General features: G+C 46.4%; 1 protein-coding gene across 2 annotated transcripts; it reads left to right on the forward strand.

The window, feature by feature from the left end:
* The first annotated feature begins 8,898 nt into the window (after positions 1-8,898).
* Positions 8,899-52,200, forward strand: EMC10 (ER membrane protein complex subunit 10). Of its 2 annotated transcripts, XM_063942581.1 has the most exons (8): positions 8,899-9,227; positions 9,887-9,953; positions 18,704-18,816; positions 19,229-19,327; positions 19,680-19,861; positions 19,949-20,042; positions 20,242-20,335; positions 51,624-51,712. In XM_063942581.1, exons 1-7 carry the CDS (start codon positions 9,075-9,077, stop codon positions 20,332-20,334), a joined length of 801 nt encoding a protein of 266 aa, XP_063798651.1. In that variant the 5' UTR covers positions 8,899-9,074; the 3' UTR covers position 20,335; positions 51,624-51,712. The 2 variants fall into 2 exon arrangements, with proteins under 2 accessions (XP_063798651.1, XP_063798650.1); XM_063942580.1 differs by lacking the exon at positions 20,242-20,335 and having other exon boundaries at positions 8,907-9,227; positions 51,624-52,200.
* The last annotated feature ends 19,889 nt before the right edge of the window (positions 52,201-72,089 follow it).

Here is a 72,089-nt window from a genome sequence, read left to right on the forward strand (position 1 = left end):
ACTGTACACTGTAATACCCCACGCCGAAGGTTTGGGAGCATTGAGAGAACTGATCGCCCTGGAACCGACTAAGGGAATTCCTACTGAATACATTCTAGAGCTAACCAACCTGGTATTAGGACTCAATCACTTTCAGTATAAGAATGAATACTATTACCAGGTATCAGGTACCGCAATGGGATCTAACCTCGCTCCCTCGTATGCGAATATGTACATGACGGTATTTGAACAGAGGCATATACTTGCTGAGTTTGGACAGAACATTAAGATCTATAAAAGGTTTATAGACGATGTTTTTGTGGTATGGTTGGGCACTCGTGAGTCCTTTATGGATATGATAGACCAGGTGAACAATCTCGATAGCCCCATTAAGTTCACATATGAGATTTCAGCGGAGTCTGTCAACTTTTTGGATGTCACTATAGGACATAACAAGGGAGGGTTTACTACCACGCTTTTCAGGAAACCTACGGATAGGAATACCACATTACTTACGAGCAGTTTTCATCCACCTGCACTAAAAGACAATTTGCCTGTCTCTCAATTACTTCGTGTTATGAGGAATAACACAGAGGACAAGGCCAGGGAAGCCCAATTGGAAGAAATGATGTGCAGATTTAGACAGCGTGGTTACACTACACGCACTTTAGAGAAATGCTTGCGTAAGGCACGTAATATATTTTTGCATAAGGTTTCTAAAAACCGTAAGAATGTCGGTAGAATGATCTATACTACCAGATATGATAGCCATGCCACAGAAACTAATAAGATCCTACGCAAACATTGGCCAATTCTAGCGACAGACCCCCTATTGCCATTTACACACATGGGGCCACCTTTGATGGCCTATGGGCGTGGGGCTAATCTGAAGCAGTTGCTTATGCGGCCTACCTTGGTCCCTGATGAGCGAATGAACCCTACCCAAATGATGAGTATAAAGCCGGGTTGTTTCTCTTGCGGCAACTGTACCACCTGTAGGGCCATGAGGACTGGAAACAGCTTTACACACCCACACACAGGGAAAAATATCAAGATAAAATACCATTTGCATTGCAAATTAGATCATGTGATATATTTCTTAATTTGTCCGTGCGGTCTCTATTATGTGGGGCTTACATCTAGATGTTTTAGAGACCGGATGGCGAACCATAGGACCACAATACGAGCCGCCATCCAAACTGGGTTCTCTGACAAACCTGTAGCGAGACATTTCTTGGAAAATAAACACCAGGTGACGAACCTTAGATGTATGCTGATTGACTGGATCCCCCCTCCTTCTAATGGGGGAGACAGGACATTAGCACTAAAAAAGAAAGAGAGCTTTTGGATCAACAGACTTGATACTGTTGCTCCGAGGGGACTTAATGAATATAACACCATGAATATTTTTTTGTAACATGTCTATTAGTGTTTTCCTTCTTTTGATATATTTTGTGTGATGTTGAGACATGGATACATTATATTATTAGGATTGGTGTATCTCGATACTGAATATTTTTAATTAATTTTTTATAGTATATGTTTAGTATATCATTTATAACTGTTTCTCTGTAAGTCTATTCCCACTGGCCTGATTAGATACACCTTATATATATATATATATATATATATATATATATATTGATCTAGGTATATGTTCTTTAAATTAATTAGATTGTAACTATGGGTTTATTGACCCTGAATTATACAGGATTCTTTTGAGATCTATGGTTATGAATATTCTTAATTGAATATTACACCTTTAGTCTATTATGAGTGAGCTTATAATGAGAGTTGTTGGTGACAGAGCTGTTTTATAACGAGGATGACATAGTGGATTTTGGAGGATTAAAAATCACCCATGCTTGTTCCGGGAAGGCTTTAAATATATCACGTCTGAGTGGTGGTGTGCGCTGTGGTCTCACTTACCACACTGTTATATGTCTTGTCGTCAGGTTGCCAGGTTACGATACATGCCGGAGATCGTGAGAATTTTCTTACTTACCACTTCCGGGAGTTGGAACGCATCGGGTATGCGACTTCCGGGGGATGACACGCACGCGGCCGTGACGGGCCATGAAGTGTGTAGTACTCGAATTCGGGATAAGTCTGTATGACTTTGTTTAGTTAATAGGGCGATAAGGACTACAGTGGGGAAGCCCAGAGATCCAAAGAGCAGTATGTGTTTATGATAAACGGTGATTTACACATTATTGTGGGTGAGATGGCACTTCCGGTTTAATGAGTTTATAAGGCACGCTGTGCACATTAGACATCAGGCAGCCACACTGACTGGATGTTGATTCGTGATCCTTAGGGGTAAGAAACGATATGGCTTACATTACATCTTGTGTATATTGATTGAGACCAATCCTTTAAATATGAAGGGACTTATTGGTTATGGTGCATCTCTAATATCTCTTGTGCAGAGGCTCCACTGTGCAAAGTGCCACTATTTGGATAGTCATCCAGGATATTTCTATTGTGTGAAGTAAGTGAAATTACCCTATGAAATGGGTGGCATTTGAGATTGAACCACTAGTTTTTGAAATGGCTATAGAGCTCCTGTTGTTCTTTCCATAGGTTAACTATATTGGAGTAACCACGGATCCATCCTCAGTGCTATATTGTTGCTATTTTTTTGAGTCATATTTACTCTAGTAAGTACGCCATTATTATTATCTTTGTAGGCGTCACACTGTGGTGTGGTGATTGGCTATGCACTTTACTGGATATATCTATTAGAGAGATAGATATCCTTGTTGAAATATCTTTGGCTTGTCACTATCCAACACTCTCTGCTCCTTTTACTGATTTTACTGATTACACGGATTGCACAGCTATGGTGATTATCTGATTGGGCCCGTGAGATTTGATTGTATTTATTCATTTCTATGTATTTGTTATTTGTATAGGTTGTGACTATTTTCAACATAAAATTATTTATAAGGCTTGTCTTGAGAAAGGCTCCACTTGTAGAGCCGAAACGTCGACTGAATAAAGCCAATTATGTGACCAAATAAAGCCTTTATGGATTAAAGAAGCTTCATGTGATGATGTTTAAAGGAGAGTGCCCCCCAGGAAACTGGAATTACTTCTATATACGTTGATCTACCAAGATTGTGTGGATTCTACTGGGTGCACCCCACAGCTGAGTATTTACGGACGCGAGTGCAGGACTTCCATGGATATATAGTGAATGTTGATAACTTAGACTGTTGCTTTAAGGAGAGGTCATCTGGCTTGACTGACCCTCCCCAGCTACTTATTCATTGTTGCAGTCATATGTAAAGTGACCACCCTCTGTTGATTTCAGGTGTCAGATTTGTGGCCCAAGACTGGTTAACCCTTGCAAAACTACAGCTACTTATTCAAAATGGTAAAATATGGTGTGTGTGCCCACTTTGCCAGTGTATTTCATGCCCAAAACAGCGTTGGGCCAGGAAAAATACAAGTGGGTCACATGCAAGTGACCACCCTCTGTTGTTTTTGGGGGTCAAATTTGTGGCCCAAGACTAGTTAACCCTTGCTAAACTACAGCTACTTATTCAAAATGGTAAATTATGGTGTTTGTTCCCACTTTGCCAGTGTAGTTCATGCCCAAAACAACGTTGGGCCAAGCAAAATACATCTGCGTCATATGTAAGTGACCACCCTCTGTTGATTTCAGGTGTCAGATTTGTGGCCCAAGACTGGTTAACCCTTGCAAAACTACAGCTACTTATTCAAAATGGTAAAATATGGTGTGTGCCCACTTTGCCAGTGTATTTCATGCCCAAAACAGCGTTGGGCCAGGCAAAATACAAGTGGGTCACATGCAAGTGACCACCCTCTGTTGTTTTTGGTGGTCAAATGTGTGGCCCAAGACTAGTTAACCCTTGCTAAACTACAGCTACTTATTCAAAATGGTAAAATATGGTGTGCGTGCCCACTTTGCCAGTGTAGTTCATGCCCAAAACAACGTTGGGCCAAGCAAAATACAACTGCGTCATATGTAAGTGACCACCCTCTGTTGATTTCAGGTGTCAGATTTGTGGCCCAAGACTGGTTAACCCTTGCAAAACTACAGCTACTTATTCAAAATGGTAAAATATGGTGTGTGTGCCCACTTTGCCAGTGTATTTCATGCCCAAAACAGCGTTGGGCCAAGCAAAATACAACTGCATCATATGTAAGTGACCACCCTCTGTTGATTTCAGGTGTCAGATTTGTGGCCCAAGACTGGTTAACCCTTGCAAAACTACAGCTACTTATTCAAAACGGTAAAATATGGTGTGTGTGCCCACTTTGCCAGTGTATTTCATGCCCAAAACAGCGTTGGGCCAGGCAAAATACAACTGCGTCTTATGTAAGTGACCACCCTCTGTTGTTTTTGGGGGTCAAATTTGTGGCCCAAGACTAGTTAACCCTTGCTAAACTACAGCTACTTATTCAAAATGGCAAAATATGGTGTGTGTGCCCACTTTGCCAGTATATTTCATGCCCAAAACAGCATTGGGCCAGGCAAAATACAACTGCGTCATATATAAGTGACCACCCTCTGTTGTTTTGGGGGGTCAAATTTGTGGCCCAAGACTAGTTAACCCTTGCAAAACTACAGCTACTTATTCAAAATGGTAAAATATGGTGTGTGTGCCCACTTTGCCAGTGTATTTCATGCCCAAAACAGCGTTGGGCCAGGCAAAATACAACTGCGTCTTATGTAAGTGACCACCCTCTGTTGTTTTTGGGGGTCAAATTTGTGGCCCAAGACTAGTTAACCCTTGCTAAACTACAGCTACTTATTCAAAATGGCAAAATATGGTGTGTGTGCCCACTTTGCCAGTGTATTTCATGCCCAAAACAGCGTTGGGCCAAGCAAAATACAACTGCGTCATATGTAAGTGACCACCCTCTGTTGATTTCAGGTGTCAGATTTGTGGCCCAAGACTGGTTAACCCTTGCAAAACTACAGCTACTTATTCAAAATGGTAAAATATGGTGTGTGTGCCCACTTTGCCAGTGTATTTCATGCCCAAAACAGCGTTGGGCCAGGCAAAATACAACTGCGTCTTATGTAAGTGACCACCCTCTGTTGTTTTTGGGGGTCAAATTTGTGGCCCAAGACTAGTTAACTCTTGCTAAACTACAGCTACTTATTCAAAATGGCAAAATATGGTGTGTGTGCCCACTTTGCCAGTATATTTCATGCCCAAAACAGCGTTGGGCCAGGCAAAATACAACTGCGTCATATATAAGTGACCACCCTCTGTTGTTTTTGGGGGTCAAATTTGTGGCCCAAGACTAGTTAACCCTTGCAAAACTACAGCTACTTATTCAAAATGGTAAACTATGGTGTGTGTGCCCACTTTGCCAGTATATTTCATGCCCAAAACAGCGTTGGGCCAGGCAAAATACAACTGCGTCATATGTAAGTTACCACCCTCTGTTGATTTCATGTGTCAGATTTGTGTCCCAAGACTGTTTAACCCTTGCAAAACTACAGCTACTTATTCAAAATGGTAAAATATGGTGTGTGTGCCCACTTTGCCAGTGTATTTCATGCCCAAAACAGCATTGGGCCAAGCAAAATACAACTGCATCATATGTAAGTGACCACCCTCTGTTGATTTCAGGTGTCAGATTTGTGGCCCAAGACTGGTTAACCCTTGCAAAACTACAGCTACTTATTCAAAATGGTAAAATATGGTGTGTGTGCCCACTTTGCCAGTGTATTTCATGCCCAAAACAACGTTGGGCCAAGCAAAATACAAGTGGGTCACATGCAAGTGACCACTCTCTGTTGTTTTTGGGGGTCAAATTTGTGGCCCAAGACTAGTTAACCCTTGCTAAACTACAGCTACTTATTCAAAATGGCAAAATATGGTGTGTGTGCCCACTTTGCCAGTGTATTTCATGCCCAAAACAGCGTTGGGCCAAGCAAAATACAACTGCGTCATATGTAAGTTACCACCCTCTGTTGATTTCAGGTGTCAGATTTGTGGCCCAAGACTGGTTAACCCTTGCAAAACTACAGCTACTTATTCAAAATGGTAAAATATGGTGTGTGTGCCCACTTTGCCAGTGTATTTCATGCCCAAAACAGCGTTGGGCCAGGCAAAATACAACTGCGTCTTATGTAAGTGACCACCCTCTGTTGTTTTTGGGGGTCAAATTGGTGGCCCAAGACTAGTTAACCCTTGCTAAACTACAGCTACTTATTCAAAATGGCAAAATATGGTGTGTGTGCCCACTTTGCCAGTATATTTCATGCCCAAAACAGCATTGGGCCAGGCAAAATACAACTGCGTCATATATAAGTGACCACCCTCTGTTGTTTTGGGGGGTCAAATTTGTGGCCCAAGACTAGTTAACCCTTGCAAAACTACAGCTACTTATTCAAAATGGTAAAATATGGTGTGTGTGCCCACTTTGCCAGTGTATTTCATGCCCAAAACAGCGTTGGGCCAGGAAAAATACAACTGCGTCTTATGTAAGTGACCACCCTCTGTTGTTTTTGGGGGTCAAATTTGTGGCCCAAGACTAGTTAACCCTTGCTAAACTACAGCTACTTATTCAAAATGGCAAAATATGGTGTGTGTGCCCACTTTGCCAGTGTATTTCATGCCCAAAACAGCGTTGGGCCAAGCAAAATACAACTGCGTCATATGTAAGTGACCACCCTCTGTTGATTTCAGGTGTCAGATTTGTGGCCCAAGACTAGTTAACCCTTGCTAAACTACAGCTACTTATTCAAAATGGCAAAATATGGTGTGTGTGCCCACTTTGCCAGTATATTTCATGCCCAAAACAGCGTTGGGCCAAGCAAAATACAACTGCGTCATGTGTAAGTGACCACCCTCTGTTGATTTCAGTTGTCAGATTTGTGGCCCAAGACTGGTTAACACTTGCAAAACTACAGCTACTTATTCAAAATGGTAAAATATGGTGTGTGTGCCCACTTTGCCAGTATATTTCATGCCCAAAACAGCGTTGGGCCAGGCAAAATACAACTGCGTCATATGTAAGTGACCACCCTCTGTTGTTTTTGGGGGTCAAATTTGTGGCCCAAGACTAGTTAACCCTTGCAAAACTACAGCTACTTATTCAAAATGGCAAAATATGGTGTGTGTGCCCACTTTGCCAGTGTATTTCATGCCCAAAACAGCGTTGGGCCAAGCAAAATACAACTGCGTCATATGTAAGTGACCACCCTCTGTTGATTTCAGGTGTCAGATTTGTGGCCCAAGACTGGTTAACCCTTGCAAAACTACAGCTACTTATTCAAAATGGTAAAATATGGTGTGTGTGCCCACTTTGCCAGTGTATTTCATGCCCAAAACAGCGTTGGGCCAGGCAAAATACAAGTGGGTCATATGTAAGGGAACCTACTCTGTTGATTTCAGGTGTCAAATTTGTTACCCAAGACTCATTAACCCTTGCAAAACTGAATGATCTGAATAAGAAGCTGGAGTTCGAATAAGAAGTGAATAAGAAGCTAGAGCTTGAATAAGAAGTGAATAAGAAGCTGGTCGAATAAGAAGCTAACTTCAGCATCGTCTGCCTGACACTCACTCTGTTTCAGACATGAGCCTGCTCAGCCAGTCCCCTCACCCCCTCCCCTCTCTAGGCTGCTGCTAGGCAACAGGGCCCACTGCTAGCTCTGATTGGCTCTCACTGACTCAGAGAGCCAATCAGATCACAGACCTTACCCTGCAGCAGCAGAAGCCACAGACACACGGAGCTCAGGAGGATTCAGAGGAGACAGAGTGACCTCACTAATCTTTATATCACCCCAGCTATACACCACCACTGATCAGGGGGCATCATTTAGGAGGGCTATGGACAAAGTCCTTGCTTGAGTATGTTTTGGACTGTGGGAAAAACCAAGAGAAAACACAAAAAACATGTAAAGAACATACAAACTCCACACCATAATCATCGGAATTGGTCCCATGTGAGACAGCAAAGCAAACCGTGCACTGAGCCAGCTGTCATCCACATTATTGTAAGAAATTCCCAACCGGTACGCCGTATCGCCGGGCCGTCGTTCTGTGTGAGGGGAGGAGAGCGCAGCACAGTACCTCTCCTGCCCCTCAATTCTCTTTGATGCCGGTCTCACTCTCCATCGGCGGCGGCGGGGTCAATCTGAATAAGGCACCGCTTTACTAGCCAATCAGAGCTCATGGACCGGCAGCCGCGGCTCCTGATTGGCTGCCGGTCCGCGAGCTCTGATTGGCTAACGAACCGGCGCATCATTTCAGATTAACCTCACCGCCGTTGGAGAGTGAGACCGGGCATCAAAGAGAATTGAGGGGCAAGAGAGACGCTATGCTGCGCTCTCCTCCCCTCACATAGAAGAAACAGAGCCGGCGGTAAGGGGCGGGGGGCAATGAGCGCACAGTGGGGCAATGTATATCTGGCACAGGGGGGCATTGTATATCTGACACAGTGGGGGCATTGTATATCTGGCACAGTGGGGGCAATGTATATCTGGCACTGTGAGGGTATTGTATATCTGGCACTGTGAGGGAATTGTATATCTGGCACTGTGGGGGCATTGTGTGTGTATATTATATATGTATATTATACACACAATGTCCAGTGATAAAGTAATATGTTGCTCAGAGTCTGGCCCTGCCCCCGATCCCAATTCCCACATTGCGAACGAAAATGCAGGCTTTTGCGCATGCACTAGTCATATAAATAGTTTTCACCATCAAATACTTTTGATGTGATGGTTAGTAACCATCGCTTTGAAAGTTTCAATGGTGGAAGCATTGCCATCATATGATGGTTTGCTTTCGATGTCCATCCCTGGCGTCGATGTTTGGTTGGCTATATCGAGGCATGACCCGCAGACTGCGTGCACCAATATGGCGGGGTCACGTGGCCAAGCCCGTTCTCTTGAATAGTCTCTTGCCGCTACGCCTCCGTAAATAAAGCCGCCATCAGTTACTGCATGAGCAGAGTACAGCCGCTCTCTGGCGCACACAGCGCAGACATGAGAGGGGACTCGGGACCCACCTCCACCCATACGTCACCGGCAGTTGGTATGCTCCGACCGGCGAGCAGGGGTAGCGCATGCGCAGTGCTGATCGTCGAAGCGGAGTGTCATGGCGGCCATGATGGTGGTGGGACAGAGGGGACACCGGCTAGGGGTCCGTGGGTTCCTGTCACCCCGTTGTGTCAGCTACAGCTGCCTGGTGGTTATAGTTCTCTCCTCGCTGCTACCCGCCGGTACCCGGGCCACTGTCTGCAGAGTCAAGGTGAATTGCTATCGGGGATTATTATGTTCCAGGGTTTGGGGGTACCACAAGTCCCAGCATGCCTTAGCGGTACAGCTTCCACCACAAACATGCCTGAGCCGAGGTCGCTAGCTGCAAAATGCAGCGTGCTTCATCACTGTGTGTGGTGTGCTGGGGAGGGCATGCTGGGAGTTGTAGTAGTTGCACAGCAGCTGGCCCATGTCGGTGAGCGCTGCACATCTGGCTGGATACATTGGCCCTAACTGTAAAGGTGGAAACACACTAGGCAATTTTAGCCTAAAAAATAAACGATAACGGCCTTATATTGTCCAGTGTGTATGGGGGTAATATTTGTGACCAGTGAACGATGCGTGCTCCCGCACGCCGTTCACCAATATTGAGCTGACCTGCAGCTCAACCCATCAATGTCGGGCTGAGCTGCATGTTTGGGAATGCGGTGACATCACTGAACATTATCGTTGAAGATAATATTGTGTGTACGCACTATACCGTTGAACGCTACATCATTCAACTGTATGGTCGTCCATCGCCAGCAATTCCCCGTCGCCAAGTGTGTACCCACCTTAATTGTCCTGCCCATTGTCATCTCTTCTATATTACTGCGATATGCACAGAAATTGTCCAAGGTCCCTGGATAATGATGACATTTTCCCTTGCAGACTGTAGATGCGAGAGACTCGGAAGGGTGTGGAACAAATCTGGATTTGGAACACTCGTTTGAACTTGGTGAGTGGCCCAACATTGCATTCTTTACTCTTGTCTATTAAATGGTTTCCATTGGGGCTACCCTCCACAGCCTGCCACGTCTGGGCAGTGACGTGAGGTAAGTGGCTGGGGAGCTACTGGCTAATACTAGAGTCATGTTTTGTGGTTGGGAGAGAGAGCACTCACTGGGGAAGAGTTTGGATGAGTGCCGCTAGACCTGGAGGTGTCCTGCCTCCTTGTGCAGAGATGGAAAGGAAAAATGGACAGCGCACTTTAGGAATATGGATACCAGGAGGGAGGGGGGAAGGGGTGATAATGCAAAATGTCTATTTCTCTGACGTCCTAGTGGATGCTGGGGACTCCGTTAGAACCATGGGGAATAGCGGGCTCCGCAGGAGACTGGGCACTCTAAAGAAAGATTTAGTACTATCTGGTGTGCACTGGCTCCTCCCTCTATGCCCCTCCTCCAGACCTCAGTTAGAATCTGTGCCCGGACAGAGCTGGGTGCTTTTAGTGAGCTCTCCTGAGCTTGCTAATAAGAAATTATTTTAGTTAGGTTTTTTATTTTCAGAGAGCTTCTGCTGGCAACAGACTCTCTGCTACGAGGGACTGAGGGGAGAGAAGCAAACCTACTAACTGCGGCTAGGTTGCGCTTCTTAGACTACTGGACACCATTAGCTCCAGAGGGATCGAACACAGGACCTGACCTTGTCGTCCGTTCCCAGAGCCGCGCCGCCGTCCCCCTCGCAGGGCCAGAAGACAGAAGCCGGCAGAAGCGGAGAAGACATCGAAATCGGCGGCAGAAGACTCCTGTCTTCACATGAGGTAGCGCACAGCACTGCAGCTGTGCGCCATTGCGCCCACACTAACCCACACACTCCGGTCACTGTAGGGTGCAGGGCGCAGGGGGGGGCACCCTGGGCAGCAATTGTTACCTCCTGGCGAATGCTGCATATAAACAGTGGCACACTGTTATATGTATGAGCCCCCGCCATTTATTTTACAAGAAATCACGGGACAGAAGCCCGCCGCTGAGGGGGCGGGGCCTTCTTCCTCAGCATTCACCAGCGCCATTTTCCTTCCACAGCTCCGCTGAGAGGAAGCTCCCCAGGCTCTCCCCTGCAGAATCACGGTAGAAGGGTAAAAAAGAGAGGGGGGGCACATAAATTTAGGCGCATAAATCATAATACAGCAGCTACTGGGTAAACACTAAGTTACTGTGTAGTCCCTGGGTTATATAGCGCTGGGGTGTGTGCTGGCATACTCTCTCTCTGTCTCTCCAAAAGGCCTTGTGGGGGTCCTGTCCTCATTTAGAGCTTCCCCTGTGTGTGTGGTGTGTCGGTGCGCGTGTGTCGACATGTTTGACGAGGAGGGCTATGTGGAGGCAGAGCAAGTGCAGTTGACTGACGTGTCGCCGCCGACACCTGATTGGATGGATATGTGGAAGGTGTTAAATGATAATGTAAACTCCTTACATAAAAGGTTGGATAAAGCTGATGCCTCGGGCCAGTCAGGGTCTCAACCCATGCCTGATCCTACAGCGCAGAGGCCCTCAGGGTCTCAAAAGCGCCCACTATCCAAAATGGTTGACACAGATGTCGACACGGATTCTGACTCCAGTGTCGACGACGATGATGCAAAATTGCAACCAAAAATGACAAAAGCTATACGTTACATGATTATAGCGATGAAGGATATTTTACACATATCAGAGGTAAACCCTGTCCCTGACGAGGGTTTATATGTATGGGGAGAAAAAGCAAGAGGTGACTTTTCCCCCTTCACATGAGTTAAATGAGTTATGTGAAAGAGCGTGGGATTCCCCAGATAAGAAAGTCCTGATTTCCAAAAGGTTACTTATGGCGTACCCTTTCCCGCCAGAGGACAGGGTGCGCTGGGAATCCTCCCCTAGGGTAGATAAAGCTCTGACACGCTTATCTAAGAAGGTGGCCCTGCCGTCTAAGGATACGGCCACCCTAAAGGATCCTGCAGATAGAAAGCAGGAAAGTATCCTGAAATCTGTTTATACACATTCAGGGACTCGACTGAGGCCGGCAATTGCGTCGGCGTGGATGTGTAGTGCTGTAGCAGCGTGGACAGATAATCTGTCTGAGGAAATGGATACCTTAGACAGGGATACCATTATGCTGACCCTGGGGCATATAAAAGACACTGTCCTATATATGAGGGATGCCCAGAGGGACATTTGCCTACTGGGCTCTAGAATTAATGCAATGTCAATTTCTGCCAGGAGGGTCCTGTGGACTCGGCAGTGGACAGGTGATGCCGACTCCAAAAAACACATGGAGGTGTTACCTTACAAGGGTGAGGAATTGTTTGGGGACGGTCTCTCGGACCTGGTTTCCTCAGCTACTGCTGGGAAGTCAAACTTTTTCCCATATATTCCCTCACAACCGAAGAAAGCACCGTATTACCAAATGCAGTCCTTTCGCGCACAAAGAAGCAAGAAGGTCAGAGGTGCTTCCTTTCTTGCTAGAGGCAGGGGCAGAGGAAAAAAGCTGCACCTTACAGCTAGTTCCCAGGAACAGAAGTCCTCCCCGGCTTCCACTAAATCCACCGCATGACGCTGGGGCTCCACGGGTGGAGCCAGGAGCGGTGGGGGCGCGTCTCCGAAATTTCAGCCATCAGTGGGTTCGCTCACAGGTGGATCCCTAGGCTATACAGATTGTGTCTCAGGGATACAAGCTGGAATTCGAGGTGATGCCCCCTCAACGTTATCTAAAATCGGCCCTGCCAGCTTCCCACATAGAAAGGGATGTAGTGGTAGCGGCAATTCACAAGCTATTTCTCCAGCAGGTGGTGGTAAAGGTTCCCCTTCTTCAACAGGGGAAGGGATACTATTCCACAATGTTTGTGGTACCGAAACCGGATGGTTCGGTCAGACCTATATTAAATTTAAAGTCCCTGAACATTTATCTGAAAAGATTCAAGTTCAAAATGGAATCGCTCAGAGCGGTCATTGCAAGCCTGGAAGAGGGGGATTTTATGGTGTCTCTGGACATCAAGGATGCTTACTTGCATGTCCCCATTTATCCGCCTCATCAGGAGTACCTCAGATTTGTGGTACAAGACTGTCATTACCAATTCCAGACGTTGCCGTTTGGTCTGTCCACGGCACCGAGAATATTTACCAAGGTAATGGCAGAAATGATGGTGATCCTGAGAAAGCAAGGAGTCACAGTTATCCCATACTTGGACGATCTCCTCATAAAGGCGAGGTCGAGGGAGCAGTTGCAAATCAGCGTAGCGCACTCACAGGAAGTGTTGCAACAGCATGGCTGGATTCTGAATATCCCAAAGTCGCAGCTGATTCCTACGACGCGTCTGCCCTTTCTGGGCATGATTCTGGACACAGACCAGAAGAAGGTGTTTCTCCCGATGGAGAAGGCTCAAGAGCTTGTGACTCTAGTCAGAGACCTCTTAAAACTGAAACAGGTGTCGGTGCATCACTGCACGCGAGTCCTGGGAAAGATGGTGGCATCGTACGAAGCCATTCCCTTCGGCAGGTTCCATGCGAGGATCTTTCAATGGGATCTGTTGGACAGATGTTCCGGATCGCATCTTCAGATGGATCGGCTGATCACCCTGTCCCCCAGGGCCAGGGTGTCTCTTCTGTGGTGGCTACAGAGTGCTCACCTTCTCGAGGGCCGCAGGTTCGGCATACAGGACTGGGTCCTGGTGACCACGGATGCGAGCCTCCGAGGGTGGGGGGCAGTCACTCAGGGAAGAAACTTCCAAGGGTTGTGGTCAAGTCAGGAAACTTGTCTGCACATAAATATCCTGGAACTAAGGGCCATATTCAACGCCCTGAGTCAAGCGGAGCCCCTGCTTCGCAACCAACCGGTGCTGATTCAGTCAGACAACATCACCGCGGTGGCTTATGTAAACCGCCAGGGCGGCACAAGAAGCAGAGTCGCGATGGCGGAAGCCACCAGGATTCTTCGGTGGGCGGAGAATCACGTACAAGCACTGTCAGCAGTGCTCATTCCGGGAGTGGACAACTGGGAAGCAGACTTCCTCAGCAGGCACGACCTCCACCCGGGAGAGTGGGGACTTCATCTAGAAGTCTTCATTCAGATTACAAATCGATGGGAACTGCCACAGGTAGACATGATGGCGTCCCGTCTCAACAAAAAGCTGCAACGGTATTGCGCCAGGTCAAGAGACCCTCAGGCGATAGCTGTGGACGCCCTGGTAACACCGTGGGTGTTCCAGTCGGTCTATGTGTTCCCTCCTCTTCCTCTCATACCCAAGGTACTGAGAATCGTAAGAAGAGGAGTGAGAACAATACTCATTGTTCCGGATTGGCCAAGAAGACCTTGGTACCCGGAATTGCAAGAAATGCTCACAGAGGACCCATGGCCTCTGCCTCTCAGACAGGACCTGTTGCAACAGGGGCCCTGCCTGTTCCAAGACTTACCGCGGCTGCGTTTGACGGCATGGCGGTTGAACGCCGGATCCTAGCGGAAAAAGGCATTCCGGAGGAAGTTATTCCTACGCTGATAAAGGCTAGGAAGGACGTGACAGCAAAGCATTATCACCGCATATGGCGAAAATATGTTGCTTGGTGTGAGGCCAGGAAGGCCCCTACAGAGGAATTCCAACTGGGCAGATTTCTGCACTTTCTACAGTCTGGAGTGACTATGGGCTTGAAGTTGGGATCCATAAAGGTCCAGATTTCGGCCCTATCCATTTTCTTTCAAAAGGAACTGGCGTCTCTTCCTGAAGTTCAGACGTTTGTTAAGGGAGTGCTGCATATTCAGCCCCCTTTTGTGCCACCAGTGGCACCTTGGGATCTCAACGTGGTGTTGGGTTTCCTGAAATCCCACTGGTTTGAACCACTTAAGACCGTGGAGCTAAAGTATCTCACGTGGAAGGTGGTCATGCTATTGGCATTAGCTTCGGCTAGGCGTGTGTCAGAATTGGCGGCTTTGTCATGTAAAAGCCCCTATCTGGTTTTTCATATGGACAGGGCAGAATTGCGGACTCGTCCCCAATTTCTGCCAAAGGTGGTGTCATCTTTTCATTTGAACCAACCTATTGTAGTGCCTGCGGCTACTCGTGACTTGGAGGATTCCAGGTTACTAGATGTAGTCAGGGCTTTGAAGATTTATGTAGCCCGAACGGCTGGAGTCCGGTAAACTGACTCGCTGTTTATCCTATATGCCCCCAACAAGTTAGGTGCTCCTGCTTCAAAGCAAACCGATGCCCGCTGGATCTGTAACACGATTCAGCAGGCTCATTCTGCGGCTGGATTGCCGCATCCAAAATCAGTGAAAGCCCATTCCACAAGGAAGGTGGGCTCTTCTTGGGCGGCTGCCCGAGGGGTCTCGGCATTACAGCTTTGCCGAGCTGCTACTTGGTCGGGTTCAAACACATTTGCAAAATTCTACAAGTTTGATACCCTGGCTGAGGAGGACCTTGAGTTTGCCCATTCGGTGCTGCAGAGTCATCCGCACTCTCCCGCCTGTTTGGGAGCTTTGGTATAATCCCCATGGTCCTTACGGAGTCCCCAGCATCCACTAGGACGTCAGAGAAAATAAGATTTTACTTACCGGTAAATCTATTTCTCGTAGTCCGTAGTGGATGCTGGGCGCCCGTCCCAAGTGCGGACTTTCTGCAATACGTGTACATAGTTATTGCTTAATAATGGGTTATGTTATGTTGGCATCCATTGTTGATGCCCTGTTGTTGTTCATACTGTTGACTGGATAAGTGTATCACAAGTTATACGGTGTTATTGGTGTGGCTGGTATGAGTCTTCCCGAGATTCCAAAATCCTTTCCTTATAATGTCTGCTCTTCCGGGCACAGTTTCCTTAACTGAGGTCTGGAGGAGGGGTATAGAGGGAGGAGCCAGTGCACACCAGATAGTACTAAATCTTTCTTTAGAGTGCCCAGTCTCCTGCGGAGCCCGCTATTCCCCATGGTCCTTACGGAGTCCCCAGCATCCACTACGGACTACGAGAAATAGATTTACCGGTAAGTAAAATCTTATTTTTTGCATAAGGTGTCAATGATGGATGTAAGCCCTATGTGTACAATGATAATCGTGAGACAAAATAAACTGTATTTGTTTATTGTTTTGGTTTATATGAAACCCTCTTCAGGTGTGTCGTGCAGACTACCCTTTATAGGTGTACCCTCCTGAGTGGTACACTTTTTCCCAGACCCTTGTAGTTAATAAGTGTAAAATGCCACTATCAGGTGTGTCTTGCAGACCACCCTTTATAAGTATACCCTCCTAATGGTATACCCTGTTCAGAAAAACCCCAGCTGGGGTTAACGTCGGGTGTATCCTGGTGAGGGTCACCTTTACCATGCACTGCACCCAGCACACACTAATGGTGCCTTAAGATCCCCCTCTCAGGCCGGAGAGGGAGAGTACACGTTTCCGGACACTTCGCCCGCTCACGTGACCCAGCACGTGACGCCGACACCAGGAAGTAGCAGACGGGACCCGCGAGCAGGAGTAACACAGCAGCGCCTGCAATCGAGCCGGGGACCGGAGCTGCAGACAGAACTCGCGGAGGCAGCGTAGGACGCGGGACGGGACTGCAGAAACCGGCGGCAGGCGCACCAACCTGCCCCCGGCGGTAAGGGAAACTTACACAGCCCCACACCCGCTACCTCCAGCCGAGCACAACAGGAAGAGTCTGACAGGCGGGACGCCGCAAACTGTCACACTCATTTTACATCAGACTAACAGAGACCACTCAGAAGCACATAGGCACACCACACCTATGGTAAATGTGACCCTCACCAGGATACACCCAACATTAACCCCAGCTGGGGTCCTTCTGAACAGGGTATACCATTAGGAGGGTATACTTATAAAGGGTGGTCTGCAAGACACACCTGATAGTGGCATTTTACACTTATTAACTACAAGGGTCTGGGAAAAAGTGTACCACTCAGGAGGGTACACCTATAAAGGGTAGTCTGCACGACACACCTGAAGAGGGTTTCATATAAACCAAAACAATAAACAAATACAGTTTATTTTGTCTCACGATTATCATTGTACACATAGGGCTTACATCCATCATTGACACCTTATGCAAAAATAGACATTTTGCATTATCACCCCCTCCCCCCTCTCCCCTCCCTCCTGGTATCCATATTCCTAAAGTGCGCTGTCCATTTTTCCTTTCCATAATACTAGAGTCAGATTTACACATACATTTATGAACCCATGGGTTTATGTGGGCATTATAGATGAAATGCAGGATTTCTATAGTGCTGCTCTGGACGCAGTTGAGGGCATTGACGATGCACAAAATGGCAGCTATATGATGTAACATTTTCTAGTGGTAAACCTCAGTTCGTACTGGCGTGTATCCATTTTGGACAAGGGTGCATGAGTTTGGAACAGGATGGTTTGGCACTCACAAGTGTTCCTTAATAAGTACCCATTAAGTGCATATTTGCAAAGCAATAATAAAATGAGAACAAAAGGCAGAGAGTGCTCTTTACTTTTTATTCCCCAAAAACAGACCCGATGAGGTCAGACCTCGTCCCTATACTTCTTTAAGACAAATTCCGCAGAAGTAGGCGTACTTTCAGCAATTTAGTAGGAATTGTCAAATATAATAATAAAAAAGCAGCAGTCTCCCTCTAACTGTCCTGAAGAAATCAGGACATAATCATTTATACCAAGCAAAATTGTAAAACAAAAAGATGTAACAAAGGTTAAAGTTCTAAAGTGGGAGGAGGGTGGATATTTATGACGTTCACACTTTTGTAGAGTGCATCTCTTTTACTGTAATGTTGCCAATCGCTCATCGATAGTTACATTTTGCTGGTCAATGGGTTTGTAATCGATGGCTGAGGTCCGTTTATTTTTTTTTATTTTTATTTTTCCCCCTCACCATAGCTGGTGAGGAAAAATCGGACCTCAGGCATCGATTATAAACCCATAATAGCACTATATAGAACTAATTTCTAGGGATGCCTATTGATGGTTCAAACCATCAATGGTTTTCTCGATGGAGAACAACAATGGACACCCTATTCTACTGCCTCCCCGTAACCCTAGGTGTGGTTCTAATTAGTGAGGGATTCTCCAAAGAGCAGTAGAGGGCATTAAGTATGTTTGGTGGATCATATGGGTTTCGCAGTGCAAAACCAAAGTTGCTTGCATTGTGCATTCAGGGCACCTTGCAGAGCTGGTTCAGTGAAAGGCATAGAGTCTTATAACACTATGCATGGGCGCTGTAATCGCCAGGAAGGAATGATGCTATGGAGAGGTGGAGAAACACCACAGCAATGCCGACAAAGACAGACTGGCACTATAAATGTGATGGAGGCTCTGGCTGGCAGTATATTTGGTTAATATATGGGTCGTTATCTTACCTATCTACATCACTTTATACATAAAATGACTTGCTTCTTAGTGATATAACTGCTGTAGAGACATTTATCTAGGCTGACTTATGGTTTATTGTTGAACTTTGTGCATTTTAAATTTCTTTTACATGGAAGTGTGCTATCCTGTTATGTTTATTGCAAATGTTCTAAACATACATTGCCACCTAAAGCATTTGTAATGCAAATATTTTATGAAACCTAACGCATAGGAAAACTGGTCCAAAAAACAACCAATCATATTGTATCTATCATTCGTGCAGATAAAAAAAAAAAAAAAAACCCCCGCAAAACATAAAAGCAAAGCTCTGACAGATGTGGTGCACTAGTGGTCATAAATGGTTTTTTTATTTTTTTATTTATTTATTTATTTTTGTGAAACAGATGCCAGTATCCACTTCAAAAAGAGAGGAGCATTGATGCTGAGTCCCACAGCGGACCAAAGTATTTCCATCTTACAGAAGCAGCTGACAGAGGATGAGAGGAACAAACTAAGGGTAAGGCATCTGAGACGTCTGTTTGTAGAATACTTGTGTGACGTGGCACGTAGGTTGTATGTGCTCTATCCTAGCAACAATGGGTAAAACAGTAACTCTAGAACTGGAAATTATTTGCATATAGTCACTACTAGAGAGGACAGTAAGAATAATTCCTTGTCTACTGATGGCTCCTAAATAAGGCACAGCCTGTCTGCAGGTGGTATTTTGTGTCAGCACCTACTATCATCATGCTCCCAAATTCAGTGGGAAAACTATTGGCTAGGAGTACAGTGTGAACCGGATTCTAAGCTGCTGCCTTGGAGATAGTTGTGTGTTTTTTTTGTTTGTTTGTTTTTTTGTGTGTGTTTTGTTTGGGTTTTTTTTTAACAAATATTCAAAATAATACTTACAGTGGCTTTTTTTTAAATAGGATATTGCAAATCTAAATGGACTCTATAGAATCCGGATCCCTCGTAAGCTGGGAGTTTCTGAAGAATCCAATGAATATGTCACATCGTTTGTCCGAGCTGTAAGTTCTACTCACCCTCTGACTTGTCTGCTCTCTGAGTTTTTTTCCCGTGGGTATGAAGTCACCATGTTGTCAGACGGTAGACCGTCATAATGTCAACCACGCAGTGTCCGATTGTGGCATATTGACATGGTTAAAATGTTGTCCTCTGCACCATGTTGACATATGATTTCTGTGTAGTTATAATGCCGACATTACATATCTTGGGTTCATCGTGACCTGTTTATACTGTAGTTGCAAAATGCGAACGCTGGGTATGCGGCAGCACATGCTTTTGTTTACCTAGAGATGTATCTAGCTATCATAGATTGAAAGTCACTGCAGACTAGTGATCACCCCTTGTCTTTTGCAGTGTTCCATGGTTGAATCCCATCTCTCTGATCAGATAACTCTTCATACAGACATTTCGGGGAACATTGTTGGAGTGTCCATAGTAACGCTTCCCGGGTCCTGTAATGGCGCAGAGGTGGAAGATGTGGACCTAGAACAGTTTAACACCACCGTCTACATTCAACAGCCAATTCCAGCAGCAATGTGAGTCCAGAGCTTAGACCCCACTGTTCCAGACCTAAGGCTTTATTTAAGCTCGTCTGACATCCAGTTTGTTTTCTTGTTTATTAGGCCTGAAACGGCAGCTTTTATAGAGCGCTTGGAGATGGAACAGGCCCAGAAAGCAAAGACTCCACAAGAGCAGAAATCCTTTTTCGCTAAATACGTAGGTTCTTCTACTCGAGTATTAATAGGAGTCTGATGAAATGCAAATCATTTATTCTTTCCATTATGCCTTATTGTAGATGAATGCAATGAAACAGCCCTTTCATGTTAAGATTCTCCATGTATAGAGTAATAGGAGATGCAATCACAGCAAGACAGTGTTGTGTGTGACTGCTTGTCTTATCTCTCCCTCCTCACAGTGGCATATTATTCTAGGAGGGGCAATGTTGCTAATGTTAACCAATACGGCGAAACTACCGAGGGACCCCGGGACAGCAGGCCTGAGGAACTGAAGTAATTCACTTGACCTAAACTTTATCCCTTCTCTAATGCTCCTCTACCTTTTTGCACTCTTTTTGATTTTCTCTGAGCTCTGAGACCGAACTAACTTTAGCACTTGCAAGAAACAGGCAACTATTTTTTTTTTTTTTTATCGGCACCTGTTGTCCAAAAATAATAGTAAATGCTGAAAAGATCTTGAAATACTTTGTTCTCCTAGTTAGTGGCTAGACCTCATCTCCCGGTGTAACCCTCCAGCTGGCTGAGCATTATTAGAGGCTCGTAGAATCGCAGAGCGAGGCCACGTGCCTACAAATTTTTTCTCTTTTATTTGTCTCTACCCCCATTCCAGTTTTCAACAAGTAAACAAAGATATGGCCTCTCTAGGAAAATGTTATTTGACCAGACACTTTACATGTACCTGGGGGTAAGTAGAATGTATTCTACTTTCCCCCAGCCTTTCTCATTCATACATTTGTATAAACCATTCACGTACATAGAATTTTCTATGTAAATGTTAGTAAAAGTACGACTGTAGGCACATGACCTAATAGAAGTCCATTGCACCAACTCCAGAATGAAGCCTCAGAATATGGCATTGACTGAGGTTGCCACAGTAATAAGTGATCCTTTAACCCTTTTGATGTTAAGGATGAGTGAGACTTGTCCTAAGGGGTGTAGTATGGTATGCCGGCGGCCGGGCTAAGGGGTGTAGTATGGTATGCCGGCGGCCGGGTTCCCGGCTACCAGCATACCGGTGCCGGAAGCCTGACCGCCGGCATACAGACAGCGTGGAGAGCGCAAATGAGCCCACGCTGCGGGCATGGTGGCGCTCTAAGCGCGCCACGCTATTTATTCTCCCTCCAGGAGGGTCATGGACCCCCACGAGGGAGAAAAACTGTCAGTATGCCGGCTGTCTGGATTCCGGCGCCGGGATCCCGACAGCCGGCAACCTGAAAACCACCCGTCCTAAGCACTGCGCAAGTTTAAACTAAGGGAATTTTCCCAAGTCCTCCGTGTGACCATTATTTTAAAGAGGATAGTCCCTTTTTCTCAAATGATGTGGCCTCTTAGTGGTAATTGTCTGAGGTCAGCCATCACTGCAGAAATGCAAGTACAGCTGGCACGTGTTGGAGGGCACTCTGTTTGATTTCACCCATCGTGCAGATTATATGGTACCCCCATTTGGAAGAGGGGAGTCCTGTTTTTCAAACAATATGCCTTTTGTTAGTTGCACGCTGGTGATCCCAAGGCCATAAGACTCTATGCCATAGGTTCCCAAACGCGGTCCTGAAGGCACCATAACGGTTCAGGTTTTAAGTATATACATAGTTCAGCACAGATGATTAAATCAAATTAACTGAGGTACTAAATATGTCACCTGTGGCCAGGCATGGATATACTTTAAAACCTGGACTGTTGAAGTGGCTTGAGGACTGTGTTTGGAAACCTCTACGCCAGGCATGTCCAAACTGCGGCCCTCCAGCTGTTGAGAAACTACACATCCCAGCATGCCCTGACACAGCTTTAGCATTCTCTGACAGCAAAACTGTGTCAGGGCATGCTGGGATATGTAGTTTCATAACAGCTGGAGGGCCGCAGTTTGGACATGCCTGCTCTACTTCAATGATATGGAAAGTGGTAAGAAGTCCAAAGATGGTGAGGTTCTAATTCATCAATTTAAAAAAAAAAAAAATGGGGTTTTGTGTTAACTATTCAAATCCGTGTACCTCATTGGGCTACAGTATTATTCCTACACATTTAATGAGTTTTATTAAAAGAAAAAAAAATAGCTTTTAGTTCACTTTCCTGCCGTTTCAATTAAAAAAAGCCACTTTTTTTTTTTTGTGGCTTTGGGTAGATTGCATTGTGAGGAGAAATAAGCAAACTAAGGCCATTTTTAGTAAATGTTTCTGAAAAAAGCTATATATTGTTGTTGGTGCTACATAAATAACTGATATTGATGTTGTAATGTGACCAGGAGAGAAGGGGTTAAGATCCAGAGACGTTTCCTATAGCTAATGCTGGGTACACACTGGCCGATATATCGTCCGTTCTATTGAACGGCCGATATATGTCGCTAGCCTATTGGCCAGTGTGTGCCAACGATATGTCTGTGAACGCCGTAGTTCACAGACCTATCGCATCGGCCCTGCAGCACACACAATGACTAATATATCGGCGCATCGTTGTTTGTTCGGCCGGCCAACAGACTGCCCGTGCATACGCTGCAGCAGCCGGCCCAGTTCCTGACTAAGTCACGACAGATTGGGCGGTGTGTATGCACAACACACTGCCGATCCACCTATAGATATATCTGCAGGTCCATTGTCCTGCAGATTTATCGAGCAGTGTGTATCCACCGTAAGATGATTTGCAACCATTGCGATAAAAACCTAACTGCTGCTGCTGGCGTTTACTCTAGTACCGCATCGTTATGGTCAAAACAGACACCAAAGCTAATAGAATTGAATTTATTTAGGTATGTAGTGCATAAAGCCTGCTGCACCTTCAGCCTGCCATTAGATGGCGGTGTGAAGCTGACAGTATGAACAGCGGAGCAGCATGCCAATAACACATTAATTCTCATCCCTGTTATTAGAGGTTACTTGAAAATCCAGTTACCTCTTTGGAATAATGTAGAGGTCGAATGTCAAGTCATTTTTTTGTATAACAGGTGACTTTTAAAGAATTATTTTAAAAAGAAAAAAGTTGAAAGTGATTCCATATATTGACATAACATTACTATTGCACAATTCCCTTGTTTCTTTATTTAGCAATTGAGGTACAAAGTAATACGTCTGTTCTCTGGAGTCCAGCTATATTCACTTATACTATAGGCAATATCCCATTAGTACATTTAGCTATACTCCTTGTTCAGGAGCAGTTTGTGTTAATGGAATAATCTGGGCGTTCGCGTTGTTTGCACAAACCACAGTACACAGGCGTTTTGTTGTCCGAGATAAATCCTTGTTTCGCTCTTCTGCTGCTCATGCCTGAGATAGTATTTAATGATTATAACCACACTCGTCACTTGTACCTGACTGCAGACATTTGTCATTGTGTTCTTTGGAAGTGCGCCAGAAATCTTACGTAATTGGCTTCATAGAAAACAATCCTATCTCTCTTTGGTCTGCTGCAAGTAGCCTGCTGCAAAGTCTGTTTGTCCTTCTCTATATACAGACTTATCCACTGAGGATATACCCCAGAATAGAGCTCTTTTGATGTGCATTGCAGAGTATACTGCCTGCAGAGACCAGTGGTTTGGAGGTTACTGCAGAAAAAATAAGTCCAAAGCCAAACCAAGCCCCAGTTGTTAGGAAGTCTTGTTAAGGGATCCTTCCACCACTGTAATTCCCACCAGCTGCGCTGCAGTAGACTTTTTTTATTTTAACTATTAGTTATCAGATAGTTGTTTAATTTAAAATAAAATAAAAAGTCTTCTGCAGCGCAACTGGTGGGAATTACAGTGGTGGAGGGATCCATTAACAAAAGTGCTTCCTTTTATAAAGTCTTCATCTTCGGTGTTCCTGTTCCCAGTGTATGTGGTCATTTGCCTACATATTGGCACCACAAACGGGTCACAAGCCCTCTACACCTTCCACTCATTGATGACAAGTGAGAATATACAATGGACGTCATACACTTAGCCTACAAAAGATGATGACCCTGCAAAAAAGAAAAGTGCTAGATCTCGTCTAGTGTATCTAGGAACAAGTAAAATACAGTTCAGGTTAAGTGCAGAGCATTTGTCTTTATTATGCGCATCTAATGCAGTACATGTTTTGTATACGACTCCCAATTGTTTAGGGAGTAGTATGTGACCACCATCATTTTTTTTTTTTTTTTTTTCTGATAGGAATAAAGTGTAGCTCAAACGCTAAATCCTGCCCCTCTCCCTAGGCTAGAAACCAGTGACTCAGGAAGTCTGGCCTATGATGCTTGAATGTCACTCTGTTCTCCAGGCAGCAAACATAACTACCTGCTGTTATACTCAATTTGTGGATTTTTATGTTGATCTACACAAAGAAGTAATCTGCTGAACCAGTTACCTGTGTGGTTTAGTCTGCAGGTTGTAGAGGAATGCTGGCTGTTTTATTCCTTTAGTCACATGAGCCTGTTACAAGCCGTGTGTGATTTTAGCCACCAGTGTTAATCTGAGTTACAGTGGCCGAAAGTTGATTGTAACAAATTGGGTCCGCAGGCATTTAGGGAGCCTAGCAATCGCCAATCTTTTCCAAACGCATCAGGAACTGCTCCAACAGTACAACGCCGGCCCCAGCCAAACAGCCCCAAAGGTCCAGATGTGGCTCATCAGTCTGATGTTCTGCAAACTAATCCAAGCCTTTCGGCCACTGTTCCGCCATTGAGATTCTTGGTGTCCGTGCTTCTTCCACTGTAGATGGATAGTACTCACGGTCTTCAAGGGCACAACAACAAATGTCGTCACCTCCTCCAGGCTATGGCCATGCTCCCGGCCAAAAACAATGGCTCCCTTTTGCCACTCAGTTAAATAATGTGTATGACCCATTGTTCCACCTGAAAAAGAAACAATATCTCAACAAATTTGCATTTTATCAATACCTCAGACCTTCACAATGATCATCCAATAGTTTGTGTCACCATCTAAACGCATGTTCACATCCCGTGTCGTTGAACTTGTCTTTCCACAGTCCATATTATCTTGTCCGGTGTGATTGCCTATTGTATTTTTCTCTGACGTCCTAGTGGATGCTGGGGACTCCGTAAGGACCATGGGGAATAGCGGCTCTGCAGGAGACTGGGCACAGCTAAGAAAGATTTAGGACTACCTGGTGTGCACTGGCTCCTCCCACTATGACCCTCCTCCAGACTTCAGTTAGAATCCTGTGCCCGGCTGAGCTGGATGCACACTAGGGGCTCTCCTGAGCTCCTAGAGAGAAAGTATATTTTAGGTTTTTTATTTTACAGTGAGATCTGCTGGCAACAGACTCACTGCAGCGAGGGACTAAGGGGAGAAGAAGCGAACCTACCTAACTGGTGGTAGCTTGGGCTTCTTAGGCTACTGGACACCATTAGCTCCAGAGGGATCGACCGCATGGAACCGGCCATTGGTGTTCGGTCCCGGAGCCGCGCCGCCGGCCCCCTTACAGAGCCAGAAGCAAGAAGAATCCGGAAAATCGGCGGCAGAAGACATCAGTCTTCACCAAGGTAGCGCACAGCACTGCAGCTGTGCGCCATTGCTCCTCATACACACTTCACACTCCGGTCACTGAGGGTGCAGGGCGCTGGGGGGGGGCGCCCTGAGCAGCAATAAAAACACCTTGGCTGGCAAATATATCACAATATATAGCCCCAGAGGCTATATATGTGATAAATACCCCTGCCAGAATCCATAAAAAAGCGGGAGAAAAGTCCGCGAAAAAGGGGCGGGGCTATCTCCCTCAGCACACTGGCGCCATTTTCTCTTCACAGTGCGGCTGGAAGACAGCTCCCCAGGCTCTTCCCTGTAGTTTTCAGGCTCAAAGGGTTAAAAAGAGAGGGGGGGCACTAAATTTAGGCGCAATATTGTTTATACAAGCAGCTATTGGGGGGAAAAATCACTCAGTTATAGTGTTAATCCCTGCATTATATAGCGCTCTGGTGTGTGCTGGCATACTCTCTCTCTGTCTCCCCAAAGGACTTTGTGGGGTCCTGTCCTCAGTCAGAGCATTCCCTGTGTGTGCTGTGTCGGTACGGCTGTGTCGACATGTGGGATGAGGAAGGTTACGTGGAGGTGGAGCAGAGGCCGATAAATGGGATGTCGTCCCCTGTGGGGCCGACACCAGAGTGGATGGATAGGTGGAAGGTATTAACCGACAATGTCAACTCCTTACAAGGCTGGATGACGTAAAACAGCTGTGGGACAGCCGGCTTCTCAGCCCGCGCCTGCCCAGGCGTCTCAAAGGCCATCAGGGGCTCAAAAAAGCGCCCGTTACATCAGATGGCAGACACAGATGTCGACACGGAGTCTGACTCCAGTGTCGACGAGGTTGAGACATATACACAATCCACTAGGAACATCCGTTACATGATCTCGGCAATGAAAAATGTGTTACGCATTTCTGACATGAACCCAAGTACCACATAAAAGGGGTTTTATTTTTGGGGAGAAAAAGCAGCCAGTGTTTTGTTCCCCCATCAGATGAATGAATGAAGTGTGTAAAGTAGCGTGTGTTTCCCCAATAAGAAACTGGTAATTTCTAAAAAGTTACTGATGGCGTACCCTTTTCCGCCAGAGGATAGGTCACGTTGGGAGATATCCCTTAGGGTGGATAACGCGCTCACACGTTTGTCAAAAAAGGTGGCACTGCCGTCTTAGGATGCGGCCATCTTGAAGGAGCCTGCTGATAAAAAACAGGAGGCTATCCTGAAGTCTGTATATACACACTCAGGTTATATACTGAGACCTGCAATTGCCTCAGCATAAATAGTGCTGCTGCAGCGTGGTCTGATACCCTGTCAGATAATATTAATACCCTAGACAGGGATAATAGTTTGCTAACATAGAGCATATTAAAGACGTCGTCTTATATATATATATATATATATATATATATATATATATATATATATATATATATATATATATATATATATATATATATATATATATATATATATATATATAAAGGATGCACAGAGGGATATTTGCCGGCTGGCATCCAGAATAAATGCAATGTCCATTCTGCCAGGAGGGTATTAGAAACCCGGCAGTGGACAGGTGATGCTGCCTATAAAAGGCACATGGAGATTCTGCCTTATAAGGGTGAGGAATTGTTTGGGGATGGTCTCTGGGACCTCGTATCCACAGCAACAGCTGGGAAAAAAAAAATTTTTACCTCAGGTTTCCTCACAGCCTAAGAAAGCACCGTATTTTCAGGTACAGTTCTTTCGGCTTCAGAAAAGCAAGCGGGTCAAAGGCGCTTCCTTTCTGCACAGAGACAAGGGAAGAAGGAAAAAGCTGCACCAGCAGCCAGTTCCCAGGATCAAAAATCTTCCCCCGCTTCCTCCTGAGTCCACCACTTAACGTTGGGGCTCCACAGGTGGAGACAGGTGCGGTAGGGGCGCGTCTCGGGAACTTCAGGGACCAGTGGGTTTGCCCACAGGTGGATCCCTAGGTTCTGCAAATAGTATCACAGGGATACAGGCTGGAGTTCGAGGCGACTCCCCCTCGCCGTTACCTCACCTCAGCCTTGTCTGCTGCCCTCGGAGAAAGGTAGTACTGGCGGCAATTCACAAGCTGCACCTCCAGCAGGTGAAATCAAGGTACCCCTCCTTCAACAAGGCCGGGGTTACTATTCCATAATGTTGTGGTACCGAAACCAGACGGTTCGGTGAGACCCATTCTAAAATTGAAAGCCTTGAACACTTTTATATACGAAGGTTCAAGTTCGAAATGGAATCGCTAAGGGCGATTATTGCAAGCCTGGAGAATTTCATGGTATCACTGGACATCAAGGATGCTTACCTGCATGTCCCTATTTACCCTCTTCACCAGGAGTACCTCAAAATTGTGGTACAGGATTGTCATTACCAATTCCAGACGTTGCCGTTGGTCTGTCCCCGGCACCGAGGTATTTACCAAGGTAATGGCCGAAATAATTATCCCGTACTTGGACGATCTCCTTATATAAAGGCGAGGTCCAGGGAGCATTTGTTCGGCGGAGTAGCACTATCTCGGGAAGTGCTACAACAGCACGGCTGGATTCTGAATATCCAAAGTCGCAGCTGGTTCCTACGACGCGTCTACTGTTCCTGAGTATGGTTCTGGACACAGAACAGGATAAAAAAGGTTTTCTCCCGGAGGAGAAGTCCAAGGAGTTGTCGTCTCTAGACAGAGACCTCCTAATACGTATACAGGTGTCGGTGCATCAATGCACGCGAGCCCTGGGAAGGATGGTAGCTTCTTACGAAGAAATTCCTTTCGCCAGGTCCCATACAAGGATTTTCCAGTGGGATCTGTTGGACATGTGGTCCGGGTCGCATCTTCAGATGCATCGGCGGATAACCCTGTCTCCAAGGGCCAGGGTGTCGCTGTTGTGGTGGCTGCAGAGTGCTCATCTTCTAGGGGGCCGCAGATTCGGCATACAGGACTGGGTCCTGGTGACCACGGATGCCAGCCTTCGAGGCTGGGGGGCAGTTACACAGGGAAGAAACTTCCAAGGCTATGGAAAAGTCAGGAGACTTCCCTACACATAAATATTCTGGAACTAAGGGCCATTTACAATGCCCTAAGTCAGGCTAGACCCCTGCTTCAACACCGGCCGGTGCTGATCCAGTCAGACAACATCACGGCGGTCGCTCATGTAAACGACAGGGCGGCACAAGAAGCAGGATGGCGATGGCAGAAGCCACAAGGATTCTCCGATGGGCGGAAAATCATGTGTTAGCACTGTCAGCAGTGTTCATTCCCGGAGTGGACAACTGAGAAGCAGACTTTCTCAGAAGACACGACCTCCACCCGGGAGAGTGGGGACTTCATCCAGAAGTCTTCCAAATGATTGTACACCATTGGGAAAGGCCACAGGTGGACATGATGGCGTCCCGCCTCAACTAAAAGTTTTACAAAGATATTGCGCCAGGTCAAGGAACCTCAGGCGATAGCTGTGGACGCTCTGGTAACACCGTGGGTGTACCAGTCGGTGTATGTGTTCCCTTCTCTGCCTCTCTTACCCAGGGTAATGAGAATAATAAGAAGGAGAGGAGTAAGAACTATACTCATTGTTCCGGGTTGGCCAAGAAGAGCTTGGTAACCAGAACTCCAAGAAATGATCTCAGAGGACCCATGGCCTCTGCCGCTCAGACAGGACCTGCTGCAGCAGGGGGCCTGTCTGTTCCAAGACGTACCGCGGCTGCGTTGGACGGCATGGCGGTTGAACGCCGGATCCTGAAGGAAAAGGGAATTCCGGAGGAAGTTATCCCTACGCTATTTAAAGCTAGGAAAGAAGTGAACGCTAACCATTATCACCGCATATGGCGGAAATATGTTGCGTACTGTGAGGCCAGGAAGGCCCCAAAGGAGAAATTTCAGCTAGGTCGATTTCTGCACTTCCTACAATCAGAGGGGACTATGGGCCTACAATTGGGTTCCATTAAGGTCCAGATTTCGGCTCTGTCGATTTTCTTCCAAAAAGAACTGGCTTCACTGCCTGAAGTTCAGACATTTGTCAAGGGAGTGCTGCATATTCAGCCTCCTTTTGTGCCTCCAGTGGCACCGTGGGACCTCAACGTGGTGTTGGGTTTCCTAAAGTCACATTGGTTTGAGCCACTCAAAACCGTGGATTTAAAATATTTCGCGTGGAAAGTGGTCATGCTTTTGGCCTTGGCTTCGGCAAGGCGTGTGTCAGAATTGGCGGCTTTGTCATGTAAAAGCCCCTATTTGATTTTCCATATGGATAGGGCAGAATTGAGGACTCGTCCCCAGTTTCTTCCTAAGGTGGTATCAGCTTTTCACTTGAACCAACCTATCGTGGTGCCTGCGGCTACTAGGGACTTGGAGGACTCCAAGTTACTGGACGTAGTCAGGGCCTTGAAAATGTATGTTTCCAGGACGGCGGGAGTCAGGAAGACTGACTCGCTATTTATCCTGTATGCACCAAACAAGATGGGTGCTCCTGCTTCAAAGCAGGCTATTGCTCGCTGGATTTGTAGCACAATTCAGCTTGCGCATTCTGTGGCTGGCCTGCCGCAGCCTAAATCTGTAAAAGCCCATTCCACGAGGAAAGTGGGCTCTTCTTGGGCGGCTGCCCGAGGGGTCTCGGCTTTACAACTTTGCCGAGCTGCTACTTGGTCAGGGGCAAACACGTTTGCAAAATTCTACAACTTTGTTACCCTGGCTGAGGAGGACCTTGGTTCTCTCATTCGGTGCTGCAGAGTCATCCGCACTCTCCCGCCCGTTTGGGAGCTTTGGTATAATCCCCATGGTCCTTACGGAGTCCCCAGCATCCACTAGGACGTTAGAGAAAATAAGATTTTACTCACCGGTAAATCTATTTCTCGTAGTCCGTAGTGGATGCTGGGCGCCCGTCCCAAGTGCGGACTGTCTGCAATACTTGTATATAGTTATTGTTAACAACAAGGGTTATTGTTGAGCCATCTTTTCAGAGGCTCTGTTGTGTTCATACTGTTAACTGGGTATATTATCACGAGTTATACGGTGTGATTGGTGTGGCTGGTATGAGTCTTACCCGGGATTCAAAATCCTTCCTTATTGTGTCAGCTCTTCCGGGCACAGTATCCTTACTGAAGTCTGGAGGAGGGTCATAGTGGGAGGAGCCAGTGCACACCAGGTAGTCCTAAATCTTTCTTAGCTGTGCCCAGTCTCCTGCGGAGCCGCTATTCCCCATGGTCCTTACGGAGTCCCCAGCATCCACTACGGACTACGAGAAATAGATTTACCGGTGAGTAAAATCTTATTATTTTTTTCTCAGTAATGCGTATGTGTAAGTGTGTAAGTCACTTTACCCAACTTGCATTCATTCAGTGTGTTTATTATGGTTAAATAAGCCAATAACTCATTAGTTATAGAGTTATACCAGCCTGTAGCCATTAAGTTCATTAGGGCATTCCTATGGCTACACCAACCTGTAGCCAGTGAGGACCTGAATACATTTATAGGGTTACGCCAACCTGTAGCCAGTAAGGACATGAATACATTTATAGGGTTACACCAACCTGTAGCCAGTGAGGACCTGAGTACATTTATAGGGTTACGCCAACCAACCTGGAGCCAGTGAGGACCTGAGTACATTTATAGGGTTACGCCAACCTGGAGCCAGTGAGGACCTGAGTACATTTATAGGGTTACGCCAACCTGCAGCCAGTGAGGACCTGAGTACATTTTATAGGGTTACGCCAACCTGCAGCCAGTGAGGACCTGAGTACATTTATAGGGTTACGCCAACCTGCAGCCAGTGAGGACCTGAGTACATTTTATAGGGTTACGGCAACCTGCAGCCAGTGAGGACCTGAGTACATTTTATAGGGTTACGCCAACCTGCAGCCAGTGAGGACCTGAGTACATTTTATAGGGTTACGCCAACCTGCAGCCAGTGAGGACCTGAGTACATTTTATAGGGTTACGCCAACCTGCAGCCAGTGAGGACCTGAGTACATTTATAGGGTTACGCCAACCTGCAGCCAGTGAGGACCTGAGTACATTTATAGGGCAAACTGTCGCCAGTTATTGAAGCGCACACACACACACACGTTAACACCGCTAATTATAATAGAAATATCAGTGACATGTGTGAACCCTTTGTCTTTTACTTTTTTTTTTTTTTTTTTAATGAGACCTAATTGAGAAGCTTGACTTCTGTTAAGTAATGTTGACTGATCAGTTGGACCCAGACATCGGTGCCTCAGATCTCAGAGGTCTTTGTTTCTCCAGTGTAATGGTCAGGTTTCTCGCTTTGTAGAGGCACAATTTCATTTGCAAATGCTTCAGATGCTTCCTCTAGCACTATAGTGCTAGCTGTATATGCTTCCCTAGCGCTGCGCATGGTGTCAGTCCTAGATTATAGTACACGTACTGCACTATAGTGCTAGCTGTATATGCTTCCCTAGCGCTGCGCATGGTGTCCGTCCTAGATTATAGTACACGTACTGCACTATAGTGCTAGCTGTATATGCTTCCCTAGCGCTGCGCATGGTGTCAGTCCTAGATTATAGTACACGTACTGCACTATAGTGCTAGCTGTATATGCTTCCCTAGCGCTGCGCATGGTGTCAGTCCTAGATTATAGTACACGTACTGCACTATAGTGCTAGCTGTATATGCTTCCCTAGCGCTGCGCATGGTGTCAGTCCTAGATTATAGTACACGTACTGCACTATAGTGCTAGCTGTATATGCTTCCCTAGCGCTGCGCATGGTGTCAGTCCTAGATTATAGTACACGTACTGCACTATAGTGCTAGCTGTATATGCTTCCCTAGCGCTGCGCATGATGTCCGTCCTAGATTATAGTACACGTACTGCACTATAGTGCTAGCTGTATATGCTTCCCTAGCGCTGCGCATGGTGTCAGTCCTAGATTATAGTACACGTACTGCACTATAGTGCTAGCTGTATATGCTTCCCTAGCGCTGCGCATGGTGTCAGTCCTAGATTATAGTACACGTACTGCACTATAGTGCTAGCTGTATATGCTTCCCTAGCGCTGCGCATGATGTCAGTCCTAGATTATAGTACACGTACTGCACTATAGTGCTAGCTGTATATGCTTCCCTAGCGCTGCGCATGGTGTCAGTCCTAGATTATAGTACACGTACTGCACTATAGTGCTAGCTGTATATGCTTCCCTAGCGCTGCGCATGATGTCCGTCCTAGATTATAGTACACGTACTGCACTATAGTGCTAGCTGTATATGCTTCCCTAGCGCTGCGCATGGTGTCAGTCCTAGATTATAGTACACGTACTGCACTATAGTGCTAGCTGTATATGCTTCCCTAGCGCTGCGCATGGTGTCAGTCCTAGATTATAGTACACGTACTGCACTATAGTGCTAGCTGTATATGCTTCCCTAGCGCTGCGCATGGTGTCAGTCCTAGATTATAGTACACGTACTGCACTATAGTGCTAGCTGTATATGCTTCCCTAGCGCTGCGCATGGTGTCAGTCCTAGATTATAGTACACGTACTGCACTATAGTGCTAGCTGTATATGCTTCCCTAGCGCTGCGCATGGTGTCAGTCCTAGATTATAGTACACGTACTGCACTATAGTGCTAGCTGTATATGCTTCCCTAGCGCTGCGCATGGTGTCAGTCCTAGATTATAGTACACGTACTGCACTATAGTGCTAGCTGTATATGCTTCCCTAGCGCTGCGCATGGTGTCAGTCCTAGATTATAGTACACGTACTGCACTATAGTGCTAGCTGTATATGCTTCCCTAGCGCTGCGCATGATGTCCGTCCTAGATTATAGTACACGTACTGCACTATAGTGCTAGCTGTATATGCTTCCCTAGCGCTGCGCATGATGTCCGTCCTAGATTATAGTACACGTACTGCACTATAGTGCTAGCTGTATATGCTTCCCTAGCGCTGCGCATGGTGTCAGTCCTAGATTATAGTACACGTACTGCACTATAGTGCTAGCTGTATATGCTTCCCTAGCGCTGCGCATGGTGTCAGTCCTAGATTATAGTACACGTACTGCACTATAGTGCTAGCTGTATATGCTTCCCTAGCGCTGCGCATGATGTCAGTCCTAGATTATAGTACACGTACTGCACTATAGTGCTAGCTGTATATGCTTCCCTAGCGCTGCGCATGGTGTCAGTCCTAGATTATAGTACACGTACTGCACTATAGTGCTAGCTGTATATGCTTCCCTAGCGCTGCGCATGATGTCCGTCCTAGATTATAGTACACGTACTGCACTATAGTGCTAGCTGTATATGCTTCCCTAGCGCTGCGCATGGTGTCAGTCCTAGATTATAGTACACGTACTGCACTATAGTGCTAGCTGTATATGCTTCCCTAGCGCTGCGCATGGTGTCAGTCCTAGATTATAGTACACGTACTGCACTATAGTGCTAGCTGTATATGCTTCCCTAGCGCTGCGCATGATGTCCGTCCTAGATTATAGTACACGTACTGCACTATAGTGCTAGCTGTATATGCTTCCCTAGCGCTGCGCATGATGTCCGTCCTAGATTATAGTACACGTACTGCACTATAGTGCTAGCTGTATATGCTTCCCTAGCGCTGCGCATGGTGTCAGTCCTAGATTATAGTACACGTACTGCACTATAGTGCTAGCTGTATATGCTTCCCTAGCGCTGCGCATGGTGTCAGTCCTAGATTATAGTACACGTACTGCACTATAGTGCTAGCTGTATATGCTTCCCTAGCGCTGCGCATGGTGTCAGTCCTAGATTATAGTACACGTACTGCACTATAGTGCTAGCTGTATATGCTTCCCTAGCGCTGCGCATGGTGTCAGTCCTAGATTATAGTACACGTACTGCACTATAGTGCTAGCTGTATATGCTTCCCTAGCGCTGCGCATGGTGTCAGTCCTAGATTATAGTACACGTACTGCACTATAGTGCTAGCTGTATATGCTTCCCTAGCGCTGCGCATGGTGTCAGTCCTAGATTATAGTACACGTACTGCACTATAGTGCTAGCTGTATATGCTTCCCTAGCGCTGCGCATGGTGTCAGTCCTAGATTATAGTACACGTACTGCACTATAGTGCTAGCTGTATATGCTTCCCTAGCGCTGCGCATGATGTCCGTCCTAGATTATAGTACACGTACTGCACTATAGTGCTAGCTGTATATGCTTCCCTAGCGCTGCGCATGGTGTCAGTCCTAGATTATAGTACACGTACTGCACTATAGTGCTAGCTGTATATGCTTCCCTAGCGCTGCGCATGGTGTCAGTCCTAGATTATAGTACACGTACTGCACTATAGTGCTAGCTGTATATGCTTCCCTAGCGCTGCGCATGGTGTCAGTCCTAGATTATAGTACACGTACTGCACTATAGTGCTAGCTGTATATGCTTCCCTAGCGCTGCGCATGGTGTCAGTCCTAGATTATAGTACACGTACTGCACTATAGTGCTAGCTGTATATGCTTCCCTAGCGCTGCGCATGGTGTCAGTCCTAGATTATAGTACACGTACTGCACTATAGTGCTAGCTGTATATGCTTCCCTAGCGCTGCGCATGGTGTCAGTCCTAGATTATAGTACACGTACTGCACTATAGTGCTAGCTGTATATGCTTCCCTAGCGCTGCGCATGGTGTCAGTCCTAGATTATAGTACACGTACTGCACTATAGTGCTAGCTGTATATGCTTCCCTAGCGCTGCGCATGGTGTCAGTCCTAGATTATAGTACACGTACTGCACTATAGTGCTAGCTGTATATGCTTCCCTAGCGCTGCGCATGGTGTCAGTCCTAGATTATAGTACACGTACTGCACTATAGTGCTAGCTGTATATGCTTCCCTAGCGCTGCGCATGGTGTCAGTCCTAGATTATAGTACACGTACTGCACTATAGTGCTAGCTGTATATGCTTCCCTAGCGCTGCGCATGGTGTCAGTCCTAGATTATAGTACACGTACTGCACTATAGTGCTAGCTGTATATGCTTCCCTAGCGCTGCGCATGGTGTCAGTCCTAGATTATAGTACACGTACTGCACTATAGTGCTAGCTGTATATGCTTCCCTAGCGCTGCGCATGATGTCCGTCCTAGATTATAGTACACGTACTGCACTATAGTGCTAGCTGTATATGCTTCCCTAGCGCTGCGCATGGTGTCAGTCCTAGATTATAGTACACGTACTGCACTATAGTGCTAGCTGTATATGCTTCCCTAGCGCTGCGCATGATGTCAGTCCTAGATTATAGTACACGTACTGCACTATAGTGCTAGCTGTATATGCTTCCCTAGCGCTGCGCATGATGTCCGTCCTAGATTATAGTACACGTACTGCACTATAGTGCTAGCTGTATATGCTTCCCTAGCGCTGCGCATGATGTCCGTCCTAGATTATAGTACACGTACTGCACTATAGTGCTAGCTGTATATGCTTCCCTAGCGCTGCGCATGGTGTCAGTCCTAGATTATAGTACACGTACTGCACTATAGTGCTAGCTGTATATGCTTCCCTAGCGCTGCGCATGGTGTCAGTCCTAGATTATAGTACACGTACTGCACTATAGTGCTAGCTGTATATGCTTCCCTAGCGCTGCGCATGGTGTCAGTCCTAGATTATAGTACACGTACTGCACTATAGTGCTAGCTGTATATGCTTCCCTAGCGCTGCGCATGGTGTCAGTCCTAGATTATAGTACACGTACTGCACTATAGTGCTAGCTGTATATGCTTCCCTAGCGCTGCGCATGGTGTCCGTCCTAGATTATAGTACACGTACTGCACTATAGTGCTAGCTGTATATGCTTCCCTAGCGCTGCGCATGGTGTCAGTCCTAGATTATAGTACACGTACTGCACTATAGTGCTAGCTGTATATGCTTCCCTAGCGCTGCGCATGGTGTCAGTCCTAGATTATAGTACACGTACTGTAGCTGTTTCTGGCTTCTTCTTTACATTTCGGTGATGGGATCTCTCCACGTCTCTTTTATCGTGCACTCTGGTAGTTCATTAGAAAATAACCAAGGTGATGGGCTCGGTGATTCTTACTCGGAAAGCGCACAGGTATGACCTTTAGAATAACAAGCGGGGGGGAGCTGAAGCCTGCTACGGATGGAAAAACAATAGAAGACATTGGGTGAGATTCAAATGATATATCACACCCAATTCCCTTTCTAAAATGATCTCCGTTATCGCGCATATTGTGCCCATAGTAATCAGGTTTACTGTGTAAAGGGTTGGATGCCTCGCTACTTTGGGGTTAGCGAGCTGAAATAATGATACAACGTCCCTGAGGGCAGAAACAGAACGAGTGTGGAAAGGGGTGAAAAGAATTGAATCCCGCCCATTATGGGGGGAATCCAATTGCAGGCGATCCGTTTTCGGCAAGTGAAAACGGACGTATATCGCGATTAATGACAAATGGTCATTATCGCGGTATCCTATTACATGCCGTTTTCTTTTTGGCCGAAAACGGACCTACGCAAAAGCACATGGATGCAGGGATAAGTCCCTGATTCCATGTGTTAGCATGGCTCCGGCAGCTGCTTATGGCAGGTTATGCTTTGGGTGCCTGAGGCCCCTAAAGCATGATTCGCGATAAGTGTCGGCATCGGGGGAGCAGCCTGCTGCATCGGGGTTAATAATAAAGCCCCTGGCGATACAATTACCTGCGGTCATTTACCATGGGTAATTGGATACCACCTAAGTAGACATTGTACAGAAAAAAAAGATGTATTTAAGTTAAGTCAACATCAATAACCTATAAAGGGCCATTTATCAACAAGTGATAACTCATTGTGAATGATAAAACGCCTTGCGTATGATAAATGGTGCTTCAGCCAGTCAGCTGCCAACTGTCATTTTTTTTAAACATGACAGTTAAGAGCTGAACACATGACAGTTGGGAGCTGATTGGCTGGAGCACTATTTACCACACGCAACAAGTTCTATCACTTGTTGCTGAATGAGGCCCCTAATGCCCTCCATATGTGTATATGAGAAGGTTTTTTTTTCTGTGACAGAACTTGAGATTTTGGAACCCTTATGTAGCTTTAAAAGGCTTTCTATAGAATCCTTCAGGAAACTTGCAAACATGCCAAGCTGGTGGGCTTAGAAATAAACAATTACCCCACAGTCTTTGCATCATCTCTGTTTTCATTTATTTTATGCATATAATATATTTGCAAGTTATAGTCAGTTGTTATTTAAGGGTATTTATGATGATCTACAAACAGGACTAACCTCTGTTATCTTCCTTTGAATAACAGCCATCCAGCCAGCATTCTTATATAGTAATGTCTTTACTAGAGAAATTCCAGATAACTGGTCCTGTGTGTCACCGCTGGATCAGATCTACTTGATTCCTATAAAGGTTTTGCCTGTGGTGATATGAGATCTTGCATGTTAGATGAAATGAAGACCTTTCTGCCAAAGATCAGCATTATGTAGGGTTTCACAAGTTGAAAATTGACAATAAACGATTAAGCAGGTGTATTCAGGCTACTGTATGTCTTGATATTCTCAAAGATTTGTCTGTTTAGAACAAGCGGAGCTGTTCAGCAACACGGTAAAACAGATTTAGTTTCCTAGACAAGTCCGTTTCAATTCACCCACCTGCTTTAATTTTTAATACTAAACTTTTTTTCTCTTACGTCCTAGAGGATGCTGGGGACTCCGTAAGGACTATGGGGATAGACGGGCTCCGCAGGAGACATGGGCACTTTAAGAAAGACTTTAGATCTGGTGTACACTGGCTCCTCCCTCTATGCCCCTCCTCCAGACCTCAGTGTGATACTGTGCCCAGAGGAGATGGGTGCACTTCAGGGAGCTCTCCTGAGCTTCCTGACAAAGTATATTTGTTAAGTTTTTTTATTTTCAGGGAGCCTGCTGGCAACAGACTCCCTGCATCGAGGGACTGAGGGGAGAGAAGCAGACCTACTTCTGTGAGTTTCAAGGCTCTGCTTCTTAGGCTACTGGACACCATTAGCTCCAGAGGGAGTCGGAACACAGATCTCACCCTGGAGTTCGTCCCGGAGCCGCGCCGCCGTCCTCCTCACAGAGCCGGAAGATAGAAGCCGGGTGAGTATGAGAAGAAAAGAAGACTTCAGAGGCGGCAGAAGACTTCATGATCTTCACTGAGGTAACACACAGCAGTGCAGCTGTGCGCCATTGCTCTCACACACGGCAGTCACCGTAAGGGCGCAGGGGGGGCGCCCTGGGCAGCAATATAAACCTCATTTCTGGCAAAAGAGATATATATACAGCTAGGCACTGTGTATATAAAGAGCCCCCGCCAGTTTTTGTTATATTTAAGCGGGACAGAAGCCCGCCGCCGAGGGGGCGGGGCTTCTCCCTCAGCACTCACCAGCGCCATTTTCTGTACAGCTGAGAGGAAGCTCCCCGGACTCTCCCCTGCTTATCCACGGTGAAAGTGGGTTTCAGAGAAGAGGGGGGGGGGGCACATAATTGGCAGCAAATAATAGTATTACAGCGCTACTGGGTAAACACATTGTGTGTTTTTCCTGGGGTATTAGCGCTGGGTGTGTGCTGGCATACTCTCTCTGTCTCTCCAAAGGGCCTTGTGGGGGAACTGTCTTCAGATAAGAGGATTCCCTGAGTGTGTGGTGTGTCGGTACGTGTGTGTCGACATGTCTGAGGTAAAAGGCTCTTCTAAGGAGGAGATGGAGCAAATGTGTGTGTGGTGTCTCCGTCGACAACGCCGACACCTGACTGGATATGTGGAATTAAGTGCTGAGGTAAATTTTATTGCACAAAAGATTAGAGAACAGACAGGGAATCTACCCATGTCTGTCCCTATGTCGCAGGGACCTTCAGAGTCTCAAAACGCCCACTATCCAAAATAAGACACTGATACCGACACGGAGTCTGACTCCAGTGTCGACTACGATGATGCAAAGTTACAGCCAAAACTGGCAGAAAAGTATTCAATATATGATTATTGTAATAAAAGATGTTTTGCATATCACTAATGACCCATCTGTCCCTGACACGAGGGTACACATGTTTAAGGGGAAGAAAGCTGAGAGAACATTTCCCCCCTCTCATGAACCAAATGAATTGTGTGAAAAAGAGCGGGAATTTCCAGACAAGAAACTGCAGTTTCCCAAAAGAATTCTCATGGCGTATCCTTTCCCTGCTAGGGCCAGGATACGATGGGAATCCTCCCCTAGGGTGGACAAGGCGTTAACACGTTTACCCAAAAGGTAGCGCTGACATACCAAGATACAGCTACCCTCAGGGATCCTGCAGAAAAGTACTTTGAAGTCCATTTACACACATTCTGGTACACTACTCAGACCGGCGATTGTGTCGGCCAGGGGTTTATAGCGCTGTAGCAGCGTGAACAGATACCTCATCAGCGGAGATTGAAACCCTAGATAAGGATACCATGTTATTGACCCTAGGATATATAAAAGATGCTGTCTTATATATAAGACATGCTCAAAGAGACATTGGTCTACTGGGTTCTAGAGTCAACGCTATGTCGATTTCTGCTAGACGTGTCCTGTGGAACATGCAATGGACAGGTGATGCCGACTAAAAGAGGCATATGGAGGTTTTACCTTACAAGGGTGAGGAATTGTGTGGAGAAGGGCTCTCGGACCTGGTCTCCACAGCTATAGCTGGTAAATCTGATCTTTTGCCTTATATTCCCTCACAGCCTAAGAAAGCACGACATTATCAAATGCAGTCCTTTCGGTCGCAGAAAAACAAGAAAGTACGAGGAGCGTCCTTTCTTACCAGAGGTAAGGGCGCAGGGCACAGCTAGTTCCCAGGAACAGAAGTCCTCCCCGGCCTCTACTAAATCCACCACATGACGCTGGGGCTCCGCTAAGGGAGTCCGCCCCAGTGGGAGCACATCTTCGACTCTTCAGCCACATTTGAGTTCACTCACAGGTGGATCCCTGGGCAATAGAAATTGTTTCTCAGGGTTACAAGCTGGAATTCGAAGAGGTGCCTCCTCGCCGGTTTTCCGTATCGGCTCTACCGGCTTCTCCCCCAGAAAGGGAGATAATATTAAATACAATTCACACATTGTATCTTCAACAGGTGGTGCTCAAGGTTGCCCTCCTTCAACAAGGAAGGGAATATTACTCAACCTTGGCTATAGTCCCGAAACCGGACGGTTCGGTCAGACCTATTTTAAAATTAAAATCTCTGAACCTATACTTGAAAAGGTTCAAATTCAAGGTGGAATCGCTCAGAGCGATCATCGCCAGCCTGGAAGGGGGGGGATTTTATGGTGTATCTAGACATAAAGGCTGCATACCTTCATGTTCCCATTTATCCACCCCATCAGGCGTACCTGAGAATTACGGTACAGTATTGTCATTACCAATTTCAGGGTAATTGGCGGAAATGATGGTGCTCCTACGCAAGCAAGGAGTCACAATTATCCCATACTTGGACGATCTCCTAATAAGGGCGAGATCAAAAGAGCAGTTGTTGAACAGCGTGTCACTTTCGCTGAAGGTGTCACAGCAACTCTGCTGGATTCTCAATATCCCGTAGTCACAGTTGGTTCCTATGACTCGTCTGCTCTTCTTGGGTATGATTCTGAATACGGACCAGAAATGGGTTTATCTTCCGATAGAGAAGGCCCAGGAACTAATGACTCTGGTAAAAAACCTATTTAAGCCAAAACAGGTGTCAATGCATCACTGCACTCGGGTCCTGGGAAAGATGGTGGCATCTTACGGGGCCATTCCCTTCGGCAGGTTCCATGCGAGGACTTTCCAATGGGATCTACGGAACAAGTGGTCCGGATCACATCTACAGATGCATCAGTTAATCACCCTGTCCCCTAGGGCCAGGATGTCTCTCCTATGGTGGCTGCAGAGTGCTCACCTTCTGCAGGGTCGCAGGTTCGCCATCCAGGACTGGATTCTGGTAGCCACGGACGCGAGCCTCCGAGGTGGGGGAGCAGTCACACAGGGAAGAAACTTCAAAGGTCTTTGGGTCAAGTCAAAAAACTTGTATTCAAATAAACAGCCTGGAGCTGAGGGCCATATACAACGCCCTTCGGCAAGTGGAAACATTGCTTCGCGACCTACCGGTTCTGATCCAGTCAGACAACATCACCGCAGTGGCTCATGTAAACCGCCAAGGCGGCACAAAGAGCAGAGTGGAAATGGCAGAAGCCACCAGGATTCTCCGCTGGGCGGAAAATCATGTAAGCGCATTTTCAGCAGTTCATTCCGGGAGTGGACAACTGAGAAGCAGACTTCCTCAGCAAACACAACCTGCATCCAAGAGAGGACTTCTTTAGGAAGCCTTCGCACAGATTGCAAGTCAGTGGGAACTGCCACAGATAGACATGATGGCGTCCCGCCTCAACAAGAAGCTACAGAGGTATTGCACCAGGTCAAGAGACCCTCAGGCAGTAGCTGTAGATGCCCTAGTGACACCGTGGGTGTTCCAGTCGGTCTATGTATTTCCCCCTCTTCCTCTCATACCCAAGGTGTTGAGAATGGTAGGAGGGAGAGGAATGAGAAGAATCCTCATTGTTCCAGATTGGCCACGAAGGACCTGGTATCTGGATCTGCAGGAAATGCTCACAGATCATCAGTGGCTTCTTCCTCTAAGACAGGACCGGTTGCAACAGGGGCCATGTCTATTCCAAGACTTACCACGGCTGCGTTGGACGGCATGGCGGTTGAACGCCGGATCCTAGCGGATAAGGGTATTCCGGATGAGGTCATTCCTACGCTAATAAAGGCTAGGAAGGACATGACATCTAAACATTATCACCGTATATGGCGAAAATATGTTTCTTGGTGTGAGGCCAGGAAGGCTCCTACGGAAGAATTCCATCTGTGCCGTTTCCTTCACTTCCTGAGAACTGGAGTGAATTTCGGCCTAAAATTAGGATCTATTAAGGTTCAGATTTCGGCCTTGGGACCTTAACGTGGTGTTAAATTTCATTAAGTCACACTGGTTTGAACCACTTAAAACGGTGGAGTTGAAAAATCTCACTTGTAAGGTGGTCATGTTATTAGCCTTGGCTTCGGCTAGGCGAGTGTCGGAATTAGCGGCTTTATCACAGAAAAGCTCCTATCTGGTTTTCCATATGGATTGAGCGGAATTGCGGACCCGTCCTCCATTCCTGCCAAAAGTGTTTCCATCCTTTCATATGAACTATTGTGGTGCCTGTGGCTACGCGTGACTTGGAGGATCTCGAGTCCCTTGATGTGGTCAGGGCTTTGAAAATTTACGTGGCCAGATCGGCTACAGTCAGAAAAACAGAAGCACTGTTTGTCATTTATGCAACCAACAAGATTGGTGTCCCTGCTTCAAAGTAGACTATTGCTCGCTGGATCTGTAACACGATTCAGCAGGCGCATTCTACGGCGGGATTGCCGTTACCTAAATCGGTCAAGGCCCATTCCACTAGGAAGGTGGGCTCTTCTTGGGCGGCTGCCAGAGGGGTCTCGGCGCTACAGCTGTGCCAAACTACTACTTGGTCGGGTTCAAACTCCTTTGCAAAGTTCTATAAGTTTGATACCCTGGCTGAGGAGGACCTCCTGTTTGCTCAATCGGTGCTGCAGAGTCATCCGCACTCTCCCGCCCGTTTGGGAGCTTTGGTATAATCCCCATGGTCCTTACGGAGTCCCCAGCATCTTCTAGGACGTAAGAGAAAATAAGATTTTAAACCTACCGGTAAATCTATTTCTCGTAGTCCGTAGAGGATGCTGGGCGCCCGTCCCAAGTGCGGACTACTTCTGCAAGACTTGTATATAGTTATTGCTTAAATAAGGGTTATGTTATAGTCTCATCGGTCTTGGACTGATGCTATGTAATTTTCATACTGTTAACTGGATAGTATATCACAAGTTATACGGTGTGATTGGTGTGGCTGGTATAAATCTTGCCCTTGGATTAACAAAAATCCTTTCCTCGTACTGTCCGTCTCCTCTGGGCACAGTTTCTCTAACTGAGGTCTGGAGGAGGGGCATAGAGGGAGGAGCCAGTGCACACCAGATCTAAAGTCTTTCTTAAAGTGCCCATGTCTCCTGCGGAGCCAGTCTATCCCCATAGTCCTTACGGAGTCCCCAGCATCCTCTACGGACTACGAGAAAAAGATTTACCGGTAGGTTTAAAATCTTATTTTCTGTAGCATCCATAAGGGATATTGTGGAGACTTTGTACGATGGGGTATAGACTGGGTCCAAAGGAGCCGGTGCACTTTAAATTTCTTCAACTGGGTGTGCTGGCTCCTCCCCTCTATGCCCCCCTCCCACAGGCAGTTTAGAAAAACGTGCCCTCAGGAGAGGATGCACATCTCTGAAGCTCCAGAGGGTTTTTTTCTTCAGTTCCTTTTAATCTTTTATTATTTTCAGTATGCTGTTTTGGCTACAGCATACCTGCACTATGGGTGTTTGGAGGAAGGGGGGGAAGGTGGTCACCGGTCTTGCGAGGAGTCCCAGCCGCTTCCCTGCTGCAGGACCATCCTGAGAGGTTGTTGCACCGCAGGGCGCTGCTCCTTTGCGGTCACAATTGCGGTCACAATCGCAGCATGTCGCACACCCCTAACAGCCTAAAGGTGTCGACAGTGGTGAGTACAAACCGGGTCCCCTGGTTCAAGTTGCGGCTGACACGCAGGGGCGGCATACGGGACCCTCCTGGGGGGGGGGACCAGCTATAGCCCCCTGGGTACACAGGCTAGCGGTGGCTTAAACTAACACTTTTGTGATGTTTTTAAGCTGTTTTGGAGACATTGCCAGTATAAAAAAACACTCTAGCTCCGGTGCCATTACAGGGGGCGGAGCTTCCTCAGAGCGGGACAAGCTGCATTTTGGCACCTTCCTCTGCTTATAGCTGCAGCAGCAGGCACACACAGCTCCTCCAGACAGGCAGAATATTGCTGAAAACTGGTACAGGGAGAGAGCCGCTATTGTACACAATCTGTGTGCTTAAACAGGGCAGAATACCAGTGTTATACTGTGATATATCAGCTTACAGCCTCACTGGGGCTGTTTAGCTTGGGGTGTGCTGGTCTTCTCTTTCTGTCTCCCTCTCACATACAGTAAGGGCAGGCTTGCTATCATATTACTTGTCTGTGTGTATGTAAGTGTTACTGTAGACATGGTAAAACACCAATTGTGCAGTGTCTGTCACACCAGATTCTCTCCTGCTACGTCTGGTTCATTATCCTGTGAACAATGTAGTCTGTCCTCTCGGCTAAGTGAGGGGACTGGGGCGGAGAGTCGGGAGCCTTCCTGGCTAGGTGCTATTAAAAATTATGTTGGATATGTTATCTCAGATCACTGAAACTGCTCACAAGACACAACAATTGCAGCAAGCTGTTGCAGATCTGGCTGCAAGGGCTGACCAGCCCCCCTCCCTCCCTCCCTCCCTCCCTAGTTCAGGTCCACAAAAATGTAGGTTACCTGCATTGCTATCTGATTCAGATGAGGAAATACTGGAAGGGGAGAATTGGAACCTATAACTGGGGATTCACCTTCAACACAGGGTATTCAACCCCTCATTTTGGCTATAAGGGATGTGTTAAAACTCTCTCTAGAGGACGCTGCGTCACAGCAGACGTTTTTCTTCACACAGAACAAGCCCAGTGTCGCTTTCCTTGATTCTGCAGCATTAGATGACTTGTTTAACTTAGCCTGGAAAAATCCAGACAAAAAGTACCAAGTGTCAAATCTGGTTTTGCACACTTTCACATTTGCTCCTGAAGCCAGAAAATTCTGGGAAGAACCCCCGGCTGTGGACGTATCAATCTCGCGCTTTTCCAAAAAGCCGGTACTGCCAGCCCCGGGCTCCTTCACTGTGAAGGGCCTAGGAAGATAGAGACTACACTAAAGTCTATCTACATAGCAGCGTGTCTGTCTCAAAGGCCGGTCATAGCGGGTTGCTGGATGACTCATGCCATTCATTCCTGGGCTACTCAGATTCAGGAGGGCCTCTCGGGGGATATGCCCCTGGTCACTACAGTGACTCTCCTGAAGCACATTCAGGACACTGCACGCGTCCTGTGTGACTCTCTCAAGGAGATGGGCAATACTAATGCTAAGACCACTCCCATGGCAGTGTCAGCGCGCAGGGCTTTATGGTTGCGTCAGTGGATAGCAGAATCCAAGCGCAGTGTAGAGTCTCTCCCCTTTTCGGGGGAATGGCTCTTTGGGGTAGAATTGGATATGTGGATTTCTAAAGTTACTGCAGGGAAATCCACGTTTCTCCCCTCTGGAGCCCTGCTGGCTAGGCGTTCCTACCCGGGGCCATCTACCCAGTCCTTTCGGTCTAACAGGTTTAGATCTAGGGCCAGAGGTGCCTCCAACGTGGCTAGAGGCACCAGAGGTAAGACAAGAAAACCAGCGATCGGCAGTTCTCAGGAGAGCACCGGTACAGCTTCTACTAAGGCCTCAGCATGACTGTGCCCACCCACCCTGAGGGGATCTCGAAGTGGGGGCTTAGCTGTGTCACTTCAGGAAAGTTCCTGCCTGGATACCTGGGTCAGGGACCTCCTTTCCCAGGGCTACAAGCTGGAGTTCGACAGTGCTCCTCCCCAACGATTTTTCAAATCTAGCTTGCCAGCTTTGGAGGCTACCCGTGTTACTCTGCAACAGGCCATCCTAAAATTGGTCCAATACCATGTCATTGTTCCAGTGCCGCTACAACAACAGGGACAGGGTTACTAATCCAACTTGTTCGTGGTTCCGAAACCGGACGGTTCGGTAAGACCCATTTTGAATCTAAAATCTTTGAACCCTTCCCTAAAGGTTTTTAAGTTAAAGATGGAATCCTTGCAAGCGGGCCTGGAAAAAAGGGCGTTCATGGTATCCCTGGATAGAAAGGACGCCTATCTCCATATCCCGATTTGCCCACCTCATCAGGCCTATCTGAGCTTTGCCCTGCTGAACGATCACTACCAGTTCCAGGCACTACCCTTCGGCCTATCCACTGCTCAGATGGTGTTCACGAAGGTGATGGCGGAAATGATGTTTCAACTCCAGATCCAGGGGATCAATGTAGTCCCCTACCTGGATGACCTTTTGATAAAAGCAAGATCCAGGGAGCTTTTATTGCTCCATATAGACAGCACTATCCAGCTTCTGTCACACCATGGGTGGATCCTCAATTTACAGACGTCTCACCTGGAACAAACGCAGAGGCTCCTGTTTCTGGGAATGTTACTGGATACTGTGGCCCAAAAAGTGTTTCTCCCAGAGGACAAGGTGAGAACACTTCAGGAGATGGTCCGCATGGTTCTCCAGTCTACTCTGGTATCCATCCATCTGTGTACACGGTTGCTGGGGAAAATGGTTGCCTCATATGAGGCGATCCAATATGGAAGGTCTTTCCAGTTGGATCTCCTGAGCAAGTGGTCCGGATCACATCTTCAGATGCATTGGATAATTTGACTGTCACCTCAGGACAGAATTTCTATCCTGTGGTGGCTGCAGTCTTCCAACCTACTGGAAGGCCGAAGTTTCGGGATTCAGGATTGCGAGTCTGCGAGGATGGGGAGCTGTCACTCAGGGGGCTCCGTTCCAGGGCAAGTGGTCCGCCCACGAAGCCCTCCTTCCAATCAACATTCTGGAACTTCGGGCGATCTACTATGCTCTGCTTCAGGCTTCTCTGCTCAGGGATCAAGCGATCCAGGTACAGTCGGACAACGCCACTGCAGTGGCGTACATCAATCGACAAGGAGGGACAAAAAGCAGGGCCTGCATGTGAGTGGTGTCAAGGATACTCCTCTGGGCGGAAAGAAGTGAAAGAGCACTGTCCGCCATCTTCATTTCGAGAGTGGACAACTATGAAGCAGACTTCCTCAGTTGTCACGATCTCCACCTGGGAGAGTGGGGGCTTCACCACGAGGTGTTTCAGCAGATCATCGACCGGTGGGGCTGCCCACAGATAGACATGATGGTGTCTCGCCTGAACAAGAAGCTTCGTTGGTACTACTCACGATGAACCCGGGACCCTCAGGCGAGGGCAGTAGATGCTCTGATATCGCCGTGGCCTTACCGGCTGGTCTACCTGTTTCCTCCGATTCCATTGCTCCCAAGTGTGCTCAAGCGAATCAGGAATCAAGGAGTCCAGGCAATTCTGATTGCCCCGGATTGGCCTCGGAGGGCTTGTTACGCAGATCTTCTGGGCATGTCCTTCGAAGACTCTTGGCCTCTACCATTGAGAAGAGATCTTCAACAGGGACCGTTCGTCTACCCGGACTTACGGTGGCTTCGTTTGATGGCATGGAAGTTGAGCAGAACATCCTAGCTCACAAGGGCCTTTCCGAAAATGTTATTGCTACCATGGTTCAGGCCAGGAAACCTGTGATGTCAAAACATTATCATCATATCTGAAGGAGATATGTCTCTTGTTGCGAGGAATGCATGTATCCACCTGCGGAGTTCCATTTGGTACGTTTCCTCCGTTTTCTGCAGGCTGGTATGGATAAGGGCTTACGTGTGGCTTCCATTAATGTCCAGATTTCAGCCCCCTCAATTTTCTTCCAGTGAAATTGGTAGTATTGCTGGAAGTCCAGACATTCTTGCAAGGGATGCTTCACATTCAACCTCCTTTTGTGCCGCCCACGGCACCCTGGGATTTGAATATTGTGTTGGAATTCCTACAGTCCTCCTGGTTTGAACCTCTGATGAAGGTAGAAGACAAGTACCTCACGTGGAAGACGGGGATGTTATTGACCCTGGCTTCTGCTAGACGTATCTCAGAATTTAGGGGCCTTATCGTGTAAAAGCCCTTACTTGGTCTTTTATGAGGACAGAGAGGAGCTCAGGACTAGGCAGCAGTTCCTGCCGATGGTTGTCTCTGCATTCCACTTGAATCAACCTATCGTGGTTCCGTCAAGTTCTGGCACTTCTGCTCCTCCGGAGGCATTGGATGCGGTGCAAGCCTTGACGATCTATTTCAAGTGAACAGCTCGGATCAGAAAGACGTATTCCTTGTTCATGCTCTGTGATGCACAGTAAAAGGGTTGCCTTGCTTCAAAGCGGTACATTGCTCGTTGGTTTAGACTTGCTGTCCAACAGGCCTATGTCTCGGCAGCCTTTCCTGTTCCTAAGTCTCTTAAGGTCCACTCTACAAGATCGGTGGGCTCTTCCCGGGCAGAACTGTGCATGCGTATGCACCGCAATGCGCAGGCGTGTCGCACAGGTACAAAGCGGTTCGTTGCTCTGCGATGGGCTTGTGCGAAGAATCCATTCGCACGGGCGATCGCAAGGTGATTGACAGGAAGAAGGCGTTTGTGGGTGTCAACTGACCGTTTTCAGGGAGTGTCTGGAAAAACGCAGGCGCTCCCAAGCGTCTGCAGGGCGGGTGTCTGACTGCAATTCCGGTCCCGGACAGGCTGAAGTGATCGCAGCGGCTGAGTAAGTCCTGGGCTACTCAGAAACTGCACTAAGTCTTTTTGTACTGCTCGGCTGCACATGCGATCGCACACTTGCACAGATAAAATGCACTCCACGGTGGGCGGCGACTATGTGAACGCAGGACTCCAAAAAAACAGCTAGCGAGCGATCAGGTTTGAATTATCCCCATTGTTATGTTCCTTCTCTCAAGTATGTCCTTTCTCCTTCGGGTATGTTTTACCTATAACTGTGTGTGGGAGGGGGCATAGAGGGGAGGAGCCAGCACACCCAGTTGAAGAAATTTTAAAGTGCATCGACTCCTTTGGACCCCCTCTATTCCCCATCGTACTAAGTCTCACCAATATATCTCTTATGGACTACGAGAAAAGGATTTACCGGTAGGTAATTTAAAATCCTATTTTTATTTTTGTTGTTGGCTCCATCGCTGAGCTGCTGGAGACTTCACCATTTTCTGTTCTGTTTCTCTTTATTGTTCCTTGCATTATATGCCTGAATTGCACAGGAGTCTAATAGCTACAGGTGCGATCGGTAATGAAACATTCCATCTTCCACAGCCACCACATACTGCAGAGACTATGGACCTAATTCAGACCTGATCGCAGCAGCAAATTTGTTCTCTAATGGGCAAAACCATGTGCACTGCAGGTAGGGCAGATATAACATGTGCAGAGAGAGTTAGATTTGGGTGGATTATATTGTTTCTGTGCAGGGTAAATACTGGCTGCTTTATTTTTACACTGCAATTTAGATTTCAGTTTGAATACACCCCACCCAAATCTAACTCTCTCTGCACATGTTATATCTGCCCTCCCTGCAGTGCACATGGTTTTGCCCATTAGCAAACAAATTTGCTTTTGTGATCAGGTCTGAATTAGGCCCTATGCTTGTAAGGCTAGGAACCTGATGCAGGAATGGGTGTGCAGCTGCCTATGGGGTATATTTATTATCGGGTGGTTGTGTGGCTTTGGCTATTTTCAAAGCGGCATCCGAAAACTAGCTTGATTTGAGTTTTCATTTCTGTTGCTTCTTAACATCTGTCAGTCAAAGCAGCTAATCATTGGCTGCTTTTACAAACCAGGCAGTTGTAAATATACCTGTGTGTACAGTGCATCCGGAAAGTATTCACAGCGCTTCACTTTTTCCACATTTTGTTATGTTACAGCCTTATTCCAAACTGGAATAAATTCATTTTTTTCCCCTCAAAATTCTACACACAATACCCCATAATGGCAATGTGAAAAAAGTTTTCTTGAGATTTTTACAAATGTATTAAAAATATTAGATATATTAGCCTGAATTCTTTTTGAATATGATGCCACAAGCTTGGCACACCTATCCTAGGGCAGTTTTGATCCTTTCTCTTTGCATCACCTCTCAAGCTCCATCAGGTTCGATGGGAAGCGTCTGTGCACAGCCATTTTCAGATCTCTCCAGAGATGTTCAATCGGATTCAAGTCTGGGCTCTGTTGGGCCATTCAAGGACATTGACAGAGATGTCCTGAAGCCACTCCTTTGATATCTTGGCTGTGTGCTTTGGGTGGTTGTTCTGCTGAAAGATGATTTGTCGCCCCAGTCTGAGGTCGAGCGCTCTGGAGCAGGTTTTCTTCCAGGATGTCTCTGTACATTGCTGCATTCATCTTTCCCTTTATCCTGACTAGTCTCACAGTTCCTGTCGCTGAAAAACATCCCCACAGCATGATGCTACCACCACCATGCTTCACTGTAGGGATGGTATTGGCCTGGTGATGAGCGGTGCCTGGTTTCCTTCAAATATGACACCTGGCATTCACCCCAAAGCATTCAATCTGTGTCTCATCAGACCAGAAAACTTTGTTTCTCATGGTCTAAGAGTCCTTCAGGTGCATTTTTAGCAAACTCCAGGCGAGCTGCCATGTGCTCCCATGCGGGCTTCCGTCTGGCCATTCTACCATACAGGCCTGATTGGTGGTTTGCTGCAGAGATGGTTGTCTTTCTGGAAGGTTCTCATCTCTCCACAGAGGAATGCTGTAGCTCTGACAGAGTGACCATCAGGTTCTTGGTCACCTCCCTGAATACGTCACTTCTCCCCCAATCGCTCAGTTTAGACAGCTGGCCAGCTCTAGGAAGAGTTCTGGTGGTTCTGAATTTCTTTCATTTACTGATGATGGAGGCCATTGTGTTCATTGGGACCTTCAAAGCAGCAGATATTTTTCTGTACCCTTCCCCCCAGATTTGTGCCTCGAGACAGCCCTATCTCTGAGGGCTACAGACAATTCCTTTGACTTCATGCTTGGTTTGTGCTCAGACATGCATTTTCAAGTGTGGGACCTTGTATAGACAGGTGTGTGCCTTTCCAAATCATGTCCAATCAACTGAATTTATTACAGGTGGACTCCAGTGTAAGCTGTAGAAATATCTCAAGGATGATTATTGAAAACAGGATGCACCTGAGCTGAATTTTGAGCTTCATGCCAAAAGCTGTGAATACTTCTTTACATGTGAATTTTTTTTATTTATTTTTTATAAATTTGCAAAAATTTCCAAAAACCTTTTTTCACGTTGTCATTATAGGGTATTGTGTGTAGAATTTTGAGGGAAATAATGAATGTATTCCATTTTGGAATAAGGCTGTAACATAACAAAATGTGGAAAAAGTGAAGCGCTGTGAATACTTTCTGGATGCACTGTAACTAGTTTGTTAGGACATCACTGATATTTTCTTGATGCACTTGTTTGGAACCTTTTAAACCAACATTCTCAATCTTTCTCTCTGCAATATGATTATTGGAGGTGTTAACATCTTGTGTCTTTTTCGCAGTGGATGTACATAATACCTGTTGTTCTGTTTCTGATGATGTCTGGAGCGTCGGATGCTGGGAACCAAGGAGGAAACGGAGGCGGCGGTGGGAATGGTGGTGGGCGGTGATTGGATAGCACGGAGAGCATCCCAGATACTCTTGAATGGAACACGGGAAGATGCAAACTGTAGCACAACACTGTAACTACATGTGGACTGAGTTTTCTCTGTCTGGGAACAGGATAATTTGTTCTAGAATTTTCTATTTTATGCTGTTTCTTTTTTTTTTTTTTGTTAATCCGAAGATCACATTTTACATGTATCAGATAAGCCACAGTTCAACCTAATTTATTAAAATGGTGGTTATCTTAAGAAGATTGATAAGTGAAGATTATATTGTAGGTTGGGAAAAGCAGTGTGTTTGTGTTCTTTTACATCATACGTACATTTATGGATTTATCTGCACATGCCAGCTGTATTGTGCAATAAGCTGAAGTTCGCTGGAACATAGCGGAGGCATAAAGTGACTCATGCCTCAGTAATGTTACCAGTTTACACTGAAAGAACTTCTATACTGAATAAAGGTTCAGCCCATAAAGTGTTTGCTCTCTGAGTTTTCAAGGAAGATTGTAAAAGTAAAAGAATTCCTACCGCTTTGATGCATCGTAGCTGTACTTATCCCTTCTGTGCCCATCCCCCGCACTATTAGTTCTTCATTACGCTCCCATCATAACAGTACTGTGCCGTTCCTAGCACCAATTAGTTTCGTCTGGGACCCCTACATTACTGGCCTGATGCTGGGAGTGGTAGTCCTGGGTCCTGCAGCCAGCTTAATGCTACTAGGCTGCTGGCCAGGGTGACTGCACTGATATGTGACATAGAAATGAGATATCTGTGTGCAGCATGGTAATAACTGCAAGAAAGTAATGCAGGCAATATTTACCCAATGGTGTGTGTGTGTCACGACGCCTTTACAACTGATCCAATCATAGAGACCCTTCTTTTGATCCAGAAGATGTTAAGCTTTTTTAAATGTACAGGCGGGGTTCTTGATCGCTCTTGAAGAGGTCATACCACATCGGAACCCCCCCCCCCCCCCCCCCCCAAAAAAAAAAAAATTTAAATGTCCACCACCCATCTTAGTTTTAAATAAGACATCGGATGTCAAAAAAAACTTTCTGCCAAATATCTTGTCTGTCTGACAACTAGTTTCTGAAATAATGATTTTTATTTATTTATTTTTTCGATTTATTAAATTATTTACTAATCGCGCATTATTTATTCCAGTTTATTTGAAGTATCATGGGTGTTAAGGAATTGCCACGAAATTTGGAACCCTAGGGTAACTTTTCCTCCCGAATCCAAAAATCCAAACCAAATTACGTTTACAGTTACAGCAAAAAGGCAAGCTTTTGGAACAGAATTAAAAACAGCGTTAAATCAATATTAGGTATACCAATTTGTTTTAGATGCTTAATAAAGGTATACATTACTACCACAAAAAAAATCAGCATGGTACTATTTCATAGTGAAGGGGAAAAAAAAAGAATCAAGTTAATGGTGGATTAGTTTTGTACCGCATACAGTACATCATTTACACATGAAACCATGCTGTTAAAAACCATACAATAAAAGTGATCAAAACTGAGGCAATGGGATAACCCTCCTATACAAAAAGTAATGGGAAGGGTATTTCCTTTCCAAACAGAATAAAACTTTCTAAAGTAAGAGAGGGGGAGGTATACAGTCAATTATGGCTGCAGCTCCTCCAAAGTGCGCATTTGATAGTCTTTTAAATGTCATATTGCTATCAACTTAAAAACTACTGTATTACATAACTGGGACCACTTTACAGGTGAAGAAAAAGAACTTGATTCTGAGAACTGAAGTTTCTAATGTATTAACCAGTGATCCTGGAATCTCAGTCTGCTACTATCATGAGGTACTGCTGTTATACTATGAAGGACTTCAGAAACATGCTGTAATCCTTTCTTGACTCACAAAAAAGGAGCCACAAAAAGCTTAAAAGGTGTGTAACTGACGTGGGCCAAAGAACATGGGGGGTTATTCTGAGTTGATCGCTCGCTAGCTACTTTTAGCAGCCGTGCAAATGCATAGTTGCCGCCCATGGGGGAGTGTATTTTCACTTTGCAAGTGTGAGAACACATGTGCAGCCGAGCAGGACGAAAAAGTTTTTTTGCAGTTTCTGAGTAGCTCTGGACTTACTCAGCCCTTGCGATCACTTCAGTCTTTTTGGGGCCGGAATTGACGTCAGACACCCGTCCTGCAAACGTTTGGACACACCTGAGTTTTTCCAAACACTCCCTGAAAACGATCAGTTGACACCCATAAACGACTTCTTCCTGTCAATCTCCTTGCGATCGGCTGTGCAAATGGATTCTTTGTTAAATCCGTCGCCCAGCACCGATCCTCTTTGTACCCGTATGACGTGCCTGCGCATTGCGGTGCATGCGCAGTAGTAACCTGTTCGCTGCGCTACGAAAAACGGCATCGAGCGATCAACTCGGAATGACCCCCATGGTGCGTGTCAACTTCATGCTGTTATTAAGCCAGGACAGAAACCTTTCCCAAAATGCAGAATTCAACTGTCACACGGTAGAGAACAAGCAGACATAAATATGCCAACCTGGAACATACGTAGCAGCAGTGTATGATAACATCTGGTACATTGGGTATAATATTCAATGTAATGAGGAGGAACAAGATGTGCTGGTACACTTCATGAAACAAAACCAATCAACAAATGTGTTGTCCAGGCCTTTTAAGAGATACAGTGGGGATTGAAAGTTTGGGCACCCCAGGCAAAAATTCATTTTAATGTGCAAAAAGAAGCCAAGGAAAGATGGAAAAATCTCCAAAAGGCATCAAATTACAGATAAGACATTCTTATGACATGTCAAAAAAAGTTTGATTTTATTTCCATCATTTACAATTTCAAAAGAACAGAAAACAAAAAATGGTGTCTGCAAAGGTTTGGGCACCCTGCAGAGTTACACCTTGTACTGCCCCCTTTGGCAAGTATCACAGCTTGTAAACGCTTTTTGTAGCCAGCCAAGAGTCTTTCAATTCTTGTTTGAGGTATCTTCGCCCATTCTTCCTTACAAAAGTCTTCCAGTTCTTTGAGATTCCTGGGCTGTCTGTGACGCACTGCTCTTTTTAAGGTCTATCCATAGATTTTCAATTATGTTGAGGTCAGGAGATTGTGAAGGCCATGGCAAAACCTTCAGTTTATGCCTCTTGATGTAATCCACCGTGGATTTTGAGGTGTGTTTAGGATCATTATCCATTTGTAGAAGCCAGCCTCTCTAACTTCAGCTTTTTTCACAGATGGCATCAAGTTAGTGTCCAAAATTTGCTGGAATCTTATTGAATCCATTTTCTCTGACGTCCTAGTGGATGCTGGGAACTCCGTAAGGACCATGGGGAATAGACGGGCTCCGCAGGAGACTGGGCACTCTAAAAGAAAGATTAGGTACTATCTGGTGTGCACTGGCTCCTCCCTCTATGCCCCTCCTCCAGACCTCAGTTAGATTTCTGTGCCCGGCCGAGCTGGATGCACACTAGGGGCTCTCCTGAGCTCCTAGAAAGAAAGTATATGTTAGTTTTTTTATTTTACAGTGAGACCTGCTGGCAACAGGCTCACTGCAACGAGGGACTAAGGGTAGAAGAAGCGAACCTACCTGCTTGCAGCTAGCTTGGGCTTCTTAGGCTACTGGACACCATTAGCTCCAGAGGGATCGACCGCAGGACCCGTCCTTGGTGTTCGTTCCCGGAGCCGCGCCGCCGTCCCCCTTACAGAGCCAGAAGCATGAAGATGGTCCGGAAAATCGGCGGCAGAAGACTTCAGTCTTCACCAAGGTAGCGCACAGCACTGCAGCTGTGCGCCATTGCTCCTCATACACACTTCACACTCCGGTCACTGAGGGTGCAGGGCGCTGGGGGGGGGGCGCCCTGAGCAGCAATAAAAACACCTTGGCTGGCAAAATAATCACAATATATAGCCCCAGAGGCTATATATGTGATAATTACCCCTGCCAGAATCCATAAAAAAGCGGGAGAAAAGTCCGCAAAAAAGGGGCGGGGCTATCTCCCTCGGCACACTGACGCCATTTTCTCTTCACAGTGTAGCTGGAAGACAGCTCCCCAGGCTCTCCCCTGTAGTTTTCAGGCTCAAAGGGTTTAAAAAGAGAGGGGGGGCACTAAATTTAGGCGCAATATTGTTTATACAAGCAGCTATTGGGGAAAGTTCACTCAGTGATAGTGTTTATCCCTACATTATATAGCGCTCTGGTGTGTGCTGGCATACTCTCTCTCTGTCTCCCCAAAGGGCTGTGTGGGGTCCTGTCCTCAGTCAGAGCATTCCCTGTGTGTGTGCGGTGTGTCGGTACGGCTGTGTCGACATGTTTGATGAGGAGGCTTATGTGGAGGCGGAGCAGATGCCGATAAATGGGATGTCGCCCCCTGTGGGCCGACACCAGAGTGGATGGATAGGTGGAAGGTATAAACCGACAGTGTCAACTCCTTACATAAAAGGCTGGATGACGTAACAGCTATGGGACAGCCGGCTTCTCAGCCCGCACCTGCCCAGGCGTCTCAAAGGCCATCAGGGGCTCAAAAACGCCCGCTCCCTCAGATGGCAGACACAGATGTCGACACGGAGTCTGACTCCAGTGTCGACGAGGTTGAGACATATACACAATCCACTAGGAACATCCGTTACATGATCCCGGCAATAAAAAATGTGTTACACATTTCTGACATTAACCCAAGTACCACTAAAAAAGGGTTTTATGTTTGGGGAGAAAAAGCAGGCAGTGTTTTGTTCCCCCATCAAATGAGTGAATGAAGTGTGAAAAAGCGTGGGTTCCCCCGATAAGAAACTGGTAATTTCTAAAAAGTTACTGATGGCGTACCTTTTCCCGCCAGAGGATAAGTTACGCTGGGAGATATCCCCTAGGGTGGATAAGGCGCTCACACGTTTGTCAAAAAAGATGGCACTGCCGTCTTAGGATACGGCCACTTTGAAGGTACCTGCTGATAAAAAGCAGGAGGCTATCCTGAAGTCTGTATTTACACACTCAGGTACTAGATTGAGACCTGCAGATAGTGCTGCTGCAGCGTGGTCTGTAACCCTGTCAAACAGGGATACTATTTTGCGAACATAAGACGTCGTCTTATATATGAGGGCTGCACAGAGGGATATTTTGCCGGCTGGCATCCAGAATTAATGCAATGTCCATTCTGTCAGGAGGGTATTAGAGACCCGACACTGGACAGGTGATGCTGACTTTAAAAGGCACATAGAGCCTTATAAGGGTGAGGAATTGTTTGGGGATGGTCTCTGAGACCTCGTATCCACAGCAACAGCTGGGAAGAAATTTTTTTTACCTCAGGTTTCCTCACAGCCTAAGAAAGCACTGTATTATCAGGTACAGTCCTTTTGGCTTCAGAAAAGCAAGCGGATCAAAGGCGCTTCCTTTCTGCACAGAGACGAGGGAAGAGGGAAAAATCTGCACCAGTCAGCCAGTTCCCAGAATCAAAATTCTTCCCCCGCTTCCTCTGAGTCCACCGCATGACGCGGGGGCTCCACAGGCGTAGCCAGGTACGGTGGGGGGCCGCCTCAAAAATTTCAGCGATCAGTGGGCTCGCTCACAGGTGGATCCCTGGATCCTTCAAGTAGTATCTCAGGGGTACAGGCTGGAATTCGAGGCGTCTCCCCCCCGCCGTTTCCTCAAATCTGCCTTGCCGACAACTCCCTCAGGCAGGGAGGCTGTGCTAGAGGCAATTCACAAGCTGTATTCCCAGCAGGTGATAGTCAAGGTGCCCCTACTTTAACAAGGACGGGGTTACTATTCCACACTGTTTGTGGTACCGAAACCGGATGGTTCGGTGAGACCCATTTTAAATTTGAAGTCCTTGAACACATACATAAAAAAATTAAAGTTCAAGATGGAATCGCTCAGGGCGGTTATTGCAAGCCTGGAGGAGGGGGATTACATGGTATCCCTGGACATCAAGGATGCTTACCTACATGTCCCCATTTACCATCCTCACCAGGAGTACCTCAGATTTGTGGTACAGGATTGCCATTACCAATTCCAAACACTGCCGTTTGGACTGTCCACGGCACCGAGGGTCTTTACCAAGGTAATGGCAGAAATGATGATACTCCTTCAAAAAAAGGGAGTTTTTAATTATCCCGTACTTGGACGATCTCCTTATAAAGGCGAGGTCCATGGAGCAGTTGTTGGTCGGAGTAGCACTATCTCGGGAAGTGCTACGACAGCACGGATGGATTCTATACATTCCAAAGTCACAGCTGGTTCCTACCACACGCCTGCTGTTCCTGGGGATGGTTCTGGACACAGAACAGAAAAAAGTGTTTCTCCCGCAGGAGAAAGCCAAGGAGCTGTCATCTCTAGTCAGAGACCTCCTGAAACCAAAACAGGTATCGGTGCATCACTGCACACGAGTCCTGGGAAAAATGGTAGCTTCTTACGAAGCAAAATTCCATTCGGCAGGTTCCATGCAAGAACCTTTCAGTGGGACCTCTTGGACAAGTGGTCGGAATCGCATCTTCAGATGCATCGGCTGATAACCCTGTCTCCAAGGACCAGGGTATCTCTACTGTGGTGGCTGCAGAGTGCTCATCTTCAAGAGGGCCGCAGATTCGGCATACAGGACTGGGTCCTGGTAACCACGGATGCCAGCCTTCGAGGCTGGGGGGCAGTCACACAGGGAAGAAATTTCCAAGGACTTTGGTCAAGTCAGGAGTTGTCCCTACACATAAATATTCTGGAACTGAGGGCCATTTACAATGCCCTAAGTCTGGCAAGGCCTCTGCTTCAAAACCAGCCGGTACTGATCCAATCAGACAACATCACGGCAGTCGCCCATGTAAACCGACAGGGCGGCACAAGAAGCAGGATGGCGATGGCAGAAGCCACAAGGATTCTCCGATGGGCTGAAAATCACGTCTTAGCACTGTCAGCAGTGTTCATTCCGGGAGTGGACAACTGGGAAGCAGACTTCCTCAGCAGACACGACCGACACCCGGGAGAGTGGGGACTTCATCCAGAAGTCTTCCAACTGTTGGTGAACCGTTGGGAAAGGCCACAGGTGGACATGATGGCGTCCCGCCTAAACAAAAAACTAGATATTGCACCAGGTCAAAGGACCCTCAGGCAATAGCTGTGGACGCTCTAGTGACACCGTGGGTGTACCAGTCGGTTTATGTATTCCCTCCTCTGCCTCTCATACCAAAGGTACTGAGAATAATAAGAAAACGAGGAGTAAGAACGATACTCGTGGTTCCGGATGGGCCAAGAAGAGCTTGGTACCCAGAACTTCCAAGAAATAATATCAGAGGACCCATGGCCTCTACCGCTCAGACAGGATCTGCTACAGCAGGGGCCCTGTCTGTTCCAAGACTTACCGCGGCTGCGTTGGACGGCATGGCGGTTGAATTCCGGATCCTAAAGCAAAAGGGCATTCCGGAGGAAGTCATTCCTACGTTGATAAAAGCCAGGAAAGAAGTAACCGCAAACCATTATCACCGTATTTGGCGAAAATATGTTGTGTGGTGTGAGGCCAGGAAGGCCCCAACAGAGGAATTTCAGCTGGGTCGTTTTCTGCACTTCCTACAGTCAGGAGTGACTATGGGCCTAAATTTGGGTTCCATTAAGGTCCAGATTTCGGCTCTGTCGATTTTCTTCCAGAAAGAACTGGCTTCACTGCCTGGAGTTCAGACATTTGTAAAGGGAGTGCTACATATTCAGCCCCTTTTTTGTGCCTTCTGTGGCACCTTGGGATCTCAACGTGGTGTTGAGTTTCTTAAAATCACTTTGGTTTGAGCCACTTAAAACTGTGGATTTGAAATATAGGGCAGAATTGAGGACTCGTCCCCAGTTTCTCCCTAAGGTGGTATCAGCTTTTCACTTGAACCAACCTATTGTAGTGCCTGCGGCTACTAGGGACTTGGAAGATTCCAAGTTACTGGACGTAGTCAGGGCCTTAAAAATTTATATTTCCAGGACGGCTGGAGTCAGGAAAACTGACTCGTTTTTTATCCTGTAGGCACCCAACAAAATAGGTGCTCCTGCTTCTAAGCAGACTATTGCTCGCTGAATTTGTAGCACAATTCAGCTGGAGCATTCTGCGGCTGGATTGCCGCATCCTAAATCAGTAACAGCCCATTCCACGAGGAAAGTGGGCTCATCTTGGGCGGCTGCCCGAGGGGTCTCGGCTTTACAACTTTGCCGAGCTGCAACTTGGTCAGGGGCAAACACGTTTGCTAAATTCTACAACTTTGATACCCTGGCTGAGGAGGACCTTGAGTTCTCTCATTCGGTGCTGCAGAGTCATCCGCACTCTCCCGCCCGTTTGGGAGCTTTGGTATAATCCCCATGGTCCTTATGGAGTTCCCAGCATCCACTAGGACGTCAGAGAAAATAAGATTTTACTCACCGGTAAATCTATTTCTCGTAGTCCGTAGTGGATGCTGGGCGCCCATCCCAAATGCGGATTGTCTGCAATACTTGTATATAGTTATTGCCTAACTAAAGGGTTATTGTTGAGCCATCTGTTGAGAGGCTCAGTTATATTTCATACTGTTAACTGGGTATAGTATCACGAGTTATACGGTGTGATTGGTGTGGCTGGTATGAGTCTTACCCGGGATTCAAAATCCTTCCTTATTGTGTCAGCTCTTCCGGGCACAGTATCCTAACTGAGGTCTGGAGGAGGGTCATAGTGGGAGGAGCCAGTGCACACCAGATAGTACCTAATCTTTCTTTTAGAGTGCCCAGTCTCCTGTGGAGCCCGTCTATTCCCCATGGTCCTTACGGAGTTCCCAGCATCCACTGCGGACTACGAGAAATAGATTTACCGGTGAGTAAAATCTTATTTTTCCTTCTACTCGTGAAATGTTCCCTGTGCCACTGGCTGCAATACAAACCCAAAGCACGATTGATCCACCCCCATGCTTAACAGTTGGACAGAGGTTCTTTTCATTAAATTCTGTGCCCTTCCTTCTCCAAACGTACCTTTGCTCATTCCGGCCAAAAAGTTCTATTTTAACCTCATCGGTCCACAGAACTTTATTCCAAAATGCACCAGGATTTTTGTGGTGAGGACGTAGAAGAGGTTTTCTTCTGATGACTCTTCCATGAAGACCATATTTGTACAAGTATCTCTTTATAGTGGAATAGTGTACCACAACTCCAGTGTCTGCCAGATCTTACTGGAGGGATCGTGCAGTCAAACGTGGATTTTGACTTGCTTTTCTCACAATCCTGCGAGCTGTTCTGTCTGATGTTTTTCTTGGTCTTCCAGATCTTGCTTTAACTTCCACTGTTCCTGATGACTGCCATTTCTTAATTACATTCCGAACAGAGGATATGGGCATCTGATAACGCTTTGCTATCTTCTTATAGCCTTCTCCTGCTTTGTGAGCGTCAACTATTCTCAGTTTCAGTGTTCTACACAACTGCTTAGAGCAGGTATTCCCAACCACGGTCCTCAAGGCACACTAACAGTGCAGGTTTTAGTGCTATCCAGGCTGCAGCACAGATGGTTAAATCAAAATCACTGAGGTGCTAATTAAGTCACCTGTGCTCAAGCCTGGATATCACTAAAACCTGCACTGTTAGTGTGCCTTGAGGACCGTGGTTGGGAATGCCTGGCTTAGAGGAACCGATGGTGCTGATTGTTGGAGCAAGGTCAGATGAGTCTGGGCTTTTAAAACCTTTGAGATTGACATCACCTGGTCTTTCCAGACGATGATTGGGAACAATCCATGACACTGCCAGGTCTCAGCTGTCCAAAGGGGGCAGTACAAGGTATTAACTGTGCAGTGTGTCCAAACTTTTGCAGACGCCATTTTTTGTTTTCTGTTCTTTTGAAAGTGTAAATGATGGAAATAAAATCAAACTTTTTTTGACATATAAGAATGTCTAATCTGTAATTTGATGCCTTTTGGAGATTCTTCCATCTTTCCTTGGCTTCTTTTTGCACATTAAAATGAATTTTTGCCTGGGGTGCCCAAACTTTCAATCCCCACTGTAAATGTGTTATTCCTTTTATTCACGTACTCTGTGTAGCGGAAGTGCCTACTATCCAAGGAAGTACTGGAAGGCGGTATATACTGTCTGCTAACACTAAGGAAGATTACAAACCGTTACAATAGGTTTCAAACAGGGGGGGGGGGGAGATAATGTGATTGTTGGCTTAACTTCAGTTATGTTTAAGTTTTTACATTTCATGTTGTCTTGTGTAAATTATATCTGCGATACAACCGTAATCTAACGTCAACTTCATGATTATTTTTTCTCCACTATGAAACAGAGTACTATGCAGTTTTTTTTTTTTTTTTGTGTGGTAGTAATTTATACCTTTTGTTAAGCGCCTAAATAAATTATGGTATCTAATATTAATTTTTACCTAGTGTTTTTAATTCTGTTCCAAAAGCTTGCATTTTTGCTGTAACTCGAAACATAAGGCAGATAAAGTAATTTGTTTAGGATTTGGGAGGAAAAGTTACTTTAAGGGTCCAGATTTCGTGGGGATTCCTTTAAAAAAACACCTGTGATACCTTAAGTAAACTAGAATACATAAACCGAGATTAGTAAAAAGTTTAATAAATTGAGAAATCTATCTTTTGGAAACTAATGGTCAGACAATCAAGATATTTTTTTTTTTTTTTTTTTTTTACATCCTCTCAACTGAGATGGTAGACACACCTGGATGGACTGACTTTGAATGACTCAAAGCTTTGCTATATGTCCCCTTGAGGCATTGTAGTGGTTAATAGGTTTCTCATACTATGGCAACAATCAGTTAGGTCAGAAGTTCTCAAACGTGGTCCTCAAGGCACCCGAGCGGTCTAGTTTTAAGTTTATCCATGCTTGGTCACAGGTGACTTAATTAGCATCTTGGTCAATTTGATTTAATCATTTGTGCTGAGCCATGAATATACCTACAACCTGGACCGTTGGCGTGCCTTGAGGACTGCGTTTGAGAACCTCTGAGCTATGTAATTAGGGGCTAATTCAGTAAGGATAGCAAATTCTGCTAATCAGCACAATTTGCTATCCTTTGGATTGCATGCAGCGGGGCGTCCTTCACTGGGCAAGGCCGCCCAGCATTCTGACCAGCGCCTCCCCTCCTTGATGAAGCAGAAATTGCGAGCGCCACGCAATTTCTGCTTCATTGTAAAAAATCTTGATGCCTCCTGCCGGCGCAGCTTAGCTGTGCCCGCAGGAGACCCGGCACCATCTTACCCATCGCGGCGGCTGCGTGTGACGTCACGCAGCCACTGCGATCACACCCACGACACGCCCCCATTTGTGCCGCACTACCCACCATTCGTGACGCCCCTGCAACGCTACATCTCCTCCCCCCCACCCTGCGACCGCCTCTGATTGACAGGCAGAGGCGATCACTTTTTCTGCCCCCCCCTGCAGAAAGTGCAGTCGAAGCACAGGACGGCCGCTGCTCATGCACCTGTGGGGTCATCGTAAAAATTACGGTTGGATCGCGATTTGCGATCCAACCTGAATTAGCCCCTTAATATGTTCTTTAATCACTTGCTTCGTGTCTGGGATGTATAAACATGAGAGCAAAAATGCAGCGGCCTCCTCTAATCTATATTTTTAGCTGCTGAGAATGTAATTTATCTAATGCATTTACTTGGGATGCGAGACAGACTCTTACTGAAATAAGACATTGTGTTGTAAGCAACCAATGTAGTACAAAGATAACACAAGATACAAATGGCTTAAAAAATAAGAATTTACTTACCGATAATTCTATTTCTCGTAGTCCGTAGTGGATGCTGGGGACTCCGTCAGGACCATGGGGAATAGCGGCTCCGCAGGAGACAGGGCACAAAAATAAAGCTTTAGGATTAGGTGGTGTGTACTGGCTCCTCCCCCTATGACCCTCCTCCAAGCCTCAGTTAGGATACTGTGCCCGGACGAGCGTACACAATAAGGAAGGATATTGAACCCCGGGTAAGACTCATACCAGCCACACCAATCACACCGTATAACTTGTGATCTGAACCCAGTTAACAGTATGACAAACGTAGGAGCCTCTGAACAGACGGCTCACAACAAATAACAACCCGATTTTTTTGTAACAATAACTATGTACAAGTATTGCAGACAATCCGCACTTGGGATGGGCGCCCAGCATCCACTACGGACTACGAGAAATAGAATTATCGGTAAGTAAATTCTTATTTTCTCTAATGTCCTAAGTGGATGCTGGGGACTCCGTCAGGACCATGGGGATTATACCAAAGCTCCCAAACGGGCGGGAGAGTGCGGATGACTCTGCAGCACCGAATGAGAGAACTCAAGGTCCTCCTCAGCCAGGGTATCAAATTTGTAGAATTTTGCAAACGTGTTTGCCCCTGACCAAGTAGCAGCTCGGCAGAGTTGTAATGCCGAGACTTCCCGGGCAGCCACCCAGGATGAGCCCACTTTCCTTGTGGAATGGGCCTTGACAGATTTAGGTTGTGGCAAGCCTGCCACAGAATGTGCAAGTTGAATTGTGCTACAAATCCAACGAGCAATCGTCTGCTTAGAAGCAGGAGCACCCATCTTGTTGGGTGCATACAATATAAGCAGTGAGTCAGACTTTCTGACTCCCGCCGTTCTTGAAATATATATTTTCAATGCCCGGACCACGTCCAACAACTTGGAATCCTCCAACTCGTTAGTAGCCGCAGGCACCACAATAGGCTGGTTCAGGTGAAACGCTGACACCACCTTAGGCAGAAAATGAGGACGCGTCCGCAGTTCTGCCCTGTCCGTATGGAAAATCAGATATGGGCTCTTATATGATAAAGCTGCCAATTCTGATACTCTCCTGGCTGAAGCCAGGGCCAGTAGCATGGTTACTTTCCATGTAAGATACTTCAGCTCCACCGATTTGAGCGGCTCAAACCAATGGGATTTGAGAAAATCCAAGACTACATTAAGATCCCACGGTGCCACTGGGGGCACAACCGGGGGCTGTATATGTAGTACTCCTTTTACAAAAGTCTGGACTTCAGGAACTGAAGCCAATTCTTTCTGGAAGAAAATCGACAGGGCCGAAATTTGAACCTTAATGGACCCCAATTTGAGGCCCATAGACAATCCTGTTTGCAGGAAATGTAGGAATCGACCCAGTTGAAATTCCTCCGTGGGGGCCTTCCTGGCCTCACACCACGCAACATATTTTCTCCAAATGCGGTGATAATGTTGTGCAGTCACCTCCTTCCTGGCTTTTACCAGTGTAGGAATGACCTCTTCCGGAATGCCTTTTTCCTTTAGAATTCGGCGTTCAACCGCCATGCCGTCAAACGCAGCCGCGGTAAGTCTTGGAATAGACACGGTCCCTGCTGAAGCAGGTCCCGTCTTAGAGGTAGAGGCCACGGATCCTCCGTGAGCATCTCTTGAAGTTCCAGGTACCAAGTTCTTCTTGGCCAATCCGGAGCCACTAGTATCGTTCTTACTCCCTTTTGCCGTATAATTCTCAGTACTTTTGGTATGAGAGGCAGAGGAGGGAACACATACACTGACTGGAACACCCACGGTGTTACCAGAGCGTCCACAGCTATTGCCTGAGGATCTCTTGGACTGGCGCAATACCTGTCCAGTTTTTTGTTGAGGCGGGACGCCATCATATCCACCATTGGTTTTTCCCAACGGTTCACAATCATGTGGAAGACTTCTGGATGAAGTCCCCACTCTCCCGGGTGTAGATCGTGTCTGCTGAGGAAGTCTGCTTCCCAGTTGTCCACTCCCGGAATGAATACTGCTGACAGTGCTATCACATGATCTTCCGCCCAGCGAAGAATCCTTGCAGCTTCTGCCATTGCTGTCCTGCTTCTTGTGCCGCCCTGTCTGTTTACGTGGGCGACTGCCGTGATGTTGTCCGACTGGATCAACACCGGCTGACCCTGAAGCAGGGGTTTTGCCAGACTTAGAGCATTGTAAATCGCTCTTAGCTCCAGTATATTTATGTGAAGAGACATCTCCAGGCTTGACCATACTCCCTGGAAGTTTCTTCCTTGTGTGACCGCTCCCCAGCCTCTCAGACTGGCATCCGTGGTCACCAGGACCCAGTCCTGTATGCCGAATCTGCGGCCCTCTAACAGATGAGCACTCTGCAACCACCACAGAAGAGACACCCTTGTCCGTGGCGATAAGGTTATCCGCTGATGCATCTGCAGATGCGATCCGGACCATTTGTCCAGCAGATCCCACTGAAAAGTTCTTGCGTGGAATCTGCCGAATGGAATCGCTTCGTAAGAAGCCACCATCTTTCCCAGGACTCTTGTGCATTGATGCACAGACACTGTCCCTGGTTTTAGGAGGTTCCTGACAAGCTCGGATAACTCCCTGGCTTTCTCCTCCGGAAGAAACACCTTTTTCTGAACCGTGTCCAGAATCATTCCCAGGAACAGCAGACGTGTCGTCGGGGTCAACTGAGATTTTGGAAAATTCAGAATCCACCCGTGTTGTTGCAGCACTAGTTGGGTTAGTGCTACTCCTTCTTCCAGCTGTTCTCTGGACCTTGCCCTTATCAGGAGATCGTCCAAGTAAGGGATAATTAATACGCCTCTTCTTCGTAGAAGGATCATCATTTCGGCCATTACCTTGGTAAAGACCCGAGGTGCCGTGGACAATCCAAACGGCAGCGTCTGAAACTGATGACAGTTTTGCACCACGAACCTGAGGTACCCTTGATGTGAAGGGCAAATTGGGACATGCAGGTAAGCATCCTTTATGTCCAGGGACACCATAAAGTCCCCTTCTTCCAGATTCGCTATCACTGCTCTGAGTGACTCCATCTTGAACTTGAATTTTTGTATGTACAGGTTCAAAGATTTCAGATTTAGAATAGGTCTTACCGAGCCGTCCGGCTTCGGTACCACAAATAGCGTGGAGTAATACCCCTTTCCCTGTTGTAGGAGGGGTACCTTGACTATCACCTGCTGAGAAAACAGCTTGTGAATGGCTTCCAATACCGTCGCCCTGTCTGAGGGAGACGTTGGCAAAGCAGACTTTAGGAACCGGCGAGGGGGAGACTTCTCGAATTCCAACCTGTAACCCTGAGATACTACCTGTAGAATCCAGGGGTCCACCTGTGAGCAAGCCCACTGTGCGCTGAAATTCTTGAGTCGACCCCCCACCGCTCCTGAGTCCGCTTGTAAGGCCCCAGCGTCATGCTGAGGGCTTTGCAGAACCCTGGGAGGGCTTCTGTTCCTGGGCAGGGGCTGCTTGCTGCCCTCTCTTACCCCTTCCTCTGCCCCGAGGCAGATATGACTGTCCTTTTGTCCGCTTGTTCTTATAGGACCGAAAGGACTGCGGCTGAAAAGACGGTGTCTTTTTCTGTTGGGAGGGGGTCTGAGGTAAAAAAGTGGATTTTCCGGCAGTTGCCGTGGCCACCAGATCCGATAGACCGACGCCAAATAATTCCTCCCCTTTATACGGCAATACTTCCATATGTCGTTTGGAATCCGCATCACCTGACCACTGTCGCGTCCATAAACTCCTTCTGGCAGATATGGACATCGCATTTACTCTCGATGCCAGAGTGCAAATATCTCTCTGCGCATCTCGCATATAAAGGAAAGCATCCTTTAATTGCTCTATAGTCAATAAAATACTGTCCCTATCCAGGGTATCAATATTTTCAGTCAGGGAATCCAACCAGACGACCCCAGCACTGCACATCCAGGCTGAGGCGATGGCTGGTCGCAGTATAACACCAGTATGTGTGTATATACTTTTTAGGGTAGTTTCCAGTCTCCTATCCGCTGGATCCTTGAGGGCGGCCGTATCAGGAGACGGTAACGCCACTTGTTTTGATAAGCGTGTGAGCGCCTTATCCATCCTAGGGGGTGTTTCCCAGCGCGTCCTAACCTCTGGCGGGAAAGGGTATAATGCTAATAACTTTTTTGAAATTAGCATTTTTCTATCTGGGTTAACCCACGCTTCATCACATACATCATTTAATTCCTCTGATTCAGGAAAAACTACAGGTAGTTTTTTCACCCCCCACATAATACCCCTTTTTGTGGTACTTGCAGTATCAGAGATATGCAAAGCCTCCTTCATTGCCGTGATCATATAACGTGTGGCCCTACTTGAAAATACGTTTGTTTCATCACCGTCGACACTAGATTCAGTGTCTGTGTCTGGGTCTGTGTCGACCGACTGAGGTAAAGGGCGTTTTACAGCCCCTGACGGTGTCTGAGACGTCTGGGCAGGTACTAACTGGTTTGCCGGCCGTCTCATGTCGTCAACTGATTTTTGTAATGTGCTGACATTATCACGTAATTCCATAAACAAAGCCATCCATTCCGGTGTCGACTCCCTGGGGGGTGACATCACCATTATCGGCAATTGCTCTGCCTCCACGCCAACATCGTCCTCATACATGTCGACACACACGTACCGACACACAGCAGACACACAGGGAATGCTCTTATCGAAGACAGGACCCCACTAGCCCTTTGGGGAGACAGAGGGAGAGTTTGCCAGCACACACCCAAGCGCTATAATATATATGGGAACAACCTTATATAAGTGTTGTTCCTTATAGCAGCTTAAATATATCCAATATATCGCCAAAAAATGCCCCCCCTCTCTGTTTTACCCTGTTTCTGTAGTGCAGTGCAGGGGAGAGTCCTGGGAGCCTTCCTCACAGCGGAGCTGAGCAGGAAAATGGCGCTGTGTGCTGAGGAGAATAAGCCCCGCCCCCTATTTCGGCGGGCTTTCCTCCCGTAGATTTAGATAACTGGCATGGGTTAAATACATACATATAGCCTTAATGGCTATATGTGATGTATTCTTTTGCCATAAGGTATTAAAATATTGCTGCCCAGGGCGCCCCCAGCAGCGCCCTGCACCCTCCGTGACCGCTTGGTGTGAAGTGTGTGACAACAATGGCGCACAGCTGCAGTGCTGTGCGCTACCTTCATGAAGACTGAAGAGCCTTCTGCCGCCTGTTTCCGGACCTTCAATCTTCAGCATCTGTAAGGGGGGTCGGCGGCGCGGCTCCGGGACGAACCCCAGGGTGAGACCTGTGTTCCGACTCCCTCTGGAGCTAATGGTGTCCAGTAGCCTAAGAATCCAATCCATCCTGCACGCAGGTGAGTTGAAATTCTCTCCCCTAAGTCCCTCGATGCAGTGAGCCTGTTGCCAGCAGGACTCACTGAAAATAAAAAACCTAAAAAACTTTTCTAAGCAGCTCTTTAAGAGAGCCACCTAGATTGCACCCTGCTCGGACGGGCACAAAAACCTAACTGAGGCTTGGAGGAGGGTCATAGGGGGAGGAGCCAGTACACACCACCTAATCCTAAAGCTTTATTTTTGTGCCCTGTCTCCTGCGGAGCCGCTATTCCCCATGGTCCTGACGGAGTCCCCAGCATCCACTTAGGACGTTAGAGAAAACACCTACTAATGTCTGGCGCTATTTTTTATATTATATACAATTGTGGATGGGTGCCTATATCCGCAATCACACCCACTCCGCACAAGAATCTAAGATAACTCTTATAACTCGTAAAATCTATAGAGCAGCAATCAAGGTATAGTGGCCTGTGGATATGGCCAACCCAATCCCACCTGATTAAAACCAGATGTAAACAAAAACTAACTATATAACCCCTTGCGCTATTAAACTTAATTAGAGGCAACAGGACATGAATACACTCATTAGAGTAATTGTAAGATGGTTTTAATATCTATAAAATTAATCATGTAAAAACACACAGAAAATTCATCGAAGAATGAATTAATTAATACGCGCATATAAATAAAACTAAATCAATAATTAAATAATAAAACTACTAATTGAGCATAAGAGGTGGATCATATAGCTAATAGTGACCACAGTGGGCTATTCAATACTCATAAAGTTGATAATGTTTTTGTTCCCAAATAGGACAGTCCCATTAGATGTGCTCATAAATATTTCATGATTAAATATCATATGGTGTGATATATATGGAGCCTTTGTTTATGTATATACCAATGAATGGACTTAACTAATTGCTCACATAAACGGATGGTTCTTTACTTGTGGGAAAGCCCCGGGTGATGTACTAAATTCCTCCATGATTTTTGGATATCTTTCCCACAAGTAAAGAACCATCCGTTTATGTGAGCAATTAGTTAAGTCCATTCATTGGTATATACATAAACAAAGGCTCCATATATATCATATATAAATTCCTCCATGATTTTTGGATATCACCCGGGGCTTAGTGCACCGCAAGCCTCTGTAGAAGAAAGCTCCCGTCTTCCAATTACCACGAGTGGCGTCCTCCGTCTCCCACTGAAGCTGGCTCCCGTGCACACACCTTTAATGACTTTGAGAGAGAGATGTCAGTCCGGCTCCCCGAGCTCTGCGCACCGCAGGCGCTGAACAGCTGATTCTGCTCCCGTCTTCAAGCCGCCGCATATAGCGTCCTCCCGTCTCCCACTTGTCAATCTCGGGCAACACTGCACATCAATATGGACCTACAACCAGTGTCCACTGGGTCACATAAAGGGCACTTTCGCTGACGCGTTTCGCTTCCAATTGAAGCTTCCTCATAGAGACGGGAGCAGAATCAGCTGTTCAGTGCCTGCGGTGCGCAGAGCTCCGGGAGCCGGACTGACATCTCTCTCTCAAAGTCATTAAAGGTGTGTGCACGGGAGCCAGCTTCAGTGGGAGACGGAGGACGCCACTCGTGGTAATTGGAAGACGGGAGCTTTCTTCTACAGGTGCTTGCGGTGCACTAAGCCCCGGGTGATGTACTAAATTCCTCCATGATTTTTGGATATCTTTCCCACAAGTAAAGAACCATCCGTTTATGTGAGCAATTAGTTAAGTCCATTCATTGGTATATACATAAACAAAGGCTCCATATATATCACACCATATGATATTTAATCATGAAATATTTATGAGCACATCTAATGGGACTGTCCTATTTGGGAACAAAAAAAAGGACATTATCAACTTTATGAGTATTGAATAGCCCACTGTGGTCACTATTAGCTATATGATCCACCTCTTATGCTCAATTAGTAGTTTTATTATTTAATTATTGATTTAGTTTTATTTATATGCGCATATTAATTAATTCATTCTTCGATGAATTTTCTGTGTGTTTTTACATGATTAATTTTATAGATATTAAAACCATCTTACAATTACTCTATTGAGTGTATTCATGTCCTGTTGCCTCTAATTAAGTTTAATAGCGCAAGGGGTTATATAGTTCGTTAAGATACAAATGGCGTCTGCTTTAGCAGAAACTATTCCTTGCGGTCACTTTATCCACTCGGCAGGTCAGTGACTTGGGAAATGGAAGAGGTGCAGCAAGCAACTTCTAATTTGATTTTGTTTGTTTTCTGAGTGAATGTCAATGAAAGGTGTACTGGCACAGTTCATTTTCTTTACAAAGAGTCTCTGGCTGGAAGGGCTTCCTGAGACTTGTAGTCCACCAAGTGCCAGGGCATCACAGGTTGCCTACTGTTGCTTAGCAATATATAAAAGGTGTAAGTATTTGAAAGCATAAGCACCAATATTTCACATTATTGTTTAACAGGTCTTAGCTTCTTGGAGAAAGTTTGGCATTTATATCCATTATATGCTTTATAATCTGTATTGCAATGCTATAGTGTAGGTGTATTCAGAATCATTTAATTGAGCAACATTATTCATGTAAATAATTCTAAAAGCTAAACCCGGAACCAGATGCTCAGCTGAGCCGGGTCCATGTGGAAATGAACCTCAATTTCAGTTTTGTCGCCAAGTATCATTAACGTGCTTAATACACAAGTGTCTGGGCAGTGAGCCTACGTGTGTCTTTCCCTGCTGAACATCTGCCTGTATTGTGAGCACCTTGTGGCTGTTGCTGGGTGTCTACCTCTCATTAAATAGGAGATGGGTCATTTTATACTGGGGATGTCTTTTCTAACCTTGGGGCAGATGTATTAACCTGGAGAATGCATAAGGAAGTGATAAACCAGTGATAATTGCAAGATGATAAATGCACCAGCCAATCAGCTCCAATATGTAAATTATTAATATGTAAATGTTATGCAATATGTAAATGTTAGGAGCTGATTGGCTGGTGCGTTTATCACCTTGTACTTATCACTGCTTTATCACTTCCTTATGCCTTCTCTAGGTTAATACATCTGCCCCCTGATGCCTTAGGTGCTGCTAGTTAGTCATATGTTTAATGTACATGTATTCCAAATATTCTTCTTGCTGGATGCAACACCACAATCCTCACACACTCCTATCAGCAGCATATGTGTCAGTACAGTCAGACTGTAAGTGCACATGCCCCCTAGCAGGTGTCGGTGATACCTCTCCTAAGGCATACAGTACTTGTGTGTTACAGAGGGTCTGCATGAGCCACTACTATGCGAGTAGCCCCTTGCTGTACTGACACCCTGCCTTCCA

This window comes from Pseudophryne corroboree, chromosome 10 (genome assembly GCF_028390025.1).
Source record: "Pseudophryne corroboree isolate aPseCor3 chromosome 10, aPseCor3.hap2, whole genome shotgun sequence".
Classification (NCBI taxonomy): Eukaryota; Metazoa; Chordata; class Amphibia; order Anura; family Myobatrachidae; genus Pseudophryne; species Pseudophryne corroboree.

What these genes read in the sequence shown, in the direction of transcription:
- EMC10 (XM_063942580.1), top strand. Translation starts at nt 9,075, where the DNA reads ATGGCGGCCATGATGGTGGTGGGACAGAGGGGACACCGGCTAGGGGTC. An exon ending in GGAACACTCGTTTGAACTTG is followed by an intron (nt 9,954 to 18,703) that starts GTGAGTGGCCCA and finishes TTTGTGAAACAG; the next exon opens with ATGCCAGTATCCACTTCAAA. An exon ending in ATGAGAGGAACAAACTAAGG is followed by an intron (nt 18,817 to 19,228) that starts GTAAGGCATCTG and finishes TTTTTTAAATAG; the next exon opens with GATATTGCAAATCTAAATGG.